General features: G+C 45.8%; 3 protein-coding genes and 1 long non-coding RNA gene across 12 annotated transcripts; 2 read left to right on the top strand and 2 right to left on the bottom strand.

The window, feature by feature from the left end:
- Positions 1-33990: 33990 nt before the first annotated feature.
- On the top strand, positions 33991-40070 carry LOC125545439 (uncharacterized). Of its 6 annotated transcripts, XR_015598678.1 has the most exons (8): positions 33991-34180; positions 34280-34398; positions 35457-35564; positions 35648-35782; positions 37163-38304; positions 38383-38487; positions 39172-39588; positions 39667-40068. It is a non-coding gene; the product is annotated as an uncharacterized LOC125545439 (long non-coding RNA). The 6 variants fall into 6 exon arrangements; XR_015598676.1 differs by having other exon boundaries at positions 38383-39588; positions 39667-40069; XR_007300034.2 differs by having other exon boundaries at positions 37163-38487.
- On the bottom strand, positions 34405-40876 carry LOC125545438 (beta-galactosidase 7). 3 transcript variants are annotated; one of them, XM_048709374.2, is made up of 19 exons: positions 40466-40876; positions 39678-39773; positions 39473-39585; positions 39300-39366; positions 38620-38712; positions 38396-38539; positions 38218-38312; positions 38012-38120; positions 37825-37909; positions 37446-37564; positions 37201-37362; positions 36938-37122; positions 36744-36838; positions 36501-36613; positions 35633-35740; positions 35447-35554; positions 35193-35338; positions 34773-35091; positions 34405-34669 (listed from the first exon to the last, which is right to left on the bottom strand). In XM_048709374.2, exons 1-19 carry the CDS (start codon positions 40691-40693, stop codon positions 34559-34561), a joined length of 2496 nt encoding a protein of 831 aa, XP_048565331.1. In that variant the 5' UTR covers positions 40694-40876; the 3' UTR covers positions 34405-34558. The 3 variants fall into 3 exon arrangements, with proteins under 3 accessions (XP_048565331.1, XP_048565330.1, XP_087369718.1); XM_048709373.2 differs by having other exon boundaries at positions 36938-37362; XM_087513592.1 differs by lacking the exon at positions 40466-40876 and having other exon boundaries at positions 36938-37362; positions 39683-39775.
- A 2328-nt stretch (positions 40877-43204) lies between these two features.
- LOC125545436 (ubiquitin family protein) lies at positions 43205-47906 on the top strand. The gene is made up of 6 exons (XM_048709370.2): positions 43205-43622; positions 46102-46246; positions 46826-46940; positions 47018-47081; positions 47173-47338; positions 47429-47906. Exons 1-6 carry the CDS (start codon positions 43297-43299, stop codon positions 47672-47674), a joined length of 1062 nt encoding a protein of 353 aa, XP_048565327.1. The 5' UTR covers positions 43205-43296; the 3' UTR covers positions 47675-47906.
- A 956-nt stretch (positions 47907-48862) lies between these two features.
- Positions 48863-52092, bottom strand: LOC125545437 (Adenine nucleotide alpha hydrolases-like superfamily protein). Of its 2 annotated transcripts, XM_048709371.2 has the most exons (3): positions 51496-52073; positions 50281-50408; positions 48863-49438 (listed from the first exon to the last, which is right to left on the bottom strand). In XM_048709371.2, exons 1-3 carry the CDS (start codon positions 51874-51876, stop codon positions 49291-49293), a joined length of 657 nt encoding a protein of 218 aa, XP_048565328.1. In that variant the 5' UTR covers positions 51877-52073; the 3' UTR covers positions 48863-49290. The 2 variants fall into 2 exon arrangements, with proteins under 2 accessions (XP_048565328.1, XP_048565329.1); XM_048709372.2 differs by lacking the exon at positions 50281-50408 and having other exon boundaries at positions 51496-52092.
- Between the last annotated feature and the right edge of the window lie 18824 nt (positions 52093-70916).

The raw sequence follows: 70916 nt of genomic DNA, 5'->3' as shown, positions 1-70916 counted from the left end.
TACTAGACTAGCTCGTTGATCAAAGATGATTAAGTTTCCTAACCATAGACATGTGTTGTCATTTGATGAACAGGATCACATCATTAGGAGAATGATGTGATGGACAAGACCCATCCGTTAGCTTAGCATAATGATCGTTAAGTTTTATTGCTAGCTTAGCATAGTGTTTCACAGAAAAGGAAAATATCAAACGGAGTCCAAACGAAATGAAATCTTCGGGAGCGTGATTTTTGGAACGAACGTGATCCAGGAGACTTGGAGTTGAAGTCAAGGAAGCTTCGAGGTGGCCACAAGGCAGGGAGGCGCGCCCGCCCCCTGGGCGCGCCCCCGCCCTCGTGGGCCCCTCGTGGATCCCCTGACCGACTTCTTTCGCCTATATATATCCATATACCCTAAAAACATCGGGGAGCAGAATAGATCAGGAGTTCCGCTGCCGCAAGCCTCTGTAGCCACCGAAAACCAATCTAGACCCGTTCCGGCACCCTGCCGGAGGGGGGAATCCCTCTCCGGTGGCCATCTTCATCATCCCGGTGCTCTCCATGACGAGGAGGGAGTAGTCCACCCTCGGGGCTGAGGGTATGTACCAGTAGCTATGTGTTTGATCTCTCTCTCTCTCTCTCGTGTTATTGAGGTGGTACGATCTTGATGTATTGCGAGCTTTGCTATTATAGTTGGATCTTATGATGTTTCTCCCCCTCTACTCTCTTGTAATGGATTGAGTTTTCCCTTTGAAGTTATCTTTTCGGATTGCGTCTTTAAGGATTTGAGAACACTTGATGTATCTATTGCATGTGCTTATCTGTGGTGACAATGGGATATCACATGATCCACTTGATGTATGTTTTGGTGATCAACTTGCGAGTTCCGTGACCTCGTGAACTTATGCATAGGGGTTGGCACACGTTTTCGTCTTGACTCTCCGGTAGAAACTTTGAGGCACTCTTTGAAGTTCTTTGTGTTGGTTGAATAGATGAATTCGAGATTGTGTGATGCATATCGTATAATCATACCCACGGATACTTGAGGTGACATTGGAGTATCTAGGTGACATTAGGATTTTGGTTGATTTGTATCTTAAGGTGTTATTCTAGTACGAACTCTATGATAGATTGAAGGGAAAGAATAGCTTTGTGTTATTTTACTACGGACTCTTGAATAGATCGATCAGAAAGAATAACTTTGAGGTGGTTTCGTACCCTACAATAATCTCTTCGTTTGTTCTCCGCTATTAGTGACTTTGGAGTGACTCTTTGTCGCATGTTGAGGGATAGTTATATGATCCAATTATATTATTATTGTTGAGAGAACTTGCACTAGTGAAAGTATGAAGCACTAGTGAAAGTATGAACCCTGGGCCTTGTTTCCTAGCATTGTAATGCCGTTTACGCTCACTTTTACCACTTTCTACCTTTCTTTTTTTATATTTTCAGATTACAAAAACCATTATCTACTATCCATATTGCACTTGTATCACCATCTCTTCGCCGAACTAGTGCATCTATACAATTTACCATTGTATTGGGTGTGTTGGGGACACAAGAGACTCTTTGTTATTTGGTTGCAGGGTTGTTTGAGATAGACCATCTTCATCCTACGCCTCCCACGGATTGATAAACCTTAGGTCATCCACTTGAGGGAAATTTGCTACTGTCCTACAAACCTCTTGGAGGCCCAACACCGTCTACAAGAAGAAGGTTGTGTAGTGGACATCAAGCTCTTTTCTGGCGTCGTTGCCGGGGAGGTTAGCGCTTGAAGGTATATCTTTAGATCTTGCAATCGAATCTTTTAGTTTGTTCTTTTATCACTAGTTTAGTTTATAAAAGAAAACTACAAAAAAAATGGAATTGAGTTTGCCTCATACGCTTCATCTTTTTAATATCTTTCGTGAGAATGATGGAAAGGAAAGTTGTGCTCAAGTGCTAGAAGAAGAAGTCTATAGAATGTTTGGCACTAAATCTTTGAATGATGAGAATGATTGCAATGTTATTAGTATGAACTCTTTGAATATCCATAGTACTAATGATGATTGCACTAGTTATGATGAAAATATCTCTTATAAGCATGTCGATTTTTATGGAGTGCATAGAGTTTGCAAGTACATACCAAACAGGGAAGATAGATTTTGCAAGAGGCATAAGTATTTGGAAACTAAATGGTTGCAAGAGAGGCTAGATGTTAGTGCTGAAAATTTAAAATATCTTAGCTATACTTGTGAACTTTGCAATGAGCATGGTCATTTAAATATCAAATGCAAATTGTTTCATGATCGAATCGTGTCCAAAAATTGTGATGACTTGATTTCCCTTGCACATCATAATGAACTTAGTTTGATTTTGGGTTATGAAGAAATGAAACGTCAAACTAAGCATATTCCAGAATATAACCTTGAGAAATTCCTCGATATTGATCTAGAAGAAATTTATATGTATTGTGCGGTGAATTGCATTGAAAATCCTTATATTGCCAATTACATAAAGAAAAGAAAACAAATAGAGGGTGAAGTGAATACTAATGAAAGGGAAGAGGCTTCCCAATATCCTCCTATTATTTCTTATGATGAATCAGGTAATGAGGAGGAGCCTTCTATTCAACCAATCTCATTAATAAGGAGCTCAAAAAAGAGGGTTAAACCCACACATGATGTGAAGAAGAAAAAGAAAAGACGGAGAAGCAAAGGTAGAAAGGTATCCCTCCCAAATGATGTTGCTCCTACTACTCAATGTGATGATGATAATTGCTATACTATCGGTGCTATCCATACTATTAATGATGAGAGTGATTATGCTTATAATATGAAAAGGCCCAAGCTTGGGGATGCTATGTTTGATGAAGATGATGTTTTTGACAATATATTTGCTGCAATTAATGTTTGTCCCAAGCTTGGGGATGCTACGTTTAATCAAGATGATATTTTTAGTCTCCCAAGTTTTGATATGCAACTTTGTTATGATGATAGCATGCCTCCTACTTATGATGATTATATTGATGAAAGTGGGTTTGGAAGAGTGTCAACTTTAGGAAGTAGTAATCCCACTATTTTGGAGGATGTTGAATCTTATTGTGATAATTATGAAAGTGGATTTGTAGAGGTCATGACTTTATTTAGTAATGATTCCACTATCTTGGAAGAGGTTTCAAGTGATTATGATGAACAAAGTTGCTACCTATGATGATTATTGTGATGACACTTATGCTATAAAAAGTAGTGATGATTATATTTATAAAACTTGTCATGATTATGATTACCCTTTTTATGAACATTACTCCTTTAATGTGGAAAAAATTTATAGTATTCGAGTTTCTTACGATACTCCCACTATTCCGAACGAGAAGAATTTTGCTTATGTGGAGATTAATAAAATTTCTATGCTTGTAGATCATGAAAAGAATGCTTTATGTGATAGTTTATTGTTGAATTCATTCTTGATGCTACTGAAAATTATTATGAGGGAGGAATTTATGCTTGTGGGAATTGCAATAATATCAAGTTTCCTCTCTACATGTTGAAAATCTTGAAGCTATGCTTGTTTTGTCTTCCTATGCTAGTTGATTATGGTTCCCACAGGTTGTTTGCTCACAAAATCCCTATGCATAGGAAGTGGGTTAGACTTAAATGTGCTAGTCATATTCTTCATGATGCTCTCTTTATATTTCAATTCTTATCTTTTATGTGAGCATCATTGAAATCATCATGCCTAGCTAGGGGCGTTAAACGTTAGCGCTTGTTGGGAGGCAACCCAACTTTATTTTTGCTCCTTGATTTTTGTTCCTATTTAGTAATAAATTAATCATATGTCCTCTGTTATGATTGTGTTTTTTATGTTTTAGTTAGTGTTTGTGCCAAGTAAAGCCTTTAGGATCTTCTTGGGTGATTGTTATTTGATCTTGTTGTAAAAAACAGTAAGTATGCGCTCACGAGAATAATTTTCATTTTTTACCAGAGAGCGATAAAATACCAATTCAACTTGCATTAGATTAATAAACAAATTTCCTAGGACTTCCTAATTTATCAGGATTTTTAGAGTTACAGAAGTATTCGAAACCTACAGATTACTACAGATTGTTCTGTTTTTGACAGATTATGTTCTCTATGTGTTGTTTGCTTATTTTGATGAATCTATGAGTAGTATCGGAGGGTATGAACCATAGAGAAGTTGGAATACACTAGATATTACACCAATATGAATTTATAATGAGTTCACAACAGGACTTAAGTGGTGACTTATTTTCTTATAGTAACGGAGCTTACGAGTTTTCTGTTAAGTTTTGTGTTGTGAAGTTTTCAAGTTTTGGGTGAAGAATCGATGGACTAAGGAATAAGGAGTGGAAAGAGCCTAAGCTTGGGGATTCCCAAGGCACCCCAAGGTAAAATCCAAGGACACCAAAAAGTCTAAGCTTGGGGATGCCCCATAAGGCATCCCCTCTTTCGTCTTCGTTCATCGGTAACTTTACTTGGAGCTATATTTTTATTCACCACATGATATGTGTTTTGCTTGGAGCGTCATTTTCTTTTCTTTTGTTTTGCTTGGTGTTTGAATAAAATACCAAGATATGGAATTCTTAAATGTTAGAGAGTCTTCACATAGTTGCATAATTATTCGACTACTCATTGATCTTCACTTATATCTTTCGGAGTAGTTTGTCATTTGCTCTAGTGCTTCACTTATATCTTTTTAGAGCACGGCGGTGGTTTTATTTTGAAGAAATAGATGAACTCTCATGCTTCACTTATATTATTTTGAGAGTCTTTAGAACAACATGGTAGTTTGCTTTGATTACGAAACTAGTCTTAATATGATAGGCATCCAAGTGGGATATAATAAAAACTTTCATAAAAAGTGCATTGAATACTATCAGAAGTTTGATACTTGATAATTGTTTTGAGATATGAAGATGGTGATATTAGAGTTATGCTAGTTGAGTAGTTGTGAATTTGAGAAATACTTGTGTTAAAATTTGTGATTCCCGTAGCATGCACGTATGGTGAACCATTATGTGATGAAGTCGGAGCATGATTTATTTACTGATTGTCTTCCTTATGAGTGCCGATCGGGGACGAGCGATGGTTTTTTCCTACCAATCTATCCCCCTAGGAGCATGCACGTAGTACTTTGTTTCAATAACTAATAGATTTTTGCAATAAGTATGTGAGTTCTTTATGACTAATGTTGAGTCCATGGATTATACGCACTCTCACCCTTCCACCATTGCTAGCCTCTCTAGTACCGCGCAACTTTCGCCGGTACCATAAACCCACCATATACCTTCCTCAAAACAGCCACCATACCTACCTATTACGGTATTTCCATAGCCATTCCGAGATATATTGCCATGCAACTTTCCACCATTCCGTTATTATGACACGCTTCATCATTGTCATATTGCTATGCATGATCATGTAATTGACATCGTATTTGTGGCAAAGCCACCGTTCGTAATTCTTTCATACATCACTCATGAGTCATTGCACATCCTGGTACACCGCCGGAGGCATTCATATAGGTCATATTTTGTTCTAAGTATTGAGTTGTAATTCTTGAGTTGTAAGTAAATTAAAGTGTGATGATCATCATTATTAGAGCATTGTCCCAGTGAGGAAAGGATGATGGAGACTATGATTCCCCCACAAGTTGGGATGAGACTCCGACGGAAAAAAAGAAAAGAAAAGAGGCCAAAAAAAGAAGGCCCAAAAAATGAGAGAAAAAGAGAGAAGGGACAATGTTACTATCCTTTTTCCACACTTGTGCTTCAAAGTAGCACCATGATCTTCATGATAGAGAGTCTCCTATGTTATCACTTTCATACACTAGTGGGAATTTCACATTATTGAAAGATCGTGGATGTCGCCTAGGGGGGGTGAATAGGCGTCTTAAAAAAATTACGGTTTAGGCTTGAACAAATGCGGAATAAACCTAGCGGTTAATTTGTCAAGCACAAAACCTAAAACAACTAGGCTCACCTATGTGCACCAACAACTTATGCTAAGCAAGATAAACAACTAGGTGATAGCAAGATATATGACAAGAAACAATATGGCTATCACAAAGTAAAGTGCATAAGTAAAGAGCTCGGGTAAGAGATAACCGAGGCACGCGGAGACGATGATGTATCCCGAAGTTCACACCCTTGCAGATGCTAATCTCCGTTTAGAGCGGTGTGGAGGCACAATGCTCCCCAAGAAGCCACTAGGGCCACCGTAATCTCCTCACGCCCTCGCACAATGCAAGATGCCGTGATTCCACTAAGGGACCCTTGAGGGCGGTCACCGAACCCGTACAAATGGCAACCCTTGGGGGCGGTCACCGAACCCGTACAAATGGCAACCCTTGGGGGCGGTCACCGAACCTGTACAAATGGCAACCCTTGGGGGCGGTCACCGAACCCGTACACTTTGGCATCCCTTGGGGGCGGTCACCGGTACCCGTCAAATTGCTCGGGGCGATCTCCACAACCTAATTAGAGACCCTGACGCTTGCCCGGAGCTTTACACCACAATGATTGAGCTCCGAACAACACCAACCGTCTAGGGCGCCAAGGCACCCAAGAGGAACAAGCTCTAGGGTGCCCAAACACCCAAGAGTAATAAGCTTCTCAAACTTCACTTCCACGTATCACCGTGGAGAACTCAAACCAATGCACCAAATGCAATGGCAAGGGCACACAGAGTGCCCAAGTCCTTCTCTCTCAAATCCCACCGAAGCAACTAATGCTAGGGAGGAAAATGAGAGGAAGAACAAGAAGGAGAACACCAAGAACTCCAATATCTAGATCCAAGGGGTTACCCTCACATAGAGGAGAAAGTGATTGGTGGAAATGTGGATCTAGATCTCCTCTCTCTTTTCCCTCAAAAACTAGCAAGAATCCATGGAGGGATTGAGAGTTAGCAAGCTAAAAGAAGGTCAACAATGGGGGCAAAAACGAGCTCAAGAGATTGGGTTCATTGGGGAAGAAGACCCCCTTTTATAGGTGGGGAAAAATCCAACCGTTATGCTCACAACCCGCACAGAGCGGTAGTACCGCTCCAAGGAGCGGTACTACCGCTAGGGCAGAAGTACCCCTTTGAAAAACAACAACGAGGAGGCAAAAGGCCAGTAGAACCGCCGGAGCGGTACTACCGCTCGTCCTCACGGTACTACCGCTCGACCTCACAGTACTACCGCAAATGGTAGCGGTACTACTGCTTGCGAGCGGTACAAAAAAAATACTTCTGTGCCTACTTCCGCTGAGCAAACCACGAGATTTTGGTCCGGAGCGGTATTACCGCTTAGGAGCCACGGTAGTACTGCTCTGGAGTGGTACTACCGCTCAGGAGCCGCGGTAGTACTGCTCTGGAGCGGTAGTAAAAAATTACATCCGCTCTAGCCACGGTAGTACCGCTGCAGCCTTTACAAAAACAGCCATAACTTCTGCAAATGGACTCCGAATTCAACGAAACCAAGTTTGTTGGAAAGCTAACGACATGGGCTAACACAATATTGATAGAAAAATCAATAAGAAGCAAATGAGAAAAGGCCCATAAGAAAATGGTGAGAACCCTTCATCGGAAAAGACCGGTAAAACCTCCAACACCAAAAACATCATAGAAGATGCATGCGAACTCCGTTTTCGATGAACTCAAGCTTGTCATCAAGATGACCATAAGCTCTAAGACTCACAAAGAGAACTAAACGAGAACTAAAAAAGATGATGCAAGAATGCAATGGTTTGAGCTCTCTACGAATGATACGATCAGGCTACTCATCGAGAGCCCCCCTTGATAGTACGACAATCAATCCTATGACCCGGTCTCCCAACTACCATCATGAGACCGGTAAAATAGAAAACCTATCAAGGGAAAACCTTTGCCTTGCACATGGTCCACTTGAGCTAGATGATGACGATCTTGACCCCCTCAAGTTGGACCACCTTTCTTGATTGTGTTGCCTCGATGAAGACTAGTTGATTGCTCCCCCATACTCCACTATGGGTGAGCCACTCTTCCGCACATCTTCACAAGTCCATTGTCACCACAATGGACGGCAAGCTTCAAGCATTTTATCTCTTCGTGATGCTTCACTTGAATTTGCACACCACAACCTAACCCCACAAAGAACTCTCACGAAGACCATGGGTTAGTACAGAAAGCGTAATGGACAATGCTTACCATATCATGGGATCAGTTGATCCCTCTGTACATCGTGTACGCTTTATGTGTTGATCAACTTGATTCACTCTTGACTTAGTCTTGATCAACCTTGATTCTTTCCAACTCTCTTCATTTTGATGATGTCTTGAAGGTAAACATGAATGATCAAACAATCTTCTTCTTCAAGACATGCTTGCAATAAGCTCAACTCTCAAATGACCAATCTTTGGATAATTCCTTGAATAGCACCTTGGTCGACACAAACTCTCCTTGAAACCAACACATGTACTCCAAGAAAAGCCTATGGACAAAACCTTCAAATATAACTCAAGGCAACCATTAGTCCATAGAGATTGTCATCAATTACCAAAACCAAACATGGGGGCACCGCATGTTCTTTCAATTTCCCCCATTTTGGTAATTGATGACAATCACTTTCACGAGACTTTATACAAGGAATTATGCATCACCAAGCAATGCAACAACCAATAATGCATGCGTATGAGATGCAAATGCTTAGGAACAAAACCAAAGCAAGGAGAAAACTCTGAAGACTTCTCCACAAAACTCTCTGAAACTTCTCCCCCATTGGCATCGATTGCCAAAATGGGCGAAAAGCATAGAAGGCCAATATAAATTGTGTTCCTCCATAAATTGTGTATTTCTCAACAAGAGAGTGGAATGCAATACACATATCCAACGGTAATACTTGGAGGAAGACCAACTATATTGAGGCACCAAGATTGCTAAAGGAATGATATGTCACAAGGACATAACAAATAGAGACACAAGCAATCAAGCAATCAAAAGGTACCAATTGAAGCAAGCAATCAACGGATATCAATTGAACCAACTAGACCAAAGATCCTACGAGCTACATGAATAAAGGATATTATGATATGAGCAAAGGAGTGTTCTAAAGAAACTAGAGAAGCTCCCCATGATTTGTGCACACATAAGAATTTTTGTATTTGGATACAAAGTGCACAAAATAGGATCATAGCTCCCCCAAAATCAATAGAAACTCACAACAAGTGCAAGTGGGCATATAGGAAACTAAGCCTAGTACATGTAACAAACACATGGTTGAGCAATAAGTGAAAGAGGCAACTTAAGAATGGGCTCAACCAAAATGATGTGTGTGAGTCAAGGCAATGCACTTGAGAAGATTAATGTACGGATGAGCATTAAGCATCAATAAAGTCTTGAAATAATGAGGCAACACAGTGCAAGGCCTATCATTCCCACACACAACAAGTAAATGGGTTCACAAGCTTACTAATAAGCATATAAAGAACCTATGCTTGTGACAACCCGTGGTGAAGATAGAACAAGAAAGCCTCATCAAGACGAGGGATACCAATTAAGATGGCAAAAGCCTCGTAAAGATAAGCATGAGGAAAATAATCTTCACCACACAAGAATGCATCAAGATGCAACGAGATACGACATGCACTCAAGGCAAAAGCTTTCACGGAGCCACCAAAGAAATAACAAAAGAGAGACAAGGTGGACGTGAAAGAAAGGATATCATCTAGAGATGTAATTTCTCTCAAGTGTATAAGGTTCTAGGTAGACGAAATCATGATGATATATATCTACAAAGAAGGATGTACACCCGAAATAGTTACAACATGAAGGAACAAGATATCCAAAAGGAAGTCATACATATACCAATAAGATATTTGCTTGAGAGCATAGCACAAGGCTAGATATGGTCTTATTGCATATAAATGAATTCCAACCACACGAACATCAAAGACATCACAACTAGCAACAAGACATCATTGTTGGGATGCTTTGAGAAAGGAAGCAAGTATCACAAGAGAGAATGGATAACATGCCATAATACAACCTACGAAAGGTTGATGCAAGAAATGTGTGCATGAAGTAGATGATGATACTTGTTACCGAGATACCATTGGATGGATGTAGTAGATACCAATTAAAGGTAGATAGTAGTTCATTAATCATCCTAGCTTGACTCCAATAAGCACATGGTGACACCACATTCCTTGTGAGTGAGCCGAGCATCCAATGCATCTCCACTTGTTCCTAGAACAACAACACAAACAAAATGGTACCCAAACTCATTGGGACCAAAGAGTTAGAGAACCAACAACACATAGGACAAACTCCACATAAATATGTGCATATAGATATGAAAATGAATTTCATGCACATCTCATCCAATTTGAGACTTGGTGGAGTTTCCCCTATATATTGGGTCAAAGAAGGAAAGCATGCCAAAGTAACTACATGAAGTTAATATGCATGCTCAATACTTTCAAGAACCGATACCAATTGACAAAGAATTACCAAGTGAAGAAGAGATGCCAAATAAATGAACACTTGGAGGATATCCAAAAAGATACATCAAGGAATGAGATATCCATTGATACACTCAAAAAGAAAGATGTCAAACTCCCAAAAGAGAGGATGGTTCCAAACAAACCAAGTGCTCTACAAAGTTTCATGATGGCACAAAGTGCCAAAAAGAAATGGTTTGCATTCCACCAACACACACTTGATAAGGATCACAAGGTGAGCGTTCTAAGAAGAATAGGATAGCTCCCCCAAGCATTGTGCATTATAGAGAATTTGCATTTGAATACAAAAGGCACAAGACGGGATCACCACTTTCACTATATCTATACAAACACTAGACAAGCTCAAGTAAATAACAAGATCCACAAGTGGTATGGAATACAATGGGAGTTGACACAATCCTAGGCAAGAGATAAAGCAAATAAAAGCAAAGGCCAATGTAAAGATGATCAAAAATTTCTACCACACATAAGTGAGTACCAATTGTCAAAAGACAAGAAGTATTTGGAAATAATTCCCGGTGGTAGATAGCAAGGATATCCGACATCATCTTCACACCAAACAAAAAGCAAATTGCAACTTGTAGAGCTAACATGCCACCTAGGAACAAGATAATTTACAATATCAATTCTAGGTGATAATATCTCAAATGTACACATTTTCTAGGCTAGTAATATACACATAGCATATTACTCCCCCATAGAGCTGGAATTCGAGTCGAGTCGCACCAGCTCGGTTCGACTCGCTAGAGCTCGTTTCGTTAACGAGTTAGCTCGACTCAACTCGTTACTATAACGAGCTCAAACCCAAAATTGGCTTGACTCGTATAACTCGCGAGCTGGCTTGTTTAGCTTGTTAAGCTTATTAAAGATATAAACATAAATCCCTCAAATATGATAAAAATGATCATGTATATATTAAATATATATATATATATCACTAAACAATTGTAATTTCCTTGTAACGCATGAGTCTCCTAGACGGCTGGGCCTTCAACGGCTGGGCCTTATGTTGTGCGCCTGGGATGTAGGGTGCTGAGTGGGTGATTTTTCTTTGTATTGGGAGTGGTTGATCTATTATATCGAGCCTAACGAGTTACACGAGTACTCATGAGATTGACTCGTTTAACTTGGTCTATAAACGATCTTAAACTAAAGCTTGGCTCGGCTCGTTATTCTTCGAGTTCGAGTCGCTTCGAGCCGAGTCACGAGCTATTTGTTTAACTCGCGAGCTTTGAGTTTTTTTTCTAGCCCTACTCCCCCATAATGTGATACCAATTAAAGATAAACAAGAGGCAAAAAAAAGATCCAACAAGAGATAATTAATGGACAATTTAGAATTTGAATTTCTCATGAGAAGACATACCACATGGCGACTAGATAATCTTGAAATATCAATACTAGATGGTGTTACTCATGTACACACATATATAGGATTGTGAGGTGCACAAAGCACATCACTCCCCCATAATGGGATATTCCATTAATCTCTCACAAGAGCCAACTAAGAAATGAACAAGATGCAAAAGGCTCAATGCATGACACACACGTACATGATGTGCAAACCAACACACACATACTTGATTGCTCAAGATAATCAAGTTGGAAGCACAACATATACAAACACATGCAAGGAACAAAACCAAACGTGCAAAGGGGTAAGTAACTATCAATGTAAACACTTTAAGCACGAGTTACCGCATGGAGGAACACTGGATATAAGATAGAAACTTGATAACCCGAATGACTTGGCTTGAGACAATAAGAATGATGAAGTCCCCTTAATTCTTCATAATGTAGCCAAGTCTCCAAAGACCTCCAACAACACCTATTTATCAAGTATGAGCTAGTTGGTCCCCAACCAAGTTGGGTCCTAAAAGGTTAGTCACAATAGGCTTGGCTACCCAAATGGTTCTTTTCTTGACACCACTTTGAGCACCAACAAATTTGGCAAAAACATTGCCAACCTTATCCTTCCCAAGAGAATAGATATCATCAATTAGAATAGGGTTGGATAAGGTACCATTTGTGCATGAAGAAGCGATGTGACCTTTTTCACGACATAGGTAGAAACGTCTACTCTTTACTTTCTTCTCACTTGATTTCTCAACTTGAGAAGCATTAGCTTGAGTTTTCTTGGGAAGAGGCCTTTCTTCAACTTGAGGTTGAGAATGAGAGTGAACTTGTGGTCGCTTCCCTTGTTGCTTGTCACTAATGGGCTTCTTCTTTAATGGGCAAGATCTAACATGATGCCCTTCTACTTTGCACTTGAAGCAAACAATCTTGGCCGAATTCTTGACTTGTTCTTGGCCCTTCTTTTTGTTCACTTTGGACTTCTTCTTATTGTTGGAGTTGAATCCAAGTCCACCTTTGTCATTGGGGGATTTTTGCACACTCAAGATATTGTTGAGTGTGAATTTCCCTTCATGACTCTTTTCCAAGTCTTTCTTCAAAGAAGTGACTTGGGCCTTGAGCTATTTGATTTCCTCTGCATGGTTAGTCTGAACACAAGTACTAGAGGAAGTATAAGCTTCATCGTTAGAGCAACAAGGCAAGGAAAGCAATTCATCACAAGATGTACCAATGTTATGCATGGATGAATCGCGAGGACTAGCACAAGGCAATATAGCATTTTGACCAAAAGTGGTGCTAGTATCCACATGAGGCTCACTAGATGTTACCTTAGCAAGCATGGCCTCATGAGCTATCTTTAGCACATTATGGGATACTAGAAGATCATCATGAGAGCTTGTGAGCTTTACATGATTTTCTTCCAACATCCCATAATTGCTAGATAGCAACTCAAGTTGAGCCCTTAGCTCAACATTCTCCTTTAATATGGATGCTTCACAAGAGATAGAGTTAGTAGCACAAGCATCATCATTAGCAACAAGAGGAGAAGACAACTTGGCAAGATCTTTTGAATATGAAGCTTTAAGTTGAGCATGAGACTCAGTGAGTTTGATGAGCTCACCCTTAATGACCCTTGAGCCATTCTCGAGGTGCTCAAATTCCTCAAGGAGTTTAGCATGCGCAACTTCAAGCTCCTCATTTTTAGTTCCAAAATCACTAGCCACCTCAAGAGCTCTATCACGAGATTCCCTCACTCTAGATAATTCTAGAGCAAGTCTCCTCAAGAGATTCCATGGTGGTTTGTTCAAGTTCAAGAGCTTGAGAGAGGTCCGCAATCTCATTAGCGTAATCATGCTCATGACCTTCCATTTTATCAATGGTGACCTCATGCTCCTTAAGACGAGATTCCAACTCATCAATATAATTCTTGCCCTCAATGGCAATGGACATGATTTCCATGAAGTTGGAACGAGCAATTTTATTTTTATGAAGAGATTTAAAAACCATTTCCCCCTTAATTTTTAAGGAGGCAACATTATCATTCTCTTCATCATTATCCTCATCATTATTAGCATCAACATCATCATCAAGAGACATATTGGGTTTCAAAGTAGGAGGTACCTTTGAAGCCTTAGCCATAAGGCAAAAAGCAATAGATGATCATGTAGGATCCCTTGAAGCACCATTTAAAACCACATCTTGTTCCATGGAGTGTTGGGTTTCCTCTACATTGTTAGCACCACAACTCGAGGAAATACAAGCATTTTTATCATGGCAACAAGATATAGCAAACATATCATCATGAGATTTAGTCAAGCAATTTCTACATGATATGCAGGGACTATCAACACAAGCATGTGAAACATTTGGAGTGCTCGAAGTGTTAAAGCCCAAAGAAGGAGCAATGCAATAATATAGTGATGAAGGATCATCCACAATAAGCATACTATCATCATTGCAATGACCAGCACTACTCACCATATCATTACCTTGTGGCAAACCACATGTAGGTGAAGTAGAAGAAGTTGAGAAGACTATACGGCCGGATGTGGAGGGAGAACAATCATCCCCACAAAACTTGGACACACCATATTTATCTTGAAGCTTTGTCCACAACTCATGAGCATCCCGAAATGGCATGAGTTGAAATATAACTACATTGCTCAAAGCATCGAAAAGCACATTAGAAGCTTGAGCATTGAGATAAGAGTTTTTCTCATCCTCTAAAGATAATCTTTGGGGATCCTTTGGAGGAGAAAAACCCATATCTACAATTCGCTCTAAACTTGGGTCCATGACCCTAAAGAGATTAAGCATGCGAATTACCCAAACATCAAAATCTGTGCCATCGAAACTAAGAGTGTCAGAGAATCCTAAACCCCTAGTCGACATCCTTACTCTCTAGGCAGTTAAGCCCAATAAAGAGAGACGAGGCTCTGATACCAATTGAAAGATCATGGATGTCGCCTAGGCGGGGTGAAATAGGCGTCTTAAAAAATTATGGTTTAGGCTTGAACAAATGCGGAATAAACCTAGCGGTTAATTTGTCAAGCACAAAACCTAAAACAACTAGGCTCACCTATGTGCACCAACAACTTATGCTAAGCAAGATAAACAACTAGGTGATAGCAAGATATATGACAAGAAACAATATGGCTATCACAAATTAAAGTGCATAAGTAAAGAGCTCGGGTAAGAGATAACCGAGGCACGCGGAGACGACGATGTATCCCGAAGTTCACACCCTTGCGGATGCTAATCTCCGTTTAGAGCGGTGTGGAGGCACAATGCTCCCCAAGAAGCCAGTAGGGCCACCGTAATCTCCTCACGCCCTCGCACAATGCAAGATGCCGTGATTCCACTAAGGGACCCTTGAGGGCGGTCCCCGAACCCGTACAAATGGCAACCCTTGGGGGCCGTCACCGAACCCGTACACTTTGGCAACCCTTGGTGGCGGTCACCGGTACCCCTCAAATTGCTTGGGGCGATCTCCACAACCTAATTAGAGACCCCGACGCTTTCCCGGAGTTTTACACAACAATGATTGAGCTCCGAACAACACCAACCATCTAGGGCGCCAAGGCACCCAAGAGGAACAAGCGCTAGGGTGCCCAAACACCCAAGAGTAATAAGCTTCTCAAACTTCACTTCCACGTATCACCGTGGAGAACTCAAACCGATGCACCAAATGCAATGGCAAGGGCACACAGAGTGCCCAAGTCCTTCTCTCTCAAATCCCACTGAAGCAACTAATTCTAGGGAGGAAATGAGCGGAAGAAAAAGAAGGAGAACACCAAGAACTCCAAGATCTAGATCCAAGGGGTTACCCTCACATAGAGGAGAAAGTGATTGGTGGAAATGTGGATCTAGATCTCCTCTCTCTTTTCCCTCAAAAACTAGCAAGAATCCATGGAGGGATTGAGAGTTAGCAAGCTCAAAGAAGGTCAACAATGGGGGCAAAAACGAGCTCAAGAGATTGGGTTCATTGGGGAAGAAGACCCCCTTTTATAGGTGGGGAAAAATCCAACCGTTATGCTCACAACCTGCACAGAGCGGTACTACCGCTCCAAGGAGCGGTACTACCGCTAGGGCGGAAGTACCCCTTTGAAAAACAACAGCGAGGAGGCAAAAGGCCGGTAGAACCGCCGGAGCGGTACTACCACTCGTCCTCACGGTACTACCGCTCGACCTCACGGTACTACCGCAAATGGTAGCGGTACTACTGCTTGCGAGCGGTACAAAAAAAATACTTCCGTGCCTACTTCCGCTGAGCAAAACACGAGATTTTGGTCCGGAGCGGTACTACCGCTTAGGAGCCGCGATAGTACTGCTCTGGAGCGGTAGTAAAAAATTACATCCGCTCTAGCCACGATAGTACCGCTGCAGCCTTTACAAAAACAGCCATAACTTCTGCAAACGGACTCCGAATTCAACGAAACCAAGTTTGTTGGAAAGCTAACGACATGGGCTAACACAATATTGATAGAAAAATCAATAAGAAGCAAATGAGAAAAGGCCCATAAGAAAATGGTGAGAACCCTTCATCGGAAAAGACCGGTAAAACCTCCAACACCGAAAACATCATAGAAGATGCATGCGAACTCCGTTTTCGATGAACTCAAGCTTGTCATCAAGATGACCATAAGCTCTAAGACTCACAAAGAGAACTAAACAAGAACTAAGAAAGATGATGCAAGGATGAAATGGTTTGATCTCTCTACGAATGATACGACCAAGCTACTCATCGAGAGCCCCCCTTGATAGTACGGCAATCGATCCTATGACCCGGTCTCCCAACTACCATCATGAGACCGGTAAAATAGAAAACCTATCAAGGGAAAACCTTTGCCTTGCACATGGTCCACTTGAGCTAGATGATGACGATCTTGACCCCCTCAAGTTGGACCACCTTTCTTGATTGTGTTGGCTCGATGAAGACTAGTTGATTGCTCCCCCATACTCCACTATGGGTGAGCCACTCTTCCGCACATCTTCACAAGTCCATTGTCACCACAATGGACGGCAAGCTTCAAGCATTTGACCTCTTCGTGATGCTTCACTTGAATTTGCACACCGCAACCTAACCCCATAAAGAACTCTCACGAAGACCATGGGTTAGTACAGAAAGCGTAATGGACAATGCTTACCATATCATGGGATCAGTTGATCCCTCTGTACATCGTGTACGCTTTATGTGTTGATCAACTTGATTCACTCTTGACTTAGTCTTGATCAACCTTGATTCTTTCCAACTCTCTTCATTTGGATGATGTCTTGAAGGTAAACATGAATGATCAAACAATCTTCTTCTTCAAGACATGCTTGCAATAAGCTCAACTCTCAAATGACCAATCTTTGGATAATTCCTTGAATAGCACCTTGGTCGACACAAACTCTCCTTGAAACCAACACATGTACTCCAAGAAAAGCCTATGGACAAAACCTTCAAATATAACTCAAGGCAACAATTAGTCCATAGAGATTGTCATCAATTACCAAAACCAAACATGGGGGCACCGCATGTTCTTTCAATTATAGAACTTGGCTTGTATATTCCAATGATGGGCTTCTTCAAAATTGCGCTAGGTCTTAATGAGCAAGCAAGTTGGATGCACACCCACTTAGTTCTTTTGTTGAGCTTTCATACACTTATAGCTCTAGTGCATCTGTTGCATGGCAATCCCTACTAACTCACATTGATATCTATTGATGGGCATTTCCATAGCCCGTTGATACGCCTAGTTGATGTGAGACTATCTTCTCCTTTTTTGTCTTCTCCACAACCACCCTTCTATTCCACATATAGTGCTATATCCATGGCTCACGCTCATATATTGCGTGAAGATTGAAAAAGTTTGAGAACATCCAAGTATGAAACAATTGCTTGGCTTGTCATCGGGTTTGTGCGTGATTTAAATACTTTGTGTGGTGAAGATGGAGCATAGCCAGACTATATGATTTTGTAGGGATAGCTTGCTTTGGCCATGTTATTTTGAGGAGACATTATTGCTTTATTAGTATGCTTGAAGTATTATTATTTTTATGTCAATATTAAACTTTTGTCTTGAATCTTATGGATCTGAACATTCATGCCACAATAAAGAGAATTACTTAGAGAAATATGTTAGGTAGCATTCCACATCAAAAATTCCGTTTTTATCATTTGCCTACTCGAGGACGAGCAGGAATTAAGCTTGGGGATGCTGATACGTCTCCAACGTATCTATAATTTATGATTGTTCCATGCTATTATATTATCTGTTTTGGATGTTTATGGGCTTTATTATGCACTTTTATATTATTTTTGGGACTAACCTATTAACCCAGAGCCCAGTGCCAGTTTCTGTTTTTCCCTTCTTTCAATGTTTCGCAGAAAAGGAATATCAAATGGAGTCTAAACGGAATGAAACCTTCGGGAGCATGATTTTTGGAACGAACGTGATCCAGGAGACTTGGAGTTGAAGTCAAGGAAGCTTCGAGGTGGCCACGAGGCAGGGAGGCGCGCCTGCCCCCTGGGCGTGCCCCCACCCTCGTGGGCCCCTCGTGGCTCCCCTGACTGACTTCTTTCGCCTATATATATCCATATACCCTAAAAACATCGAGGAGCAGAATAGATCAGGAGTTCCACCGCCGCAAGCCTCTGTAGCCACCGAAAACCAATCTAGACCCGTTCCGGCACCCTGCCGGAGGGGGGAATCCCTCTCCGATGGCCATCTTCATCATCCCGGTGCTCTCCATGACGAGGAGGGAGTAGTCCACCCTCGGGGCTGAGGGTATGTACCAGTAGCTATGTGTTTGATCTCTCTCTCTCTCTCTCTCGTGTTCTTGAGGTGGTACGATCTTGATGTATCGCGAGCTTTGCTATTATAGTTGGATCTTATGATGTTTCTCCCCCTCTACTCTCTTGTAATGGATTGAGTTTTCCCTTTGAAGTTATCTTTTCGGATTGAGTCTTTAAGGATTTGAGAACACTTGATGTATCTATTGCATGTGCTTATCTGTGGTGACAATGGGATATCACGTGATCCACTTGATGTATGTTTTGGTGATCAACTTGCGAGTTCCGTGACCTCGTGAACTTATGCATAGGGGTTGGCACACATTTTCGTCTTGACTCTCCGGTAGAAACTTTGGGGCACTCTTTGAAGTTCTTTGTGTTGGTTGAATAGATGAATTCGAGATTGTGTGATGCATATCGTATAATCATACCCACGGATACTTGAGGTGACATTGGAGTATCTAGGTGACATTAGGATTTTGGTTGATTTGTATCTTAAGGTGTTATTCTAGTACGAACTCTATGATAGATTGAAGGGAAAGAATAGCTTCGTGTTATTTTACTACGGACTCTTGAATAGATCGATCAGAAAGAATAACTTTGAGGTGGTTTCGTACCCTACAATAATCTCTTCGTTTGTTCTCCGCTATTAGTGACTTTGGAGTGACTCTTTGTCGCATATTGAGGGATAGTTATATGATCCAATTATGTTATTATTGTTGAGAGAACTTGCACTAGTGAAAGTATGAAGCACTAGTGAAAGTATGAACCCTGGGCCTTGTTTTCTAGCATTGCAATGCCGTTTACGCTCACTTTTACCACTTGCTACCTTGCTGTTTTTACATTTTCAGATTACAAAAACCATTATCTACTGTCCATATTGCACTTGTATCGCCATCTCTTCACCGAACTAGTGCACCTATACAATTTACCATTGTATTGGGTGTGTTGGGGACACAAGAGACTCTTTGTTATTTGGTTGCAGGGTTGTTTGAGAGAGACCATCTTCATCCTGTGCCTCCCACGGATTGATAAACGTTAGGTCATCCACTTGAGGGAAATTTGCTACTGTCCTACAAACCTCTGCACTTGGAGGCCCAACAACGTCTACAAGAAGAAGGTTGTGTAGTAGACATCATGGTGCAGCGCGTTCACGTGAATCATCTCCTCCTCGTCCGATCTCCCTCGAACAGTCGGTCATCAGATCCCACGTACAAGCTCGCCGAAGCGGTGCAAGTGCACCGCCTCTAACGGTATCAGCACGTGCAGGAGGAACATCGTGCGGCAGACTGATAGGTCCGATCACACAACCGGCGGCGAGTGGAAGTGTCTATTCGCAACACATGCAAACCCTAGTGACAACGCCGAAGCGATCAATCGCATGAGTGTGCCGCACCCCAATTTATATAGGCGTCCGTCGAGGGCTCAACACTTGGGCCTCGCACGGACCCTAAAGCCCATAAGTCTACTCAGCCACAATCCGAATATAGCTCGGATCACATCCGAGCAGTGTCCCCAGATCCGATCTCATAGGTTCCTTCCCTTAAGCGCGCGACCCCTTAGGTTCAAGCCGGCTTGGTCGCAGTTTGGATCACCTCCGAACTGCACGGTTGGTAGTGGCCCCTAGCAAGGCATGTCGAACACCAAGCAGACTATGAAGCTGGTTAGGCGAACATGTACATCATACTTCCATTCCTTTTTCCACACGATATATGTTGTCAGGCTTAAGGCGAGTCTGTCATCCTTGTGCTAGCCCGACCTCTTTCTCATTCCGGTTATGCCGACCAGAAACCATATTATCTCATAATCCTTGTCGCATGGCCATGCTTATCCTGGTTGGATCACACGAGGGGCCCAAAGTATATCTCTCCTGATCGGAGGGGAAAATCCCATCTTGCTCGACCATGTCTTGCAGCATGGGTCTGGACAAGCCCGAAACCTACCTTTGTAACTACCCAATCACGGAGTAGCATTTGGTTGGCCCAAAGCAAGTCTGTCACCATCCCGAGTACATGCGCCAGCTCAGGTCTTAGGACATAGAACGTATGTTATACTAGAGACTCACAGATGACATATCGCTGCATCTCATAGTTGGGTCTGTCCGACTCGGACCTTATCTTGACTCAGATCCGACTACGTCGAATCCTACCAGATCCTTCCAAGTCCATATTATCCGGTTAGCATCCAATGCCCCATGGCTAGTGAGACCAATCCATCGACCATGTCATATGCTAGTCTAGTTGGCTGTGCATCCACACAACCCTTTCGACTAGGGACCTTTTAGGACAGTCATCATACAATGCATAGTCCCACAAACAAGTCACATACTTGCTGATACACATCATTGATAATTTCCAAGGACTATCTTTATTCATAAACACATAGGAAATATCATCATACATGGTTGCCTCTAGGGCATATCTCCAACAATATAGTACTATATGAGTTATGTATGTTGGTGACCAAATGTTGTTCGGAGTCTCGGATGAGATCACGGACATGACGAGGAGCTCCGGAATGGTCCGGATGTAAAGATTGATATATAGGATGATATGGTTCGGCCAAGGGGGGAAGCCCACGGCGCTTTAGGTCGGTGCAAAAGGAGTTTTGCGGAGGCCAGGGGGCCAAACGCCGGAGACCCTAGCGTCTGGCCCAAGGACCGTGGCATCTGGTCCTGGAAGTCCAAGAAGGACTCTTCCTTGCGGGTAAAACCGACTTTGAGGAGGCTTTTACTCCAAGATTCGACCCCAGGGCTCAACATACAAATAGAGGGGCAAGGCTAGCACCTAGAACACATCAAGAATCACCAAGCCGTGTGCTGGCAACCCCGTCCCCTCTAGTTTATCCTCCGTCATAGTTTCTGTAATGCTTGGCAAAGCCCTGTGGAGATTGTTCTTCACCAACATCGTCACCATGCCGTCATGCTGCCGGAACCCATCTACTATTTCGCCCGTCTTGCTGGATCAAGAAGGCGAGGACGTCATCGAGCTGAACGTGTGCTGAACGCGGAGGTGCCGGACGTTCGGTACTTGATCGGGACGGATCGTGAAGGTGTACGACTACATCAACCGCGTTGATAAACGCTTCCGCTTTGCGATCTTCAAGGGTATGAAGATGCTCTCCTCCTCTCGTTGCTATGCATCTCCTAGATAGATCTTGCGTGAGCGTAGGATTTTTTTTTGAAATTGCATGCTACGCTCCCCAACAGTAGGGATGTTGGACCCACTTACAGATATTCATCGCTACGTCCAACTCTTTGGGTCTCAGGTTTCAACATTTGTACGGAAGTAGCAAGGAAAAAAGGTTGCAGGATTGCAGTGGATGGGGGTGAGCCGCGGGATGGACTATTACAAAAAGTTGTTTGGCCTTGTTGAAGGTTTGACTTTGTGGAATGAGAAGTGATGCATGGGAATAAAATGAGAAACTATCCGTGGAAGATATGAGAGAATTAAGTAGACCTTTCGGGGAACAAGAAATCGAGAAAGAGATTGATGGGATGAAGAAAGATAGAGTTGCAGGTTGTGATGGTTTCCCTGCATAATTCTATCAGACATGTCGGGGCATTGCTAAGAATGATGTCATGATGTGTACTTTATGAGGTCCATGTTGGTAGGTTGGATTTGAGCAGGATTAACTTTGGAATCATTATCTGGTACCAAAGGGAGCTGATGCAAATACTATTCAAAAATATAGAACAATTTATATGTTGCCTGCTCTACTAAAAAACGTTTCCAGAACCCTTAATGAAAATGTAAGTCCTTATATACACAAACTCATTCCACCATGTCAGATTGCTTTTGTTAAAGGCATAAAATATCATGGATGGTGTTATGCCTTTGCATGAAATTCTCCATGAGTCTAGAAGAAGGAAACAACAAAGGGGTGGTGATGAAGCTATGTACCTAGGGTAGGGTCATGGACCTGTCCAGCGTACCCTCCCCAAGGACATCTTTACAAAGAATCAGAAGCAGTCGAAGAGAAATCATCATCCACTCGACCGTGGAAATGCACTCACTCGACCACCTTGAAGACACTCGACCACCAGAAGATGAGGAACCCTCCACTCTGCAACGGTTAAGACTTAAACTATAGCATTATGAGCATTTATGACATTTACTGCAGACGTTACCTATAACGCCTTTCCTTTATGAGCATCGAACCCTTGTCCCAGAGGAGGGAGGTGGCTTATATAGAGTGCGCCAGGACCCTAGCTCCCCTCCGTTACACAGAGTTCAATGCTCATAAAGGAAAGGCGTTACAGGTAACGTCTGCAGTAAATGTCATAAATGCTCATAATGCTATAGTTTAAGTTTTAACCGTTGCAGAGTGGAGGGTCCCTCATCTTCTGGTGGTCGAGTGTCTTCAAGGTGGTCGAGTGAGCGCATCTCCATGGTCGAGTGGATGATGATTTCTCTTCGACTGCTTCTGATTCTTTGTAAAGATGTCCTTGGGGAGGGTACGCTGGACAGTTCCATGACCCTACCCTAGGTACATAGCTTCATCATTAGCCCCCGAATGGATCAGGGTTTGAGTGAGGAAGGGGTCGAGAACACTTTCGACCCACTCTTTGTGCTATGAATATGCCTTGTCCTGAAACAATGAGTTGAGGAGACGACGTCGACTCCTTTCTCAATCGCCTTGGTCCATTCTTGGTTGTTGTCGAGTGAACTTTCATGGTTGAATTCCGAATGATGATGTAGAGGGTGTTTGTCTTCAGTCTGACAGGTTGTTCCGCTCTCCGCGGATCTCACGGGATTCGAATTTTGGGAATCGCGCCAGACGGGAGGAAATGAGGTTATCGGGACGGATTAGGTAAGTCTCCTCGATCCCCGCGCCACCTTTTTCGCCACATACTGCACGCGCGACTATTGCGGGATTTGTTTAGATCGCTTGGGTCCACTAGTCAGCCACTCGGTGGAAGGCCTTATAAAAGGTCTCGGGCCAGGCCTCTGCTCCGCACGCCCCCATTCTCTCTTCTCTTTCTCCCGATCCCTCCGCCACTCTCGCTTCCGCCTCGTCGCCGGACCTCCGCTCGAGCTCAATCCGCCACCATGGGGAAGGACAAGACGGCGGCGTTGGAACGCGCGAAGAAGGCGACCGCAAAGGCGAAGGGCAAGCGGACCAGCCGGGGCGGATCCTCGTCGAGGTCCGGGCTACCGACGGGCTGGATCCAGGGCGACTGGATCCGCTCGGCAATCACGCAGGACGACCTCGACGACCTGGTGGAGGGGGATTGATCCCCCACAAGTCGGCTTGGCTCCCGGGGGACGAATCTGAGCCGCAGCCTAGAGAGGGTGAGTGTGTCCTCTTAGCAACCCATGTAGATCGCGGATTCTCGCTGCCTCCCCACCCTTTCTTCCGGGGTTTTTTGAACTTCTTTGGGGCTCAGCTCCACCATTTCACTCCGAACACCATAGTCTATCTGGCCGCTTTCATGTCCATGTGCAAAAACTTCTTGGGCTGTCGACCGCACTAGGGGCTTTTCAAACATATTTTCACTTGTCGTTCCCAGTCGGTTAAAAAGGCCAAGTCGAGTGACGAGAGGGCGCGGGTGATCCAGATGTGCGGTGGTCTGGGGATCCAGATGAGGAGCAAGAGTACTTTCCCAGCGATGATCCTTCCTGACTCTATCCGGGGCTGGCAGTCAACTTGGTTTTACTGCAAGGATCAGCCAACCCCTGGCCAGTCGACTGGACTTCCTCCTTTCTCCTTGGCTCGAGTGGAGAAGCCTGCTCCCATGAAGGTAGTTCCAGAAGAGAAGGCGCATGTCAAGGAGCTGGTCGAATGGGTTGTCCAGCTTGTCCGCGACGGAGTGACCGGGATGGATCTGCTGGAGGTCTTTCTCGATCGACGCATCCAACCTCTTCAGGTGTGCGACCATCTGATGTGGATGTACTCTGGGCTCGAAGATACCACTCGGATCCACCCGGAGGAGGTCAGTGAGGATATCTTGGAGAACTGGTTGAGGGGAATCACTGGCAACAAAGACAACCCTCGAGGATCCAGGAGGGTGATTCCATTCGACAACTCGCGCCAGCCGGAGCAGGTATATTTCTGTTTTATCAAGTATCTTTCCGATTCACCACGTGATGTCCCGTTTGTGGTCGACTGAATGTCTTTTGATTGTTATCCTTTCAGGCCCTCATTGAAATGTACTCGATGCCCAACAGAGTGCAGGACCCCGACGCTGAAGAAGAAGGGAGCGGGGGCGAGAGCGGCGAGGAGCATTCGAAAGCCGAGGAGGATGAGGAGAGCGATGAATCGACCGATGAGGAAGAAGTCGACTCGCCTCCTCGCAGGGAGAGGAGGTCCAAGCACACTCATGACCCGGCACGCGCTCTGGACTTGGTGGCTGCGCCGATCGGGCAATCCTCGAAGCGCCCCAAGACGTCTTCCCCGACGCCGACTGAGAAGCCTCCAAAGCAATCCAAGGTCACGCCGCTTCCAGCGCCGAAAGTGCCGAAAGCCATCTCTTCCAAACCGCCCAAAGCTTTGCCTCGGATCAAAGTGACCGTTCCTACTATCTCCGGGTAACCATCTGACTTGTCCTTTATGTGGATTCAATTAACTGGATGTAACCGATTGAATGCGGGCCTTTGCAGTGCTGCTACGTCGGGGACCTCTTCATATCAGTACCGGGACGAGGAAATAGAGGATGCGGTGACCTCTAACCCAGGTATGAACTCTTGCGATTTCGATTCTTGATCCTTTTAGGGTCGAGTGGTTCACTTGGGGTCGAATGTTCTGTCTTGCAGCTCCACCCAACATCATTGACCTTCCGGACGATGACGAAGATGTGGCTCCTAAGCCTAGGAAGAGCAAGAAGGTAACAGCTGGCAGGGTGGCTCGGCAGGAACCAGCTGCAACGCCTCCCGTCTGTCAGGCTGAAGATGCGGGCAGGGCCGCTGTGACGTTCGCTGCACCCTTGCCGAGTGGGCACCCCACGCGGTCGACCGCGCCTGTGGTTCCTTCAACTATCCAACTCCACACCACGGAGCCTCAAGCAGCTGCACCTGGGTCGTCTCCACATTTTTCACTAGCTACCCCGTCCCAGACAACCAGTCGGAAGCGGCTACGGAAGCCATCCGAAAGGCTGATATGATGATGGAACGGGTGAAGATAGTGCACGAGAGCAGTCAGGCTGCCTATGATGCTAGTGCCGCTCTTCGGGCCAACGTCGAGGTGAATAGACTTTCCGACTGTTTTTGTTCTCGAAAAATCTTCTTCTGCACAATCTCCTGTTGTTCGCGTTGAATTAGAGCACCCACTGGGTGTTGCTGTCATTTTTGGTAGTTTCGCTCTTCCACTCGGTCTGGGCGAGTGGGATCAGAACCGGTGGGGGCACGCCAAGTGCACCCACTGGGTGTAGTCCCCGAGACCGTGGTCGACTGCCAGTAGTCGACTGTGGTCTGAGTTCTTCTTTTCTTGACGGCGCAATTGTTCTTTCTCTCTCTCTTTTTTTTTACTCCTTGCACTCAACTCTGGCGGGCCGGGCAAGTGGGATTAGAACCGGTGGGGGCACACCAAGTGCACCCACTGGGTGTAGTCCCCGAGACCACGGTCGACTGCTGGCAGTCGACTGGGGTCTGAACAGCTTGTTGTCCACTTCTTTAGGTTTTATTCATTCAGAAATGAACTGCTTTCGAACCTATCGATTGACCTGTCTCTTGCCTCCTGCAGAAGTCTTGTACTCTTATCTCCAAGTTTGCCGAACTCAAAGAGAAGCAGAGGCAACTCAACTTAGACTTGGAATTGGCTCAGCAAAATCTGAAAAAAGCTCAAGACGAGGCCGCTGATATGCAAGGTAACTGATTGCCGACTGAATTTCAGTGTATCTCTTTGATCTCTTTTTTGATTCGATTATTTCTTTTGCAGAGAAAATGAAGTTGGCTCTGGACAAGAAGGACTCGGACCTCGCCGCCGCGCAAAAAGCAGCCCAAGACAAAACCGCTCTCGCAGAGAAGAAGCTTGCTTCAGTCGGAACGCTTGAAGGAGAGGTGACTAGACTGACATCTTGTCTTAATGAAGCTAACCGCGAAGTGACCAGCCTGAAGAAGGATAAGGTCGTCCTGAATGAAAAGTTGGAGTCTGCGATCCGCAAGAGGAATGACACAGAAGCCTATCTGAGGGCCCTCGCCAAGAAGCTTTATCTCGTGCTGGGAGGTATTTCTTTTAATCCGACTGTGTTGATGTTTGCCATCGGATTTTGCTCGGTTGATTGAACTGACTCTTGGCTGCAGAACTTTGTCAAGACTTTGATGAAGAAACTGGGAGGGTCGAGACGGGCCTGGACCCTATTGCTTCCCCGGTCTGCGACGAAACTGCGATGAACGTGCTCCGACTGGAGTCCCGTATCGCCAGCGCCACAAGCTACCTCGCACGCCTGAAGGAGGTTGTCTCTCGAATCGACTCGACGCTTTGGCCGGAGACGACGCTTCAGAATGATCTGGAATCTCTGATGACTCGACTGAATGAGATCCCTGACCGAGTGCAAGAATGGAAGAAATCCTCCGCCCTATGTGGTGCTGACGTGGCGTTGTCCCTGGTGCGAGTCCATTGCAAGGAGGTTCGTGAAGACAAGCTGGCTGCGATCAAAGTCGCTAACACCAAAAAGCACGACTTCCAGTCCTTCATGGAGACTTTCATTGCTGCTGCCACTCGGATCGCTGATGGGATCGATCTGGACTCATTAGTGGAGCCTGCCAGTCCTCCTCCGGCTGAGTGAACAATCTTATGAAACTTGGATACGCTTTAAATTTGCCTCGGAATGCCGAGTGGTTTCTGTAACCATTAAACTCCTTCGGGCTTGGTGCCCGAGTACTTTTGATTCGCTACTTGGAACCTTTTAGTATTTATCTGAATTTGGTTTATCTCCGAATGTGCTTGTGTTTGCCTTCGGATGGACTTTGCTTGCTGCACCTCTTCGTCCTTGCGGATAGGGATGGAGCGGACGTTGTATTTGTGCCGCAGCTCCGAAGGAGAAGGTGGCAGTCGACCTGCACCTCATCGTCCTTGCGGATAGGGATGGAGTGGACGTTGTATTTGTGCCGCAGCTCCGAAGGAGAAGGTGGCAGTCGACCTGCACCTCGTCGTCCTTGCGGATAGGGATGGAGCAGACGTTGTATTAGTGTCGCAGCTCCAAAGAAGAAGGTTGCAGTCGACCTGCACCTCGTCGTCCTTGCGGATAGGGATGGAGCGGATGTTGTATTTGTGTCGCAGCTCCGAAGGAGAAGGTGGCAGTCGACCTGCACCTCGTCGTCCTTGCGGATAGGGATGGAGCGGACGTTGTATTAGTGCCGCAGCTCCGAAGAAGAAGGTTGCAGTTGACCTGCACCTCGTCGTCCTTGTGGATAGGGATGGGTCTCAAACTTAGGCGAGTACTGGACTGCAGCTAAGCCCCCGAGTAGGAGGATTGCTCTCCACTCGGTAGGATTTTTCCAAACTTAGGCGAGTGCTGGATTGCCGTTAAGCCTCTCAGTGAGAGAACTTAGGCGAGTGCTCGACTGCAGCTAAGCCCCCGAGTGGGCGGACTGCTCTCCACTCGGTAGGATTTTTCAAGCTTAGGCGAGTGCTGGACTGCCGTTAAGCCTCTAAGTGAGAGAACTTAGGCGAGTGCTCGACTACAACTAAGCCCTCGAGTGGGAGGACTGATCTTCGCTCGGTAGGATTTTTTCAAACTTAAGTGAGTGCTGGACTGCCGTTAAGCCTCTAAGTGAGAGAACTTATGCGAGTGCTCGACTGCAGCTAAGCCCCCGAGTGGGAGGACTGCTCTCCGCTCGGTAGGATTTTTTCAAACTTAGGCGAGTGTTGGACTGCCGTTAAGCCTCTAAGTGAGAGAACTTAGGCGAGTGCTCGACTGCAGCTAAGCCCCCGAGTGGGAGGACTGCTCTCCGCTCGGTAGGATTTTTCAAACTTAGGCGAGTGTTGGACTACCGTTAAGCCTCTTAGTGAGAGAACTTAGGCAAGTGCTCGACTGCAGCTAAGCCCCCGAGTGGGAGGACTGCTCTCCGCTCGGTAGGATTTTTTCAAACTTAGGCGAGTACTGGACTGCCGTTAAGCCTCTTAGTGAGAGAACTTAGGCGAGTGCTCGACTGCAGCTAAGCCCCCGAGTGGGAGGACTGCTTTCCGCTCGGTAGGATTTTTTCAAACTTAGGCGAGTGCTGGACTGCCGTTAAGCCTCTTAGTGAGAGAACTTAGGCGAGTGCTCGACTGCAGCTAAGCCCCCGAGTGGGAGGACTGCTCTCCGCTCGGTAGGATTTTTTCAAACTTAGGCGAGTGCTGGACTGCCGTTAAGCCTCTTAGTGAGAGAATTTAGGCGAGTGCTCGACTGCAGCTAAGCCCCCGAGTGGGAGGATTGCTCTCCACTCGGTAGGATTTTTCCAAACTTAGGCGAGTGCTGGAATGCCGTTAAGCCTCTTAGTGAGAGAACTTAGGCGAGTGCTTGACTGCAGTTAAGCCCCCGAGTGGTTGTCTGGGACAGGGTAGCTGGTGAAAAAATGTGCAGACGACCCAGGTGCAGCTGCTTGAGGCTCCGCGGTGTGGAGTTGGATAGTTGAAGGAACCACAGGCGCGGTCGACCGCATGGGGTGCCCACTCGGCAAGGGTGCAGCGAACGTCACAGCGGCCCTGCCCGCATCTTCAGCCTGACAGACGGGAGGCGTTGCAGCTGGTTCCTGCCGAGCCACCCTGCCAGCTGTTACCTTCTTGCTCTTCCTAGGCTTAGGAGCCACATCTTCGTCGTCGTCCGGAAGGTCAATGATGTTGGGTGGAGCTGCAAGACAGAACATTCGACCCCAAGTGAACCACTCGACCCTAAAAGGATCAAGAATTGAAATCACAAGAGTTCATACCTGGGTTAGAGGTCACCGCATCCTCCATTTCCTCGTCCCGGTACTGATATGAAGAGGTCCCTGACGTAGCAGCACTGCAAAGGCCCGCATTCAATCGGTTACATCCAGTTAATTGAATCCACATAAAGGACAAGTCAGATGGTTACCTGGAGATAGTAGGAACGGTCACTTTGATCCGAGGCAAAGCTTTGGGCGGTTTGGAAGAGATGGCTTTCGGCACTTTTGGCGCTGGAAGCGGCGCGACCTTGGATTGCTTTGGAGGCTTCTCAGTCGGCGTCGGGGAAGACGTCCTGGGGCGCTTCAAGGATTGCCCGATCGGCGCAGCCACCAAGTCCGGAGCGCGTGCCGGGTCATGAGTGTGCTTGGACCTCCTCTCCCTGCGAGAGGCCAGTCGACTTCTTCCTCATCGGTCGATTCATCGCTCTCCTCATCCTCCTCGGCTTCCGAATGCTCCTCGCCGCTCTCGCCCCCGCTCCCTTCTTCTTCAACGCCGGGGTCCTGCACTCCGTTGGGCATCGAGTACATTTCAATGAGGGCCTGAAAGGATAACAATCAAAAGACATTCAGTCGACCACAAACGGGACATCACGTGGTGAATCGGAAAGATACTTGATAAAACAGAAATATACCTGCTCCGGCAGGCGCGAGTTGTCGAATGGAATCACCCTCCTGGATCCCCGAGGGTTGTCTTTGTTGCCAGTGATTCCCCTCAACCAGTTCTCCAAGATATCCTCGCTGACCTCCTCCGGGTGGATCCGAGTGGTATCTTCGAGCCCAGAGTACATCCACATCGGATGGTCGCGCGCCTGAAGAGGTTGGATGCGTCGACCGAGAAAGACCTCCAGCAGATCCATCCCGGTCACTCCGTCGCGGACAAGCTGGACGACCCGTTCGACCAGCTCCTTGACCTGCGCCTTCTCTTCTGGAACTACCTTCAGGGGAGCAGGCTTCTACACTCGACCGAGAAAGGAGGAAGTCCAGTCGACTGGCCAGGGGTTGGCTGATCCTTGCAGTAAAACCAAGTCGACTGCCAGCCCCGGACCGAGTCAGGAAGGATCATCGCTGGGAAAGTACTCTTGCTCCTCATCTGGATCCCCAGACCACCGCACATCTGGATCACCCGCGTCCTCTCGTCACTCGACTTGGCCTTTTTAACCAACTGGGAACGGCAAGTGAAAATGTGTTTGAAAAGCCCCCAGTGCGGTCGATAGCCCAAGAAGTTTTCGCACATGGACACGAAAGCGGCCAGATAGACTATGGTGTTCGGAGTGAAATGGTGGAGCTGAGCCCCAAAGAATTTCAAAAAACTCCGGAAGAAAGGGTGGGGAGGCAGCGAGAATCCGCGATCTACATGGGTTGCTAAGAGGACACACTCACCCTCTCTAGCCTGCGGCTCAGTTTCGTCCCCCGGGAGCCGAGCCGGCTTGTGGGGATCAATCCCCCCTCCACCAGGTCATCGAGGTCGTCCTGCGTGATTGCCGAGCGGATCCAGTCGCCCTGGACCCAGCCCGCCGGCAGCCTGGACCTCGACAAGGATCCGCCCCGGCTGGTCTGCTTGCCCTTCGCCTTCGCGATCGCCTTCTTCGCGCGTTCCAACGCCGCCGTCTTGTCCTTCCCCATGGTGGCGGATCGAGCTCGAGCGGAGGTCCGGCGACGAGGCGGAAGCGAGAGTGGCGGAGGGATTGGGAGAAAGAGAAGAGAGAATGGGGGCTGCGGAGCAGAGGCCTGGCCCAAGACCTTTTATAAGGCCTTCCACCGAGTGGCTGACTAGTGGACCCAAGCGATCTAAACAAATCCCGCAACAGTCGCGCGCACAGTACGTGGCGAAAAAGGTGGCGCGGGGATCGAGGAGACTTACCTAATCCGTCCCGATAACCTCGTTTCCTCCCGTCTGGCGCGATTCCCAAAATTCGAATCCCGCGAGATCCGTGGAGAGGGGAACAACCTGTCAGACTGAAGACAAACACCCTCTACATCATCATTCGGAATTCAACCATGAAAGTTCACTCGACAACAACCAAGAATGGACCAAGGCGATTGAGAAAGGAGTCGACGTCGTCTCCTCAACTCATTATTTCAGGACAAGGCATATTCATAGCACAAAGAGTGGGTCGGAAGTGTTCTCGACCCCTTCCTCACTCAAACCCTAATCCATTCGGGGGCTAATGATGAAGCTATGTACCTAGGGTAGGGTCATGGACCAGTCCAACGTACCCTCCCCAAGGACATCTTTACAAAGAATCAGAAGCAGTTGAAGAGAAATCATCATCCACTCGACCGTGGAGATGCGCTCACTCGACCACCTTGAAGACACTCGACCACCAGAAGATGAGGAACCCTCCACTCTGCAATGGTTAAGACTTAAACTATAGCATTATGAGCATTTATGACATTTACTGCAGACGTTACCTATAACGCCTTTCCTTTATGAGCATTGAACTCTGTGTAACGGAGGGGAGCTGGGGTCCTGGCGCACTCTATATAAGCCACCTCCCTCCTCTGGGACAAGGGTTCGCACTTTTGTAAACACACACACGTATAATCCAGTCGACCGCCTCAGGGCACCGAGACGTAGGGCTGTTACTTCCTCCGAGAAGGGCCTGAACTCATAAAACTCGTGCGTACAACTACTCCATAGCTAGGATCTTGCCTCCTCATACCTACCCCCCATTCTACTGTCAGTCTTAGATCTACGACAGGTGGTCCTAAAATTGGATTTCAAAAAAGCATATGATAATGTTAACTAGGAGTTTCTCTCTCATTGCATTGAAGAAAAATGGTTCAATGACACTTGGATGGGCTAGTTTAAGAACATTATTGAGGGAGGAACTCCGAGTGATGTGGCTGGGAGGACTTTTGGCAGCCATAAAGGTGTTAGATCGGGGGGGTGGGGGTCTTTTGTCTCCCTTCCTCTTTAATGTGCTGAGAATTGTCTGCAAAAAATGGTACTTCTAGGTCAAAGTAGTGGACAAATCACGGGGTTGATGCCTCACCTGACTTATAGAGGGTGTTTATTCCTCAGTATGTCCATGATACAATCAGGTTCATACATGATGACTTGGACATTGTGAGAAACTTAAAACTGCTTCTCTATATGTTTGAGCAAATGTCTGGATTGAAAATTCCTGAAAAGTGAAGTGTTCATGGTGTTGCATGATGAGAAGAGCCTGATATATATGTTGATATTTTTAACTTTCAAATGGGTTCTTCGCCAATCAAATACCTCGGTGTGCCTGTTTATGCCAGTAGACTACATGCTAATTATGAATTTTGGCATGTATAAAAGATTGGAAGGATGAGAAACTAGTAGTTTATCCATTGGGGGTAGGATAACAAGAATAAAATAATGCATGTGTAGTATGCCCGTGTGCTATTTCTCCATGTACATATTTCCGAAAATGAATATAGGGGTATGGAAAAGACTATGAGGTGAGTTTTCTGGAAGGCTCTAGTAAGAAGAGAAAAATATCATAGGGTTAGATGGCTGGTGGTGTGTAGACCCAAGAAGACAGGAGGTCCGAAAATTCATAATCTAGAGAGGTTTAATGTTAGTCTGTTATGCAAATGGTGGTAGAACCTTGAATCCAGAGAATGGATGTGGCAAAAGGTAGTGAGGAAGAAAATATAAGATTTTTAGAGGGATTTATCAAATACATGATACAATGAATGACTCGCCATGTTGTGCTGACCTACTAAAAATCAATTATTTGTACCTTCAGGGGATAATAATGGAAGTTGGTAACGGGCTTTTTGGGGTGATAAATGATGAAGTAATAAGCCTCTCTTGTTTATTTTTCATGGCCTATTTCAACTGTGCAATGAACGGGAGAAGGCAGTTAAAAAAAGAATGATATCGATAGGACAATGACATTCAGGAGATGGCTGAATGAACAAAATAGGTTGTTATGGAATATGAGAGATTTATTTGGGAAGGACATGGTTATCCCAAGAGTATGACACTCCCATTTGGCAATGTAACAGTAAAGGAAGGTGTTACTGCTCTATAAAAGGACAACATTGGAGCAACATGATGATGGGGAAGGCAACGAGGTGAAGTTGTTCTGATGATTGTCCAAGATGTTGTTTGTGACGAAGAAGAAGATGTTGAGACATGATCCAGGAGATGGATGAAGATTAAAAAAAACATGATTGCCTTACTTTCTGGAGTAGTGGGTTTAGAGCTTCATCTATGCTTTATCTTTTGGCGATAATGTGCTTCCTGGCAGCAGTTCCTGCTTTAGTCTATTCTCCTGGCTAGTCTTAGCAGGCGGCAGTTGGGATATAATTTTCTTTTTTAAAACCTTATTATTGGCTATTTTCGTTTTTTATTATGTTGTCTCTATGAAACCCTAGCCTATTTTAGGATTGTATGTAAAAGAAAGAGATTGACATAAGAATAAGATTACGTGAATATGAAGCACGCAATCATCGGCATGCATCTGAAGATCTAAACCTTTTCATTTGGCACTCGTACGTTACTCCCGTCGGCGTAATATCCATACGAAAGCGTAAATGGTAAAATACGTGGACACAGCTTGAAACTGTAAACTTGTGTAAACTAAAGGGCAGAGGCTCGTTTCCATCGGCGGGCCTGGAGGACAGGCGCGGGGCCACCGGTCGAGCGCGCGTCGGGGCGGCGGCGGCGGCTTGGCCGTGGTGGCAGTGGCAGATTTCCAACCGCCTCCGCGTCTCCGCTCACATGCGAAGCCATTGCTATTCACCTCCGGACGGGCGAGGAAGAACGCGGGTACATCTGATACCCGCTACTTAGGCGCACTCTACAATCCTACGTTTAAGGTGAAGCTGGATTATTCTCTCTAATTTATTCGGTTTCCATCTTCTGCAGCGTTGGATTTTCGCAGGAGGATATGCCCAGTGAAAGAACTGCCTTCTCTCACCTGTCAAAAAAAAAGAAAAAGAACTGCCTTCTCTCGGCGAATCCAACAAATTTCTGCAGTGAAATTGGTGCGTGTAACTCCACTTCTCCTGTACATTTTAACATGTGGATACAGTACTGCTCTATCTGTAGTTCAGATTTAGTACAGTGTTTGGACCCTGTGACAACAAATTTGTGCAAACTGAGTGTTGGTTAATCACGCCATGATAGTAGCAATTCCCATCCTACTCATCCGCAGCTTGCCACAACTGAAAGTGATTTTTCGATCCCAGGGCACGGGTCGCCTCTGAACTTGGCAGGCCGTACCGGAATCGCGCACTTCCTTCTGCCTAGGCAAGCCTGAAGCAATAAAACAAGCACCCAAGTTTTTAGGATTGCAGTGGTAATAGGATAGTGCATTATGATATCAGCATGTAACTTCTGGAAGGACAGAGGGCTTTACATCCTTTACGACAAACTCCGTTGTCTCTGCGTGGCAACTCCCGAGGCAGCTCCTGCTAGAGCTTCTGCAGTCCTCAGCCGGATTTCCGTAGCTCGCAAACTCAATATCCGTGATGCGTTTGCCTTGCTGACACCGGAGCCGAACTGCTGGGTGCTTTCTGCGTGACAAGAGTGATGGGGTGGATAACTCATTCACACTACTGTATACTCGGGTAACCGACATTGTGTTCACGCTTATCTGTAGCGGATCACCACCCATTTCCTCCATGAGGACGAGGGTGTTCTCTCTAGGCTTCAGAAAGTATTGTGGTACGTGGTACCTTCAGAAAAGACAAGCGAATGAGACATCAGTTGCTGTTCATCATTCGAGTTCAAGAAAGGATTTTGTGTTGTTAGTAGTAAAACTAGTTATAGTACTGACAAGGACTGGGATGGTTGTCCGCTAGGGGTTTTGAAGGAGGCCCAATACCGTCCGATGCTCTCTCCATTGATCCACACCTCACCCTTCCCCATACTGCTGAGGTTCAGCGTGACTGGGTCATTCCCCCATGGTGTGTCAAATGTCGTCTGCACCAAATGACAACAATTTCCCAAAGCTGTCGGTTACTGTCACTGTGGAATAAACATGTAATTGAAGTCTGTCAGGAATTAAAGACTTATGTACATTTGATGTACCTTGTACCAGATAAGTGGAAGGTGCATGGACTTATTGATGGCAGTCCATTGCGCACGAGATGATCCTTCCGGTGTGTATATATTATTCATTTCTCCAGATAAGCCAATCTGCACAAAGGTAACTGATTGAAAATTTGAATCTGAGATTGATCTATCGATTCAGAATCAGTGTTGACCTGGATTTACTTGGTGTTTCCACAGCTCATTATTCAGAGAATGTGATTTGTGATCTCCCTGTTGTATGCTCACTTTACGAACTCCAAAAATTCTTCGCTCCATGTACGCTCCAGAGTCCTTTACTTGTTAGAGTAAAACTCAGTCCATTGCAAATAGTAGGTAACATGCTTTTCTAATCCATTTGCTGTGCTTAATTTCTTATTAGTGCTTATGTAGAGTCAACTGAGCTTTTCCCTTTGGGGTCCACTAGTCACAGCTTGGGTGGTGTGTTTTGTTGACACACTTTTTTTAGCTTAATTTTCAGTCAAGGAACAAGAACCAATGATTTTCTAGTGAGCCTCTTTCTTGGTTAAGCTGACTAGTCTATATGTTGAAATCTCTGTCAGGGGGTTATGTTTTTTTTTGTATTTTTAAAATGTTGTTCAGTATTTTATTCATATATGCTGTAAAATCTGAATAACACAATTATCATGTACTCCCTCCATTCCAGATAGTTCTAGGATTTTCCTAGTCAAACTTAGTAAAATTTGACCAAGTGTATACACATATCCGCAAAGACTGACAATACTAAATATATATAATATGAAAATACATTTCATAATGAAACTAATGGAATAAAATTTATATTGCAGATGTTGATATAATTTGATGTATACTTGGTCAAATTTGATGAATTTTGACTTCAGAGAATCCTAGAACTTCAATTATTTTGAAACGGAAGGAGTATAATTCAACAGAAACCATGCTCTGCTGATGTATTTATTGGACTGCAATGCTGCCTGATGGATACCAGTTGGATGGCACCTCATGCGCTCCTTGATTTTAAATATCGACACCTTCGTATTTGAGAGTCTATACAATTAAGTGAAAGTCATACCGGTGATCCAACCATGACACTTAGCAGTGATATGGAGTTTTGTCCTTTCCTTAGCGTAATAGGTGTCTTGAGAATGATATTTCTAGGTCCATCATGACTCCCATGCGCACTACCTAATCACATATGGAAGAAGATAGCAAACATAGCAAATATACAACTGAATAATAGTTGAGGTTCAATTTTGTGATGCTATTCAGTTGGTGCCTTCTATAAACTGCACTGAGATAGTATTTCTGTCCATACCTACATAATCATTGTTGATGTAAGCATGTAAAACATGTGCTTGTGACTCCACATTAAGCACTAGCTGGGTATCCCCATTTGATCTATAATCATATCTGCATGATTTTCATTATTTTATTATTAATGTGGGCAGGATGAGGTATTAAAAACCAATGTAAACATTAAACCATTAAACAAGCTGGAGCTCATCTTACCTAGTAAGGTACCAGAGATAATCTGTCTCATCTTTTGTAGTTGAGAGATGTTCAAAAAATCGATGTCCAATGTGTGTGGTGTTGTTTATTGCCAGAGGAATCGGTTCTTTGAATATTTTCCAGCTATCAACATTGTTCAGAGACTGGACAACTTGTGCTGTTCTTAAACCATGCTGTGCATTTACCTGCCCAAAGTAAAACTGATAAATGAAGCACTCCCTGCAGGTCTGCAATGGCTGAAGAACTGAGGGTAGTTGGCTCACCTTGGCTGTTTCAAATACTACCCTCCTGCAACTTGAGAGGATACTTATTGATTTAGGAGCTAGCTGGAATGATGCTTCACCAAATTGGATATTTGATGTTTTATGCTTGTCCAAGTTCACTAGGAAAGCCACACAGTTGGACTCAGTTTCAAAAACATGTCCCTGTAGTATGCCAAAAGTTAGCCGCATAATTTTACTGAAAAAAAAGTATACCTAGTTTCCTTTCACTCTGCACACAAATTCACCTCTTGTTGCTCACCAAATGAGTAAGTAGAATATGATCCTGAAAGTAGTGGTTCTTCAGATTGCTTTACTGCAGCATGCAATTCTCTCAGATGAGACCATGTTGATTGCCATATTAAACCTGGATGTATGCTTGGTAGTTCAAACATCAATATGTATATATTTAATCAATTATCGTGTTCTCCAAAATTAGTGTTTTCAAGATCTTCCATTGATGTAGATTTCACAGATCATCAGTTTCTAACTAGACATGTTACATGGTTTGATTTTATGTGCCTTCCTGGTGGAGTATGCTCATGTTATAATATTTAATTTACAAGAATTTTGAATAGTCGCTTTTAAAATATGTCAAAGATAGCTTGCAACGGTAGAAATACTTGCCATATTCGTCAAGTGGAGCTCCATCATAGTAGCTTGTTGTTACATAGGAGGATGCAAACCTCCCAAAGTTTGTCCCGCCATGATACTGCATCATAATCCGTAATTGTATGAGATCATGAATGAAATACTAAACATATTTACTGAGAGATCTTAGGGAAGCTTCTTAAAGTTTCCTTGTAAGCTGTACCATGTAGTAGCTTACAAAGCTTCCTTTTTTTCTTGCTATAAAAAGTGCAACTGCAAAGGCAATATCTGCTGGTGATCTGTATCTTGGGTCATGACCATATAAAGGATAGCTGTATGCAGAGAAACTTGCAATGTTAGGCCTTATATGGTTATACCCCTGGGAATGTGAAAGATCCTCAGAGAAAAAGCAAAGAGTGTTTGTCGCACCGAGATGTCCAATTTTCGGTCCATAAAGCTGGCTTGTTTGGCTTATTTGGCCCAATAAATGTTTCCCCGCAGATGAGCCCGTTGCAGGTATTAATCTAACCATGTAATAAATGTTACACTGCTTTCAAATTGTGGATAATCTGCAATCCTGCATAATGGTATAAGAAAGGGCACTGACGATGGGATCTGGAGCATCGTCTTGTTTGCACATCATCCATGGAACGCCGGTCTGAAGGTTTACAGCCATTACTGCTGCCCAGCGAACATAAGGTGGTCCCCTTGAATGAAATGCTCCCTCGATTAGCTTATATTCGTTCTCAATCTGCATTTTAAATTTTAGGGTTGCACAAAAAGATCAGCTAATACAGAGCACGAGGGTCAAGTATTGTTCAACTGAAATACCTGTGATATGATTATGGGACCTCCTTGTGGATAGTATAATTTTTCATCCTTCATCATGTTAACTATTTTAGCAACAAACTTTTGCATATGTACCTGCACGTATTCAATATTTAAGTACGATTCATCTACCATGATAGTTTAGCATGACATAATGTCGCTCTATGGTGCTTGTGCAGTTAGGATTACACGGACAATTCATAATCTGGTTTTGCAAACCAAACAGTCTATATTCTTGTAGATGCATCTTTTCAGTTTTCTTGCACTGTTTGTTTCTGGCAGTGAGGTTGGTAAGTCTGTATCACTGTATGCAATATACTACTCTCACCTCATATATAGTCTGGCCTCATAGACATCTGTTTTCACCTATGTATTATGATTTTACCTCACAATCATTTGTCATTTCATTTGTGCTTGCTTAAAATGCATCCTGTGGCTATTTTGGTTATGCTAATGGGTTTCTGAGGGTAGTATGATGTTTTACAAGCTAGAACTACGATGAAAAAATATTCTGAATATTTGGTAATACTATAACTCATTTTACCATGTGAACAGAGGATTGAAGGAAACAAGAAATTATATTTCTATTCTGAATAATCCCGCTGCAGCAAGATTCTGTATGTTATATGGTTGACCATATCATTGTTCTAGGCTTCAAAGGCACTGTGTTGGGTAGTTGATACCTTGTAGGGTTCATTGTCGCATCTGAAGGTAATGTTTGGGACACCACGCAACCAAAATGGCAAGCCTCTGCATGAATAAAAGATCTAGTAAAAGCTTTACATGTTGAGGACACCACAGAAATGAAACTCTTCTCTGAAATTCATGTTGGAAATGCACTTCATCATCTCATTACCCGTATTTCCATTCTGCCTCGATGAATGGGCCGACCCGGAGGCTCACATAGAGGCCTTGAGCATGGATTTCTCTGATGAACTTCACAAGATCGTATCTTCCTTCGAAGTTGTACTGGTACATTAAAAATGAATTTGAACACTCTTAGCTGCAAAATGCTCTTTTACTGAACTTTTGCCTGCTGTTGCTGTGCAGGGAGCACCCACCTGACCTTGGATAGGCTCATGGACATTCCAGAAGACGTATGTCTGTATGACATCCAGGCCACCTTCCCTGGCGCTCTCTATGAGTCTTGGCCACATCTGCTAATTGGATTGTACATTAGTTTGAAGGAAAGGAACTGAGGTTTTCTGCTTCATACAGTATGATTCGTGGCGCATGCTTGATTGCTTGATTGCTTACTGTATGTATGTATGTATGTATTGACTGAACTAATTTGATTGCTGGGTGAAACTTTAACTGAACTAATCTGTTTATCTAGTGAGTTAGATTTTCTGCTGTAGTGTACTAGCAATCAAGAATTTACTTTAATTAAAAAATGCTTGAAATGATGTCTTATTTGGGGTTGACAGTTACGGCAGCATTTACCTGTCACTCTTCCATGTTGGATGAAAAAGTGAGACGCACTGAAAAACAAAAGTGCGCCTTTTTGTGGTCGATGGACTGATTATGTGAATCACTTCAGTTATTCAAACACTCAGAAAAGGAACCCAGCATTTGCAACTTGAAATGATGGGATCCACTTCTAAGCAAAAAAGAATTGGTACAAAATGACACGCACGAAAATATCAATCAGTACAAGAAAGCTTGTTGAAATTTAACTAAAAACTGCACGTTTTTTCACATCAGAAAGCTTTACTAAACTACTGGTTACATCACAGTGAATGCTCGAACAATAACGTCGAAATTAAAATGATGAATCCACTTTCAATCACAAAGAACCAGTACAAGGTCACACGCATGAAACATAACAATTCAGGAAACGGCATGGTACCTCAGGTGTGCTTCTTGGGTAGTGTATATCGCCGGAGAAGAGCATCCTCCTGGCGCCGTCCAGCATCAGGCTTCTGCCGTCGTACGTGACCTGTCTTCTCGCCGTGCCGTTATGTGCTCCCTTCTCCTCGTCGGCCCAGACTCTTCCTGCCGCCGCCGCCGACGCTCGTGCCATTAACGCGGCCAGGAGCACCGCCGTGATCGCTGCTGCGGCGGCGGCCATGGACATCTCTCTCGGTTGCTACTGCTTGCAGGCGATATGCTCGATTGATTTCCTTGTATATATGGAGCTGCAGCGATGGCAAGTAACGCATGCTTTCCCCGGGAGTCGCGGGGACAGATATTCATATGGGGGAAGGTTGGAGGTTAGGTTGCAAGGTTGTGGAAAAGAATTCTACGAGACCAGATATCACGCGAGACCCATCTTGATGAATGACATGTATCATCCATCAGGATGGGTCTCATCTGCTAACCGTGAAACCTGGTCTCATATAATTTTTTTCCCAAGATTGTGTATGCATGCATTTTTCTTTAAATGTCGTTTACGATCTGTATAATGAAAACACGTTGCAACCTTCGTGGCCAGTGCTTTGAGATCCAGTGTGAGTTTGTGCCATCACGCTCACTAATTCTTTTCCCTATATACGATACATCATGGGAAGACATAATTCATGCGAACTTGAAGGATCAGATTGTCTTTTGGTATACGCTTAGGCGGCTAGAGCGAAGTTCTCCCCCCATCCAAGCTTCCCTGGCCAGCCCATGAGTTCTCCTCCCCCTGCCTACCGCTCCGACGGCCGGTGACCGTGGGGATGAACCGATGAAGCTCTGGTGTAGATTCCTGCCGTCTCCTTGGGACGATAAAGTTAGGGTTTCTCGTCATACATTCATGACATCAAGATCTGGCATCAGGTGTTTCAAATCGATTCAAGGGACTCCAGAGTGTTGGTCCTTAGGGGCTAGGGCCACGCGGTAATGCCCTTGCCAAACCCACCGATTCCTGGTCGATGCGTCTGGAATCTAGACTGGCCTCACATACCAACACTAATATTTCCCGCACATTTTGTCCTCACTCGTGCGCACCTGAGAACAAGTTCTTAAATTTCTTCAAGCCAAGCACGCTTTACTTTAAGATTCCTTGAGGATGAGCTTTTTGAAAAGAAGGGCCGCCTTGTTGATATGAATAGTCTATCATTTCTATTAAGCCGGGATATCACACATGTGCACGAAGACTTCCGGACTATCATCGGCAAGGTCAGATCGCCTCTAGTATGGGAGGGGCGATAACGACGCGTCAGCGGCTCATCCTGACGGAGATAGTGGACGTTCAGTGGTTCAGAGTCTTCCACGTATACATCATGGGAAGATGTGTCATTTTCACAGGAGTAGCCACTACGATGCCTTGGCTTACAATGCACTCTCACTAGTACCGCAACAATAAAGATCTTGCCCTTGCCTAGCCTTCACCCGTGAAAAGCGAGGAGGCGGGATACCCAACATACAAGTTGTGTCACGACCATTGCTAGACATCTATGTGGCATGACCACGACTCCAATGTTGCTTAGGTCAATGTAGTGCCCCTATCCCCGCTCCTAGGGAGGCTTATGGTTGTGGATGGCAGGACCCGGTCGAACCCGGACCTTAAGAAGGTATCAGCTAGGAAGTGCCTATGATGGACTAAATCATACCTAGAGGCTCACACACATCGGCCAACCCAAAAGCGACACAAAGTCACCAAGGCACAGGAGTGAGACCAGACACACCAAAATCTCCATTTGTCATATCTAGGCTCCACAACAACCCGTGAGCGCTTAAAAAAGAGAACGACGTCATAGTAGCGCTCCGCCGCATGGCCTAGTGAAATGGACCTAAGGTTTTCCATGTGTTGAAGAAGGGAGGGGGCTAGGTCAGGGTAGACAACGTCGACATGCATCATTTTCGTTCGCATCGATCATCGCTAAGCATGAATTCGCACTAGCCCATTACCTTTTAACCCCTCCCTCCCCCCCCCCCCCCCACCCCCAAGATTGTCAGAGCAAGGCCAAAGATGGGGAAGCAGACCACCTACAATACCAGCATAGAGAGGGAGCCACGTCTCGTTGTCGATGAATAGAGGGCACTAACCAGCATGGGCCTTACCGCCAAGTAATGTCGGCCTCAAGGACACCGGCCCACTGCTTCTTTCCTAAAGGTGATGGTCACCATGCTTCCCCTCCCCACCTTGCACCCCCTTTAGAGGCCAGATCCATGCCCAAGGAGGGCCAGCGGGGCATTGCCACCACTGACCTCTGCTCGCAATTTAGGGGGACCATCGTGATGTCACGCCTCTAGGGAGAGCGTGTCGCGATGGGCACCTACCAACGACCACGAGGGGAATAGAGAAAAGATGCTAACTGTGGCGGCAAGATAGGGATTCGTCCATGTCTGCAAGAAGGAGCGACGCGGGGACGCATCGTTCTCATTGCTATAACGTATTCACATTTCACAGTTTTTTTTTACTGTGTTCAAATTTCGCAGAAAAATAGTACTCCTTTCCAAAATTCTTGTCTTAGATTTGTCTAAATACGGATATATCAAGTCACATTTTAGTATTAGATACATTCGTATCTAGACGAATTTAAGACGAGAATTTTGGGACGGGGAGTAATGCAAAATCTACGGTGTACCGAATACGGTCTGGACTCAAACCATTTCCGCGTCCGCCTTCGAAGTGCCGGTTACGCCTATCCACCCAGGCTACGCACACCTGTAACTCCATCCCCCATCTCCTTCTCCCCAAAACTTCCGACTGTTCAAGGTTCAGACCCACGCACCGCACACACCACCAAGCCCATGTCGGAGGCGTCCTCTTCCTCGGCGGCGACCCCGGCCTCGGCCCCGCCCCCTGCGCCGGCGCTGGATCCGGAGGCGATCTCCCTCATGGCGGAGGAGGCGCCGCCGGAGGAGATTACGCTGGTCGTGAAGTGGAGCGGGAAGGAGTACACGGTGCGGGCGATGGGGGACGACACGCTGTTGGAGCTGAAGCGGCGCATCTGCGAGTTCACCGACGTGCTGCCCAAACGCCAGAAGCTTCTCTACCCCAAGCTCATACTCAACGACGAGTCCGTCCTCCTCTCCTCCCTCCCCTTCAAGCCCAACGGCAAGCTGACCATGATCGGGTACGCGCGATCCCCCCTGCCCTCCTCGTGGCTCTTAACTCTATAGTTGCTTGGTTCGGATGCGTGCCTGCGAAAATCAGTGCATCCGCATGGAATTGGATGATTATTTTGTATCGCCCCGCGGAAACGCTAGGTTTCGGTTGGTGAAATCGGTGGGAGATGCGAGCTTGGTGGGGATCGAGCGCAGATGCCACGGTTTCGCAATGCGAGCGGCTGGATTTGGAATGCTCTGTGAACCAATCGCTAAACCCTAGCTTGTTTGATCTCTTCTGTCTGTGTTGTGTGTTGGTGATTAGAACAGTTGCTTTGTATGATATATGTTCTGGAACTGTGGAATTGGCGTATTTGATGGTGGATTTGGGCATTCGGTATTTCGGTGTGGCCGTGTAAGGAAAACAGGAAGTACTTGTCTGTTTGACAGTTTAGCGTTAGACGAATGGATTGGGGAATAATGTGGGTGGTGACAGCCGAACCGCCGCATCAACTGGCGCTGATAGATATTAGAGTATGCGATTTTCAGCTGAGAAGGATAAGATTACCTGCTCAAACATTATTAGTTATGGGCTGTAGTTTTAATAATACTTGTGTGTGCTGCGATGGTGTCCCATTTAGAGTGGAGTATGTTAAGGGCACCACCACCAGTGAAATATCTGAAGTAAGTAAATTGTTTGCCTGTTGAATAACTGTAACTGGTGGTTGCATCATGAACTTTGTTCAGCCATTTTTTCACTTTTGGATCAGAACAGTTAGTTATTCTTCAATGGTTACCATTTTTTATTTGTTTTTGACTTATGATGATACCATTTGGTGGTTGTTGTCTTTTACTTATGAAGATCGATAATGTGGCATTCAGTCTACATAGTATGGAGATGGTAACTGAAATTTGAAATGAAGTTAGAGCAAATCTAGTCTGTTTTTTTTCCGCGAATACACAAAGCTTGCGTATCTTTTCATCGATAGAAGAAAGGAGAATGAGTACAATAGAGGATACAACACATGGCATGAACGCAAGGAGGCATGAGCATGGAACCCGGAGCAGAGAGGAAAGGGGTGCTCAGCCCAAACAGGGAAAAGGACACAACTAAACCCACCAAGCCTAAAACTAGAGAGACATGCCTAATCAGCGAGACATCGAACATCTCCAAATCCAACACCGGGGACGCTACGAGCGAGCAAGATAGCGCCTTCAAGAAGGGGAACGACGTCGTGCCGCCGCCGCCATCCGATCCAAAGAATTGGACCTAGGGTTTCCCCCAAAGCTCGAAGAGGGGCATGGATAAAGGCCATGGCAGCACCTCCAAGAAGGGAAACGACACGCACGAGTGTTGCCGCTGCCAGCATTGGTAAGCTGAGCATGCATTTCGCCTGGCCTAACTCCGAGCAATCCCGTAGCCGCCAGATCAGGATCCGAAGATGAGGAAGTCAGTTTGCCGGCCGACCGCCACCTCAGAAGGTGATGGGGCTGCACCTTCTGAGGTGGAGGTACTTCATATTCATGCCATGAGGTGGCTATACTTCATATTCAAAACTAGTCTGTTTGGATGGTGATTTTCTGGGTCCATAATTTGCCCTTGTGTCTAAGCATTTTTTTCTGGACACATTTCAGTAGTAACTTCAAATAACAAAGTTCAGTTTTGTTAGATACTTCATATTCTGTTTTATGGTGTTAGCTACCCATCATATTTTTACCCATATTTGCCAATAATTTTGATAATGGGTTGTTGTTCGGTGAATCGTATTAAGCTGCATAAATCAACAGTTAAAAGTTCGTAAAGATACTAGTGGAATACTTACAGAAGTGAGGTAATTGATTCTGTTCACATAGATAGATCATGAGTTCAGGACTACTTTTATTTACAGTGAGATGATACAATTTGGGCGTGGAGTGTGGATTACTGCTGTAGCCTGTAGGATAACAATCTTATGCCCGAATAGAAAGAAAGAGCCATGGGCGTGGAGTGTGCATTACTGCTGTCAGTGGTGAAGCTACTCCTAGACTCTGATGTCAAGTGGCATCACAAAAAAAATTAAAAATTAGCCTGCATAACCTAGCTATAAATTACTCCCTCCGTTCCAAAATAAGTGTCGTGGTTGAACTAAAACCACGACACTTAATTTGGAAAGGAGGGAGTACTGTATATGTGTACACAAATACTGTATACATGTACTTGTTTGAGCTTTTGACATCACTAGATTCAACTGCTAGCACTGCCACTGACTGCTGTAGCCTGCGGGATAACATTCTTATGCCCGGCTAGAAAGAGCCAACATTAATGTTAATTTATCCCTTGAGCTTTACTCAACATAAGTATATTATAATTTTTTTTAAATCAAGGTCTTGAATTCAAATCACTCTTTTGGTGCATTCTACCTCAAACAACATGCTCCGTTTCATGTAGTTTCCTTCCGTATGGAAGGTGCACACTGGTCCCTCACAGTAATTTATAGATCTGTTGTATTGTCTTGCACCGAATTTCAGTACTGTTGAAGACGAAATATTTGTGGACCGACCAGATGATCCAGAGGTGCTCGATGATTATGAATTTTTCAAAGATGAAGTTACTGCTATAAAGGATAATGTTCTCTACAAGCAAAAAGTGAAACGTCGTGCAAGCCAGTATAAGGTATATTTCCTTCGCATTTTTCTTTCTTGCTATATGTTTCTTCCATATGCATGTTTGTGTAGTTCTGCACTGGTACCTATTTGTGTTAATTCTGATGCGCTTCTTGGTGCCTGCTCCCCCTTCAATCTGTGTGAAATTGGTCCAACTTTCTGCATGGTCCAGCTTCGAGTAATTTAAACACTTCGACATTAGACATTACTATGTGATTTACCATGTACTCAAAGCTTTGCGAGTCTTCTTGTGTAACAGTACAATGATGGACCTTCTTGTATCTCTATACTTGAACCTAGATTCACAAAGTTCTTTGAGCAATGATCTTTTAACCATAACTCTGGTGTGTATCTCCTTTGTTGTGACCTACTGTTGAGACAACAACAGAAGCAACCACTAAAAGGAGTCCATACTGTTGGTTATGATTACAAACGGAAGTTGTTGGGCCTTACTGCCTTGCTAAACTTACTGTAAGATGAATTTGAGGTGTGATGACAAAGCGCTTGTGTCCTGTATTTGCCTTGGTTGCCTTGTATAAAGTGATTCTCCAGGTCTGATTAACACATCTTTTTGTGCCTATGCATGTAGATCAAGCTCTTGAATCCATGCCGCGATGGAAAAAGATTGCTTGTGTTAGACATTGACTATACTCTGTTTGACCATAGGTCTCCAGCTGAGAATCCTTTGGAACTCATGCGTCCATGTAAGTGCACTTTTGATCCACAAAGCTGTGTTTTTCAGTCAGCAGACTTGAAGTTTCATGCCATTATTCCTTTGCAGTTCTCCATGAATTTCTCGCTGCTGCATACGCAGAGTATGATATCATGATATGGTCAGCAACAAAGTAAGCTTTTGCTACCGCAAACTATCTATTCATCAGTCATGATTGCAATGTGAAATTGGTATAAATGATCACTGTCGATCCTTGAATGCAGTATGAAATGGGTGCAACTGAAGATGGAGCAACTTGGAGTTCTCAGCAACCCCAACTACAAGATCACCGCCCTTCTGGATCACATGGCGATGATAACTGTGCATGCTCCTGACAAGAAGGTTTTCGACTGCAAACCTCTTGGTGTCATCTGGACTAAGTTCCCCGAGGTTGGTGTTCTGTGCTCGAGTGCATCACAATGAATGCGATATTTTCAAGCTTAGTTATCTGACCATTGCCCCCGGCTCCCCCATATGCAGCACTACAACGAGAAGAACACGATCATGTTTGACGACCTCAGGAGGAACTTCGTCATGAACCCACAGAACGGCCTCGTGATCAGACCGTTCAAGAACGCCAGTAAGAACCGAGGCCGCGATCAGGAGCTGCGAAAGCTCACGCAGTACCTGCTCTCCATTGCGGAGCTAGAAGATTTCAGCAAGCTGGAGCACGACGGCTGGGAGTCCTTCATGGACGAAACCGGCAAGAGACGCAGGCGCAGGTAGTTTTCTTCAGTATAGTGATCGGCAGGCAGAAACCCTACTACTTTTTGTCAAGTGCCATCGACTGCACAGACTAGCGCACCAGAATGAGCAGGAAAACCCTAATGTCCACTTGAAACACACCGCGAGAACACCCCATGCTTAATCCGCGTTCGACTTTTTGGCGAGTTACGCTTGTTTCCGAGCCTTCAGCTCTGCGCTTTGCCAGCTTCAACGTGGAATTATTAGCTTTTCACTGTGGTTTTTGGTCCATTTGTGTTCGCCATCAGTGTATCTGGCCTCTAGCTTGCATTGGCGCGAACTGTTCTGCAACAGGTGGTAGGGAGGGTGGTAGAGTGGTATCATGAGCAGGCCTGGACCTCCGATGGGGGATTTTGACTGGGCTGAGTTATTACTACTGCCAGTGTGCTGGTGATGAACTGATGACTGCTGAGGCTAGCTAGCATCCGGCTGACTGACTGGCTCTCTCCCAGCCAACGTATCATTTCGAGTATCATAATGGTGCTGCAGTCTTACCAGTCTACGGCGTCTGTATGTAGGAACCAGGCCAAGTTATTATGGTCCCTGCCTCAACATTCAAAAAAAAATTAAAAAATTATGGTCCCTGGCTAGCTAGCTGTCGCCGTGTTCGTTTCCTTGTCCCGCCCATTGCACAGGATCTTGATTAAGTTATCTCAGCCGTATGTTCATTTTTTACGAAGGAATCACGCTGTTTTTTTAAGCAAGGTTGAACAGAGGTTCTTCAAAGGGTGGATTCAGCCGAGGTTATTTTACCTGTATTTTACATGTAGCGTTGCAGCTACCTAGATTTCGGTTGGGTTTTTCATTGCCATCCGCGCCTTCACGTGGCAATCGGGGTTCTTGCCCGGTTGCTCCCCAGCCGACGACCATCATCAGGGCACGGGTGTGCTGGGATTTCAGTGAAGGATTCCCTGCAGACAACAGCCGCGTGTGGACCACGGCCATGCCTAGCCCTAGCCAAGACAATGATGCGCCACTGCGCCCCCTGCTCCTAAACTTGGAGCGAATTACCACTTTACCAGGCCCCGGCCGACACTTGTTCTTTGGATGTCACCGCGATGCCAAACTCGTTCGTTTTAGACCTCCAATTTTCACTTGCCACCGCAGTGACTTTGTTGGGTGCAAACCATGCAGCAAAGAAAACCTCAACATACTCGAGCAAAGCAAGCATCACTCAACAACAGCATCAGTCTTTTGTGCAACACAACACGATGATGGTACATCAAGGTACAGATTACAATCTTGCAGCAGAAAAGATTAAGAAAAAGGTTGGCAGTACAAATTACACACACTGAAAAGACGGCAAGGCTGTAGGAGGAGGGTCAAATCCTAGGACTCTTTCAGACTTTACATTTTACAACACGATGGGGGCAGCAGCGTGCACGATCCACCGCAGCGACACACGACACGGCCGCATGCCGCACGCCTGCACGGACATCTTTTTTTATTTTTTATACTCGATCGACGGGTTAAAAAGCACAGAACGGGACAGATATACGGGAGTAAAATATGAGAGGATCACGCAGGAACGAACTAGACAGACAAACTCAGCAGCAAACTCTATAAAAACATGGTCGTGGACATGGCGGATGGGCAGGTCAGGCGAGGAGCCAGAAGTTCTTCTGCCACCGGGTGCTGACGAGGTAGCCGCCGACGCCCTTGCTCTGCTTCCTCACCGCCAGCGTCAGGCACTCGGCCTGGTTGATGCACTGCTCCACCACCTCCTCCCCGCTGCTTCGCGCCAAGCTGCAACCACACCACACACACACACACGTTCCCATTTCTTCATTCAGACAAGGTCTAGTAGAAGCAGCTAGTGATGACAAGATGAAAAGTTAACCACCTGACCCGGTTTCCACATGATGCTACTTTACTACATTTTGCTGTGATCTTGTCGACATGAATGAAGATTGGCAACAGTTATGGGACGCTTGCTTTACTTAGTTGGGGGATGCAGCTAAGGGGGACAAGGAAAAGCATCTGGGATTTATGGATGGCACATGGATCTGCACTAGTCGGGTGGTGTTTTCCGGAAAGACACGCACGGATGGACCCTGCCATTGAACAACGGGTGTGAGCCCGATCAAGCCTGCCCAGGAGCCGTCGGTTGTGAGTAGTGACTCGACCGGACCCGCTCATCAATCAATTATCACAAAAGGCTTTGCTTGCACAAGATCGCCCACTCGAATGCAAATCCACTACTGGTCGGTAAGATGAATCTGCTGGTGGTTTACCATGTTCTTTTCCTGAAAGGATGAGCTCTACCAGTACGTACAGACGTAAATACGAATACAGATGTAGCAGTGCAGCTGAAGTTTTTTGTTGGGATTCGGGATGCAGATATGAATGACCCTGAACTACCACCTTTTAAAAACCGCACCACACGCCGCACTGTACAGACTGACACCATGATAGATTCTCCCGGCCGGTAGGTTTCTATCTACTCACAGTTGACCTAAGCCTAACATTTTTAACACAAGCACACAATAGTGATAAGGTAGATAGATACAGTATTCTTAAAAAGAAAAGGTAGACAGTAGATAGACACAGTGATGTCTGATGTGTGGTGAGGATATATAGATGCTTACCAGCTTAGCCAGCAGAAGGTAGAGGGCTTGGTCTGGCTGAGCACCAGCACGGAGGCCTCCAGCTTCTTCACCTGGCTGAGGATGGTGCCCAGCTTGGGGCCTTGGATCACCAGCGCCTCCACCTCCACCTACCAACATCCACACGCAAAACCCGTCTCCATGGCATGAGCATGAGGACAAACCAACAGTTCATGCAACGTACGGTGACAGGGGAGTAGAGTACTACTCGTGTACTGCGCCACATTGAGGCTCTGACTTTCGATTCAAGCAACCAAATAAAAGCAGATCACGGCCGGCAGGCTTGGGTTTCGTACGCAGTAATGCCCATGTTTACGGCCGGTTTAGGTGGGTTTTTGCTTGGGGTTGGGGCGAGCCCCCGCTGGCTTGGCTTGTTTGCTTGCTAATCCGTTCTTTGTGCCGGCTGAGGGACCTTTGGGTTGGGGCCTGCCGAGATCCATCCGGCGGCCATGAAAAGTGGGCGGGCGGTGATTCCCTTTTTTGTGTGTATGTTTCTGATCTGATCTGTATAAAATACAGGGGCCAACCAGATGGATAGACTCACCGTTTTTAACCAAGTACTGAAGGTGTCTCTCCCTCACCATGTGAACTTCAGGATGGCGGGATTAACCAGGAAACCGAAACTTCACGCTATTGACTCTTGGCGGCAAGACTATACTTGAACATTTTCTCTAGGCCTAGTTAACATGCTTGCAATTTCAGATAATGAAGCACGCTTGCATGACTATATAGAGAGGCCTCCTATATAGAATATCAAGACATTTTCTCTAGGTCTAATTTCTATGAACTACTACAGGAAACAGGAAGTACAGAGGAACTCCTTTTCAATAAATAAATGAACTCCGAAGTACATGTTCTATTGGTGGTAAAACACAACACAAACTTTTTGTGAACTACTCCTAGAATCTCTTGGGCATGGTTCCAGGCGCATGCTTCCAAAGGGGGAGCCCGAACCAAGCTAGACTGTAGAGACTAGAGACAAGCTCCTCAAAATGGCGATTTGAAGCAAAAAAGAAGCAGCACAATTAGCTAGCTCGAAATAGTGAGATAGTTACACGGCATGCATGTACTACTTTTGTTGGCTGCGTGATGCAGAGGCCGGGATACACTCCTTTTTTGGGGGGAAATGCAAGTATTTTCGTCCAAAAAAAGGAAGAATGCTCGTAACTTGACAGAGAAATGGCACACGTATAATACCTCAGGCCTGCAGGCCTTGCAGAGAGTGCCGAGGGAGTTGGCGAGGGAGGGCGCCTCCTCCGCTCCGGCGCCGTAGTGCGGCAGGACGTGGAGCAGGGTGAGGAAGTCCCCCCGGTTGGCGACGTGGGTGAGCGCCCACATCATGGCGTGCTTGGCCCCGGAGCTGTCGTCGACCACCACCATCACCCGCTTCCTCCCCGCGGCCGCCGAGGACGACGCCGCCTCCCCCTTCCCGCCGCCGCCGTACCCTCTCCCGGCCCGCTTCTTGGACCACCGCCTGGAGCCCCTCCTCCTCCCGCCGCCGTACCCGTCCTGCGCGGCCTGCAGCCCGTTGCTGGAGCTCAGCTGCCTCAGGAAGTGCTCCCCGGAGCCGCTCGCCATCTTGCGGCGCCAATGCCGGCCGCGCGCGCGCTCGCCGTGCGCTGGCTGTGTCTGGTGCAGAGGACTGTGCAGGAGTGGAGTGATGGTAAGCTGGTGTTAAGGGGAGAGAGTGGCACGGCCGGAGCGATATAGGGGTGGATGGGCGGGGGAGAGGACAAGGCCGCTTAAAAGAGAGGAATCATGGAGCGGGTGGATTAGCCCGGTGGTGGTCACGGGCGCGCTCCACTTGCACTGCACACACATACAGAAAAAACTGAAGAAATAGAGCTTAAGTGTTTAAGCAGAGAGTATAATGGAGTGCAAGTATAATACTTGTACAAGGGAATCGCTGCACATTCTCGTCCGTTTTGGCCTTTGCGTATGCACCATCATACATGGGTACGGATGATTTTCGTGGTCTCAGCCAGGGGCTGGCTGTGCGCGGGAGAGAATATGTCAGGTTTCGTCGACATGGTTAGCTCCAAAACGGGACGGATTGGTCAATACGGCATCAATCGTAATGCACGGTGCTCTTGGCGCTACCCCCACATACGCTTATCATGTAGCACCCATTAATTCCAAATGGTTTCCATATGCTACCAGTACCAGTGGATCTTGTTTCTTATTCACGTGCTAACCCACCTAGCTATCCGGCTAGCCCTTTGCGTGTGCAATCTCGGGCAGTGAAGCTAGGAATAAACATCTCTCGACCTCACTCTCAGCGCGGCTCTAGCTGATCCTCTAGCTCAAATCCCGCGGATTTGCATGCCAGGACCAGCTAGCTAACAACGAGCCAACGCCTCACCCGCTCAAGCCTCTGACAGTCCTCACACAATTCTCGCCGTATGCACGGTTGCACACCACGCAGCTCCAACCAGACATTCGAGAGCGGTGTTGAACGGATGCACGGGCGATGGAGGAGCTAGCGTAGTACGTGTTGGGTCGGGACATGTGCATGGTCCATATGCTCTGCATGCATGGGGCAGATTCTCGTTCTCTCGTCCGCTTCTACAGTCCCACTCCTAGCTAAGCCCTACCAATACGAACACCCCCTTGTGACGGGGGGGAACAGCCTTGCCAAGTTTTCACCGAGGCATCATGGCCGAGCAGAGCTGGCTAGGGCCGGAGGGAGACGTGGTCGATGCTTCCATGATCTGCACGAGGAAACTGGCGCAGGGCGTGGGGTGGTGCTGGGCAGGCATCGCGGACGGCAAACGCAACGCAGCGCGTGCATGCATGCATGCGCGCCACGGTACGTGCGTGCTCATCTATTGCTTTGCAGAGTTGCGTGCGTGCTGCTGCGCTAAGCATGTGTATCACTGGCTCACTGCTGCTGCTGCTGTGTGATGTGTGCTGGGTTAATCTCATGACACGGACACGGAAACGGGAAACGGGCCACGTGTGTGCGTGCGTGCATGGTATTAATTGATCTGCTGCTTCGTGTGTAAAATTTGCTACGTGATGTGTCGCGACTGAGACTGACCGTCCCGGCTGGACAGACAAACTGGGCGCCGCGCGTATATATGGCAAAGCAGTAGAGCTGCCAGCTCTCAAACGTCTAGTCACGCACGCAGGATACGGCGTACGTTGATCCTCATTTGATCAGCTCTGAAAAAAAGCTTTTCATGTGCGAAAAAGGTCAAGAGAAAAGTGTATACGTACTACGTACCGCAGCACGCAGTGAAGCTTCAAATTAAGACCGGCCAGTGAGGGTGCAGGCCGTCAGCCCGTCGCCACACCAGCCATCATCAAACCTGATACGCGCTGCCTGTCAGGAGTCAGGACGCCATTTAAGCAGCAAATTAAATCAGCAGGTAGTACGCCCCCAGTGTGCTAAGGCCAACTCCAAAGCACGACCCTAAAACTCACCTCATTTTGTCCGGATTTTATTCATATGGGGTAGAAATAGGAGAGAAAATGCCGGACAGAGGTCGGACAAACTCGGTGCACGTAGCGCTGCTACCCCATTTTTACTCCATTTCACCAGCTGTCCGTTCTCGTCATTTATTCGAACACGTAGCAGGTACAGCAGACTCGCCGCTACGACCGCTTCTGCTCATGCACGCCCTTGCTCCCGTCGCGTCGCATGCCCGCTGTCGCGCCCGACGCGCACTGTCCTTGTGCCCTCGCTCCCGCCGCGCCCGCGCGCGCGCCTCGTCCGCCCAAACTCGCCGTCGCCCGTGCCACCGCGCCCCACGCCCGCGCCATGGCGCATGCGGCTGCGCTTCGTGCCCGCGCGCCCGCGCCAGGCCGCCCGCGCTCGCGCTCGCCGCCCGCCGCCACGCGGCCGCGCCCCGTGCCCGCGCACGCCGCGCGCCTGCGCCATGGCCGTCCGCAGCCGCGCCCCGCCGCCCGCGCCATAGCGGCCCTGCGCCCCCGCCGGGCCGTCCGTAGCCGCGCCCCGCGCCCGCACACGTCGCGTGCCGCGCCCGCGCGCCCGCCCCCGCGCGCCATGGCGGCCCTGTGCCCGCGCCAGGCCGCCCGTAGCCGCGCCCCGCGCCCGCGCACGCCGCGTGCCGCGCCCGCGCGCCATGGCGGCCCCGCGCCCGCGCCCCGCGCCCACCCAGGCCGCCCGTAGCCGCGCCCGCGCGCCCGCCCCCGCGCGCCATGGCCGCCCGCTCGCCGCTCCGCCCGTGTGCGCGCCTGCTCGCCCGGTGGCCCCCCCTGCCTCGCCTCGCCCCGCCCCGCCTCGCTGCTGCCTCTCCTTCATCCTCCCTCACCTGCTGCAGAAAAGGAGAGTATGACAGGTGGGGTCGAGAGCGGACACAGACGGACGACGAGGACGCGAAGACGTCCGCTTTGGCCTCAAACCGAAAGCAACTTTGGTCTGGAAATGAGGCAAAAGCGGACACGGACCGGACAAAACGTCCATATGCTCCCATGCGTTGGGTCGTTCGGTTTGTCCGTTTTACTCCAAACGAACACAAACGGACGATTTGAGGTAAAAATGGATCATGCGGTGGAGTTCGCCTAACCACCGCAGTACATTGCTGCTCTCACAAGAGTAATCACCTGGGGCTAACTATCTGGTTCCGCGCTGCAGGGCGCAGGGCTTACGCAATCCATCGTGGTCTGCGCTGGATATAGTGTATTTTACACGCCTACCGGGATTTTGTAGCTAGCTAGGCTTACGATTAAGTACTCGTACGCAATTAGTGTAGTGTGGCGTACCACACCGTGATTCAGTACGCGACAAGGGAGGAGCCGGTGGATGGATGATTGATCACATCAGCACGTCACGTCCCAGAGCACGGACAAAACAAAAGCCTGCGTCTCCTCTCGCGCGCCCGTGCATGCGTGCGCGCGGCGGGACAAAATTACTGTTTTGACATAAAAGGTTAACAAAATCTCTATTTGACCTTGTTTAATTTTTTTTTTCGATTTTGATCTCTTTGGGTGACGCCAACATCCCTGGCGTCTGGCCCCTGCCCCGCACTGTCTACCTGCCCGTTGACCTGCTGACGTGGCAAAGGGGCCAGACGCCAAGGACCCTGGCGTCTGGCCCTGGTAGGTGGATAACCCCACGGGCCCATCCCACTCATCCCCAACCTCTCCCTGGCGGCGACCGAAGCAAGAAGAGAGAGTTCTTTCTCTCTCGCCCCTCTTCTCCCTCACACCAAAGCCCCCCTTGATCTACTCCATCCTCCACCCAAATTTGTGGATCTGAGGCCCCCACGCATCCTCGAGGTATTCTCCCCCTTTTCCTCCAATTTGTTTTGGTTTTCCCCTCTCTTTGTGGATGCATTATTTCACAATAGGGGATGTTACATGAGTAGATATATTCTTTGTTCTAGAATATGTTTGTAGTTGGTAGATGATTATGTAGATAGTGTAGTTGGTAGATGTTTGTATTTGTCCACCGATAGACTTAGTTTGTGAATTTTTTTGAATTATAGATGATGTATGCATGTGCTAGTAAATTAGCTATATGTTGAATATATAGATGTCATAATATTTGTTTGAATCTGAGAAGAATATATTGGGCAAGCAAATATATTTAGAAAAAAATATTATATGTGTGAAGTGGTATGACAATATAGTTGAATATATAGATGGCATAATATTTTTTGCAAAAGAGATGATGAAATTTGATGATTATGTGTTACATGATTTAAGAGAAGCAAATTTGAAGAAATTTTGCATATATAGATTGCATATGAAGAAATTTTGCATAACTTGGAGAAGCAAATTCTACCGTTTATAATTGTAGTTCATGTTGTGATTTGTTTGGTAGGATGGCGGATGATGATGGACCTTGGTATGGCGGATTAATCGATGAGTGGGATAAGGAGCATCGTGCTCGTGCCATTGAGAACGGACATGTAAGAAGCAAGATTATCATTTTTCGTTGTTTCTCATTTGTGTTCTTGTATTGATTAAAACATCACTTTATTTGCAGCTTGTAGTTGCTATGCGCATGAGGGGACATTCGGCTGATGACTTTACTTACGACCCGCGGTACGAGCCTTACATTCGGAGATTGGGTCTTCTCCCATTCGTGATGCAGTTTAAGCGACGCGCTCCGCCGGTGAACCACGCGGCGCTGACCGCACTTGTGGATCGTTGGAGGCCGGAGACCTACTCGTTCCACCTTTCATTTGGGGAGATGACGATGACCCTTGAGGACATGGCTATGATAAGCGGCCTTCCTATCAACGGACAAGCTATTACCGGTCGTGTCAGTGCCGTTAATTGGCGAGAACGGACTGGCATTTTAATTGGTGTTCAGCCCGACGCCCCTGAGGAAGGCAAGGCCGATACCGCGAGAGTGAGGCATTCTTGGCTAAAAGCGGTTAGAGGAAATACCAATCCGTGTCCTCAGGGTGCTAATGACGTGGTTGTGCAGCAGTACGCGCGGGCCTATCTTTGGTATGTGCTAACCAAGGTAGTCTTCTCAGATGCAACCGGGAACTCGGCCCTCTGGATGTTCCTGGAGCTACTCAATAACTGGGATACCCAGTATAGCCGGGGTTCGGACGCACTAGCATATTTGTATCGTCAGGTAAGAGATATTTGCAACCATTTAACTTGCATTTGTCATGCACCTCCATATCTAACATGTTTGTTTGATTGCAGCTTGACTTGGCGTGTCGCAGGAAGGGAGATACATCCTCATTGGCTGGGTTTGTTTGGAGCCTATCCGTGTGGATGTGGGATTGGATCCCGGTTGGACGGCCCGATATCAAGGACCCCAACATGGCAAACCCACGGGGTAATCCAGACGGGCTGCATGATGATGATCCATATCGGCGCCCTACGCTTGCTTACTATTAGGAACAAGTGACAGTGTACACAGGAAGCTCGCATGTGCGATACAAGTGCTATATGAACGAGCTGGACACCTTGACTGCTGAGCAGGTATAGAGAAGTTCGATGAGACCAAATTTAGTCAAGAGTGAAACTTGTATCTAACAATGTATCTCTTTGTTTTGCAGGTACATTGGTTGCCTTATATGGAAGATCGTGACTATGATCTTAATGAGATGTGCACGTGTGATAGCCATCTTTGGCGGGCGAGGTGCCCAATGATATGCTTCTTCGCAGTCGAGTGGCACTTTGTAGACCGTGTGGCAAGACAATTTGGAAGAAGACAAGGTATTCCAATTGAGGAGAGCAACGAGGAAATGCTATCTCTGCATCGGTGAGCAAGCATGCCTTGAGTACGTAGTAGAGCATTGAATAAGTCTATGTTTGCTAATGCTTTGTCCCGTGCATCATTTGTAGGTTCGATCGAAGGAACAATCAGGATATATCGGATTGGGCAAACAAACACCGTGCGTGGATAGAAATTTGGAATCAAAGAGACACGTTAGTGCAATCAGAGAATAGACCTCACAATCAGTCAGCATATCAGAAGTATCAAGTGTGGTATGCGGATCGTTACCGGTTAAAGCTAAGCCTGGTTGGACTCACGAGGAGTGGTCGGAGTTGGTGTCTGAAGACCCGGAGACTGCAGAAGGTTATCATACCTTCAAAACGTCTGTGAGAGACACCAGAGGGGCTCACGTTGACTATGCACCGATGCATGATGAAATGGTAGTCTGTTTGACCTATTCTAACAAACTTGCATGCATCATGTTGTCTTCTTTCAAATACATAAGTTTGGTGTGTTCATGAATTGCAGAGCAGATCGTTGCTTCTGTGCGTCAACGATACCAATGTTGCACTGAGTCATCCACCTGGTGGTGTATTATCTGAGAGGACTCTTAGGAGCACGATGGAGGTGTGACCAATCACATTATAAAAGTTTCTTTTCGCGGATTATTTATTTGTATCTCATATCATAGCATATTTTGTGTTGTTGCAGAAGTTCAAGAAGCGGTTCCATAAGATGGAAGCAATGCTTTCTTGCCATGGTGCTCAATCTAGTGACGTGTATGTACCTGGTACCCGCGCGAGAGCTAATAGACGGCGTTATATCCAGAACGATGAGGACATGGAGGAGGAGGTCCATGAAGAGGAGCCATCACATCAAGAGGAGACAACACAAGATGAGGAGCATGAGTATGATGCAACACATCAAGAGGATCATGAGTATGATGTTGATGCTCCACAACCATCACAGGTTACACAACCGACACAAGGCAATGCTTGCTCTAGGAAAGGAAAATCCATAGCTAAGACACCAGGCAAGAAAGGTAGAAAGAAGACATGGAACACACAATTCCATAGTCCGGAGTATCCTCATCAGCTTATCCCAACAGGAATGCAAAGATATAAGGCCAACATTGAGGCGGAGGAGGAGGCATACAACGAAGAGGGGGAGGAGGCTAGCGAAGAGGAGGAGCCTACACTTGCAGCACTCGTGAAGAGAGGAAGGAGGAAGTGAGCTTATTGTTTGGAAGTGTATGAACTAGGTGGCGTTTGTATGCATGAACTTGATGTTGTGGTAAAAACTTTTAAGGTTGTCTTGAATTTGGTGTCTTATGTATGCACTTGGTGTCTTATGTATGCATGAATTTGTCGTGATGAAAAATCTGTGAACTTGTTGTCGTTTGTATGCAAGAATTTGTCGTGGTGAAAATTCTATGAAATGTGCTATCTTCTGTGTTTTATGAACCTGTCATATTATTATATATGTGCTATCTTCTTGTGTGAAATAAGTACAAAATAATGTACAGGGTCCCAGACGCCAGGGTCCTTGGCATCTGGTATGAAGTCAGGGGACCAAACGCCACGATCCCTGGCGTCTAGTTTGAAGTCAGGGGACCAGACGCCACGATCCCTGGCGTCTGGTTTGAAGTCAGGGGACCAGACGCCAAGGTCCCTGGCGTCTGGTGGTCGACTGGAAGCAAAAGCAGAGGCATGGGACAGCAGAAACAGGGCAGCCAGACGCCAGGGTCCATGGCGTCTGGCCCTGGTGTAGTAGTTTTTTCTATCGAACACCTGTGGTATCGAATGACAATCATTAGTGTTCACATAGATATTTTGTTCTATCAAACACCTATAGTATGACATAATAGCAAATGACAAACATCAGTGTTCACATAATAGCAAATGATAAACATTAGTGTTCACATAATAGCAAATGACAAACATAGTTATCACATAATCTTAAATTACACAAATAGTCTTGAATGAGAAGTTCATCACATACAAAGTCTCGAATGACATAAGTAGTTCATAACCACGATGGTCCACGATAATTGAAACGACATGAACATCACATATAACTCGGTTTCCTGTAGCAATGCAAGTCAACAACCCTTTTCCATCCCCATTCTTGCAGCATTTCTTGAATCTTGTCATCATCAGTTATGTCAACCAATTTTCTTTGGCCGGGGCCATCTGACTGCTTCCTGCTGACATAGTACACAAAATTCTCTTCCTTCAACCCTTGCTTCAACATGAATTTAGTCTTCAACCAATCGAAAGTGAGGTCCACTTCACTAACTTGCACAACACATGGAGACAAGCCTAGGACATGAACAGCAGGGCTAAGCACCCACTGAGTACCCTTAGCCATCTACAACACACAAATCTCTTAGTACCTAACCTATGATACATTAAACCACGAGGAAAACAAACTAGGGTTTACACAAAACTATGATGCATTAAACCAACCAAAAGATGGGGGTGGAGTTGATTTACCTTATAGTTTCGAAATACTGAAGATCCAACGGTGAAACCGGACCGATTCGTGAAAGATTTGAGGGGGTTAGGGTACTGGATGAGAGTGAGTGGATGAGAGGGCTAGAGGCGAGAGTGAGTAGAGATGAAAGGAATGAGAGGGGTAGAGGTGGAGATGAATGGATGAGAGGGCTAGAGGTGGGCCCAAAGAATCTTATCCACTCGAAACTTGCTCTCTGGATAGGGAGCTAGACGCCAGGGACTTTGGCGTCTGGGTCTGGAGACCCAGACGCCAGGGTGCCTGGCGTCTGGCTCTCTGGATCGGGCATCAGACAGATCAGACAAGTGTCTGGTCTCCTGCGCGACCAAAACGAGTCAGACGCTAGGGACCTTGGCGTCTGGTCTGGATATGGACCCAGACGCCAGGGTGCCTGGCGTCTGGCTCTCTGGATGATCAGACAGGTGTCTGGTCTCCTGCGCGACCAAAACGAGCCAGACGCCGGGCACCCTGGCGTCTGGTCTGGATATGGACCCAGACGCCAGGAACCTTGGCGTCTGGTCCTTGGCGTCTGGCTTTCTGGATGATCAGACAGCTGTCTAGTCTCCTGCGTGACCAAAACGAGCTAGACGCGAGGGACCTTGGCGTCTGGTCTTGTCTGGTCTGGATATGGAGCCAGACGCCAGAGTTCCTGGCGTCTGGCTCTCTGGATAGGCAAAATGCTCTCTGGTCATGTTTTTGTCGCTTTTCGGATGGGCAAAATGCTCTCTGGATAGTTTGTACATAATTTCAAATAGGTTGCACACATTTTTAAACATTGGAAATCAAACAAAAATAAGAACAAAGCATAGTTTGCACATAATTTTAAATAGGTCTCGAATAACAAGTTCACACATGATGTCTCAAATGACATAAGTAGTTCATGATCACACACGGTCTCGAATGACAAGTTCATACATTAAACAAAGTCTCGATATTCCATCATCGACGCCGGTGCCTTTCCATTTTTCTACTGAGTAGTACGGGGCCACTTTCCCTTCTTGTCACGTGCCTCGTCCTTCTCTCGTGCATCGCGAGCCCTTGCAAGTTTTCTTGCCCCCTCTTCTTGACGAGCCTCCTTCTCTTTGCGTGCCCTCTCTTGCTCACACTTCTTGCGCTTGTTCTTCTCCTTCTCACGACGCTCATGCTCCAATCCCCGTGCAAAGGACTCCTCGAACAGGCGCTGCCTCCGTAAGTAATCTCGATGTTGGTCCTCTTGGACATCTTTTGGTACCTCGTGATTTATCCAAGTGAAGTACTTGCAAAGTGGAGGAGGCGACTACATAAAAGTCATGTTTTTGTTAGTAATATGAGTTCAAACTTGATGAGGTTTTTTGTATGTACACCCAACATACCGGTGGTATGTCATATGCGTTAGTTGGCTTTCGACGATCATGTGCATAGTTGGGACACACGAAAAACCTTCTACCTTTTGTCCATGACTTCTTGCGGTTCGTGGACACCTTCAACTTGCAAACATCACCACACCAACATGGTGGTGTGGGCACATCCTTCTCCTTCTCCTTGTCCAACGTGGCCTCCATCCACGTCTTCGGTATGTCCTCTTGGTCCGCGCTCACCGGCCTCGTCCTGGAACCGGATGAAGCCATGCCTACAAAAAGAACAATTGTTAGCACAAGACACAAAAAGATACATGTGTAAATACAGTAAATCAATAAATGCTAGGAATTTTATGAACAAATAGTATACCATTATTATTAGATCAACCATCTGGATTAAGCAAATAACCGAAGGCCGATCCATTATCAACCATTCCTCTCCGACCACCACCACCTCTAGCACTTGTGCTTCCTCTCCGACCACCACCACCTCTAGCATTTGTGCTTCCTCTCCGACCACCACCACCTCTAGCACTTGTGCTTCCTCTTCGACCACCACCACCTCTAGTACTTGTGCTTGCTCGACCACCACCTCTAGCACTTGTGCTTGCTCGACCACCACCTCTAGCACTTGTGCCTGCTCGACCACCACCACTAGCACTTGTGCTTCCTCGACCACCACCACCGTCACCTCTTCCACCTCGTTCACCATCGGTGCCACCTCCACGACTTGTTTTTCTTTTTTTGGTTTTCCTATTCTTGCATGTCCGCTCATTGTGTCCCCCTTCACCGCACACCCCACAGTTGATAGTGTCAGGAGCCTCCATGAAATGACCGCTACCAAATTGTTTCATGCCAGTGTATCCGGCCAGGTCATCCATATCACCCCTGAACCTCTTAGTTCTCCTTCTACCCTTGGTCTCCACCTTCAGAAGAGGGTCTGGCCTAATATGAGGGCCATGGTACTCAGGCCACTGTGATTGGTCCAAGAAAGGCTGAAATCTTGGCGCCCATGTCAACCTAGTAGCTTCCACATGGAACTCTTGCATCCGCACGGTTTTTCCATCACAAACATGTATGTTTCTTGCCTTCGCCGCTGTTATCAAATGCGAGCATGGCCAATGATACTTACTAGGCCTCTCGCACTGGCACCACCGAGTCTTCAGACGCACCTCAAATGCAGCACCACCATATTGTCTACTGTCTCGTGTTGTGCCACCTGGCTCATCAATTTGATAGATCATTTTAGTTCTGTCGAATATGATAACTTGTTGTCGTGAAGACTTGCTTGCTTGTAACTGCAACCATTCATCAACCTTTTCCGGATAATCCTTTTTTTCACCTATCCATTTTGCAGTCTCTTCAGAATGCCTCTGAAAGTACTCATTAAGCTTGAAGAATGTGTACTCCACTATTGCAGTCACCGGTAATGCACGAGCACCCTTCAGCACATTGTTGAAACATTCTACCAGATTGCTCGTCATGTCGCCATATCGCCTACCACCATCGTCATGAGCGCGTGCCCACTTGTGCTTCTCGCTTAAATTCCTAGTTAAGAAATCTTTTCCCCTTCGTTCACCGCTGCAAAGAGTTTGTTGTATCGAGCATCGAAACCTTGGGTGGTGAAGGCCACACATACATGGCTAAGGTCTTTGCTGAGCTCCTTGCTCTTACATGCCTGGTAAAAGTTGGCCACGAAATGCCTCATGCACCATCTGTGGTGAAGCTTTGAAAATCCTGGAATAACAATGTCCATTGCCTTGAGTATGCCATGGTGCCGGTCCGATATGAAGCATACCTCCCTAGCCCCAATCACGTTGTGCCTAACATGACCCATGAACCACTCCCAGTTGTCTTGGTGCTCGGAAGGCACCAAAGCAAATGCACAGGGCAACACGTTGTCATTTGATGAGTGCGCCATTGCTACCATTAGTGTGCCCTTGTATCTACCGGTCAAGAACATGCCATCTATAGACAAGACCGGACAACAATGCTGAAACGCATCCACACATTGTCCATAACTCCAGAAGGCACGGTGGAACACTCCCTCGTGATCCTCGACCACATGAAACATGCCCGGGTTCATATGTGCAATCGCGGCCAACAACCTTGGGAGCTGGTTGTATGCTTCTTCATAACCACCATACAATATCCTAATAGCATTTGCCTTTGCCTTCCATGCCTTCCCATACTTGACTTCATAACCAAATTGTTTTTTCACCGTCCGCATTAGAAACCTCACTTTCACAATGGGATCAAAGCCTATGTCTTTCTTCCATTTGTATCCGAGATACTCAGATGTGAGTTGACGGTGTGTTGTTCGAAGTCGTTTAGATGGCGGTTTGCACCTATGAGTGGCAACACAACTTGTTAACACCCATTCTTCGGTTTCTTTAAGCTTTCTTGCACGAACCTTCCATGGGCATCCTTCATGCTCACACTTCACGGTGTAACGCAACTTCATGTCGGAGTGCTCCACATAAATTGGCCTATGGTTCCGAATGGCATAGTCAGCCAACCAAAACTTCAGCATAGGCAAGCTCAGAAACTTCACTCCTTTCTTCAAATAAGCATTCTCGTCCTCATTCTCCACCCTTGGTTCTCCTGGATCCGGGCATGGTGTTGGCTCAATCGCCGTCATTCTCATTCCACCGTCAACAACAGCTTTATGGGCAAGGCTGAGATCTTTAAACAAGTGAGTTCTTTTTTCTAAGCCCGTCAGCTCAAAGTGGATTTGGTTTTCCTCCTTTGTGAATCCATCCTCGTCCAACTGTTCAACTGGACCCTCGTCATCCGAGTCATGCGCATATTGACGCCTAAAAGGAAAGTCACGATTCATGTCCTTTTGCGCTATGTACGCATCCAAGTCACCAACATCATTACCATGAAACCCTTCCTCTTGCTCTTCGTCGTCATCATAAGCATCTTCATCCTCTTGAATTACTTCGTCACTAGCAATCACCTCAACTTCATTTGCTTGGCTAGTTGGTGGTTGGCTAGAAGCATTGGGGGCATACAACTCAACCTCATTTGCTTTAATAGATGGTACACGGGGACGTGGTTGGCTATAAGCATTGGGGGCATCAACCACAACCCTATGCTCAACAAGTGGCACCATTGTCCTCTCGCTCATGTCATCCATTGGGGAAGAGACATGCCGGTTCAAATCAAAGGTAAACCGAGGAGATTCAACCTTGGTGGCAAACAATTCAAGTGACTTGTCTTTCGATTGGGAAACTTTTTCCTTGTATACATCTCAATGCAAATCCGAGGTGATAGGCATACTTTTCAAGCAAGATTTGGCTCCAACTCCAACATCATACCTTCCTATTAATTTAACATCAACATTGGTGTCCATCCACTTTAAGACTTGTCTCACTTTTGCAACAACATCCTCATAGCTAGGGCTTGTACCAAAAACCAATGGTTCCTCACCCGTGTCGGCATTGTTACTCAAGAATGCCTCCTTGTCCATGTAATGAACATTAACAAGTCTCTCCATCTAAAAATAACATGAATGCATTTAAGACTTCAATGAGAATTGGTGTTTATCCAAATACATCTCATTATATCCAAATCATATCAACACTAAATTATTGGTGATGTCCACAAAAGTATCACTAATTAACACACACTAAGCAAAGTTAACCCTAATCACTAACTAACTCTAACCCCCAATCTTTCTACTCAACAAGCATATATTCCTACTACACACCATGCATATCACTATATTATCAAAGTTAACCAAGCCATTCACACTAACATAAGGGAGAAAACAAAAACTAGGGTTCCACCAACATGTATAAAATGCAACCAAAATAACAAGATTTAACAAAAAAATAATTGGATGATTTGGGGGAGATTACCAAGAGCAACAAAGTGATGGAAAGATCCACCTAAGGGATGCACCTTCTGGAGAGGATTTGAGGGGGAGCTTGAGGAGTGGGAGAGAGTGTGGGAGCTCCAAGTGTTCTTCAAGCTCGGGTTGTGGATTGGGGAAAGTGTGTGGGGTGAGTCCCACACACTTTCCCGTGGGGTTATCCACTTACCTGGGCCAGACGCCAGGGTCCTTGGCGTCTAGCCCCTTTGCCACGTTAGCAGGTTAACGGGCAGGCGGGCAATGCGGGCCAAGGGCCAGACGCCAGGGTTCCTGGCGTCTAGTTCGCAACCCAGACGCCAGGGATGTTGGCGTCACCCAAAGAGGTCAAAATCGATTTTTTTTAAACGAGATCAAATAGGAATTTTGTTAGCCTTTTAGGTCAGAACAGTAATTTTGTCCGCGCGCGGCGTACCATGCCAACCGAGCCCTTGCACCGCGCGGCGCGTCCGTCCGTCCCGATGCGAGGCTCTCGCCACACGGCACCACGGCGGCAGGGACCATCGCCCCAGCCGGCCGGGCCCTTGTTGCATTGCATGTACGACCGGCTCTGTGCGTCTCACCCCACCCGACACGAGCGTTGGAGGAGGAGGCCACAGGATCCGTGGCCGCTGCGGATGCAGAGGGGCAATCTGAACAGCGGAGTTAAATGCTGCCCGGGTATTTCGCTTCCTGACTACTCCAGTGACCAGTGCCGATCCCCGAGGCTTTGTGCCCTGCGATGTGTGGCCCTTCGTCTGCGTACGTACCATCGACGGCCCCGCCGACGGCGGCCATGTCTGCTTCTTTAGCGCATGTACAACCGGTTGATAAAATAGTTTTATAGAAAAAGTCTAAAACAAATCTTGAAATTGTAGACAAAAGCTAAATCAAACCCTGAACTTGGCTAAGGACTCAACTGAGCCGGCCCACCAGACATGAGGTGATTTTTTTTCCTGAAACATGAACAAAATTTGGAAGTGCGAACACTTTTGAAACATACTTCCTCCGTTCGAAAATGCTTGTCCAAAAAATGGATGTATCTAGACGTATTTTAATTATATATACATCAATTTCTATTCATTTATGTGACAAGTAATTCCGGACGGAGGGAGTAAACATTTTCAGAAACCTGAACATAATTTTAAAGTGTGAATACTTTTTTGAAAATTTTAAAAATAGGAACAAATTTTGAAATCTGAACAAATGTGTAAGAAAATATTTTGTGACATCTTAAAAATATCACAACTTTTTAAAAAAGGCATGGACCAATTCAAACAAGGAAATGTTTATACAATGTATAATAATATTTGTGTGATTCAAAAAAAATGTTTCCTACATTAAAAAAAGTAACATTTCATGAATGTTCACGAGTTTCAAAAAATTTGTTTGTGACATTTAAAAAAATGTGTGTACAATGTAAAAAAATGTTGGTATGTTGTAAAAAAAATGTGTTATACCCTTAACAAAATATATGTGGCATATGTTTGAAAAAAGTGTATACAAATTTTAAAATGTTGAACCATGCAAAAGATTGTCCGTGTAGTTTTATAAATTCTTTATTGTCATTAAGAAAATGTAAAACATGTATTTGGAAAATATTACCATGTATTCAAAAAAGTTTTGAAAGCATATACTTTAAAATTGTACACAATATATTTGAAAATATCAAAAGTTTATGAAAAATATTGTATGTGTGCATTAAAAATGTACGTTGGGTATGAAGAAAAATTAGACATGTGTAAAAAGAAAAAAGAAAACAAAAAGGAAAAAAGAAATGAGAAACAAAGAAAAACCAGAGCAGTGCACACGCGCGAGCGACCGCGCTAATGGGCCGGCCTAATTCAGCAAATACCAGGTAAGTCCTCTCAAGGTTTAAAGTAGATTGGGGTTAGAGAGTTTGGTGTGCTAATTTCAGGGATTGATAGTTGAGGGTTTGATTTAGCTTTCACCTACAAATTCAAGGTTTGTTTTAGACTTTTTCCTAGTTTTATCTTAAGTCTTGCATTTAATTTAGAGATAACAAAAAAAATGTCTACAATGAATCATCTTTTACCTTATCTTCAATAATTAGCCATTCCGAAAAACGTGGTAAGACATATTGTGCTCAGAGATCATCTTTTGTCTTCTCTTAAATAAGAAAAGACAAGCCTTTTTTCTTATGAGTTTTCTCCCCTCCACCTCATTATTTATCCTACGTGGCACTTCTAACATACCATCATTGTACATGCCCTTATCTTTGCAGCTGGGTTTAATTTTTATTTATTTTCTTGTTTAGGTGTCTGGGTTTAATTTTTGTCCGCAAACTCTCATCAACATTTGTTTTGAACCTGAATTCTTATTAAGTCAATCTAACTACAGAGCAACTCCAACCGGGTGACCCAAACAGACGGCGATTTTGTCCGTTTGGGTTGGTCACCCGCTCGGCATCCGCCCTATTTATCATTTGGGTCGGCAATGCACCCATAGCACCGACCCATATTTGCCGGCGTGACCGGCTGACCACCCTTTTTCAACAAATATGCACATATTTTGCATTATTTCACAAGCAAACATATAAAAAATAGCATAGTTTCACAACCAAATAAATTAAGCATAGTTTTACAAGCCGAATAAAAATTAAATTGTCTCAAATACATGTGAAAAAAGATACATCTATTGGTTGTCAACATGAGCCCACATATGCTCAACCAAATCATTTTGCAGCTGCATGTGAGTTCCCAATCACGCATTTCATGATGAAATTGTTCAAATGTTGCCACTCCTTCATGCTCATACACAACATTCTCACACTGAAATTGGAACCCTTGATCGTAGATACGTTCCGGGCGCTCATCTTCTACAATCATATTGTGCATGATCACACAAGCAGTCATCACCTCCCACAGCTTCTTGATGCTTCAAGTCCTAGCAGGATACCCAACGATACAACATCGAGATTGCAAAACACCAAAGGCACACTCGACGTCCTTCCTAGCACTCTCTTGCTCTTGGGCAAATCTTTTTCTCTTCTTCCCGACAGGGTTGGGGATTGTCTTCACAATAGTGGTCCACTGAGGATAGATACTGTCACCTAGGTAGTATCCTTTGTTGTAGTTGTGGTCGTTGATAGTAATATTCACCGGCGGGCTGTTGCCTTCGGCAAGCCTTGCAAATACCAACGAGCGTTGAAGCATGTTGATATCATTGTGTGATCCGACCATGCCGAAGAAAGTGTGTCAGATCCATAGATCTTGTGAGGCCACGGCCTCAAGTATGACAATGCAAGTCCTGACATGGCCCTTATACTGCCCTTGCCAAGTACAGGAGCAGTTCATCCACTCCTAGTGCATGCAGTCTATGCTGCCAAGCATCCCTGGGAAGCCCCTATCGGCATTCATCGCCAACAAGCGGGTTGTATCTTGAGGGGTCGGCTCTCTCAAAGACTCAGGGCCAAACACAACAACACAACCTTGCAGAACTTGTACATGGAGTCTAGGCATGTAGACTCACTCATATGGATGTACTCATCAGTGAGATCACTGGGCACTTGATACGTCTATGTCGTATCTACTTTTCCAAACACTTTTGCCCTTGTTTTGGACTCTAACTTGCATGATTTGAATGGAACTAACCCGTACTGATGCTGTTTTCAGCAGAATTGCTATGGTGTTATTTTTGTGCAGAAATAAAAGTTCTCGGAATGACCTGAAAATCAACGGAGATTATTTTTGGAATATATAAAAAATACTGGTGGAAGAATCCACGTCAGGGGGCCCACACCCTGTCCACGAGGGTGGAGGGCGCGCCTACCCCCTGGGCACGCCTCCGTGCCTCGTGGGCCCCCTAATGCTCCACCGACGTCCATCTTGACTCCATATATTCACTTTCGGGGAGAAAAGAATAAGAGAGAAGGATTCATCGCATTTTAAGATACGGAGCCGCCGCAAAGCCCTAAACTCTCCCGGGAGGGCTGATCTAGAGTCCGTTCGGGGCTCCGGAGAGGGGAATCCGTCGCCATCGTCATCATCAACCTTCCTCCATCACCAATTTCATGATGCTCACCGCCGTGCGTGAGTAATTCCATCGTAGGCTTGCTGGACGGTGATGGGTTGGATGAGATTTATCATGTAATCAAGTTAGTTTTGTTAGGGTTTTATCCCTAGTATCCACTATGTTCTGAGATTGATGTTGCTATGACTTCGCTATGTTTAATGCTTGTCACTAGGGCCCGAGTGCCACGATTTGAGATCTGAACCTATTATGTTTTCATGAATATATGTGAGTTATTGATCCTATCTTGCAAGTCTATAGCCACCTATTATGTGTTATGATCCGTTAACCCCGAAGTGACAATAATCGGGATACTTACCGGTGATGACCGCAGTTTGAGGAGTTCATGTATTCACTATGTGTTAATGCTTTGGTCTGGTACTCTATTAAAAGGAGGCCTTAATATCCCTTAGTTTCCAATAGGACCCGCCGCCACGGGAGGGTAGGACAAAAGATGTCGTGCAAGTTCTTTTCCATAAGCACGTATGACTATATTCGGAATACATGCCTATATTACATTAATGAACTGGAGCTAGTTCTGTGTCACCCTATGTTATAACCGTTGCATGATTGATCGCATCCGACATAATTATCCATCATTGATCCATTGCCTACGAGCTTTTCATATATTGTTCTTCGCTTATTTACTTTTCCGTTGCTACTGTTACAATCACTATAAAACCCAAAATATTACTTTTGCTACCGTTACCACTACTATCATATTACTTTGCTACTAAACACTTTGCTGCGGTTGAATTGACAACTCAGCTGCTAATACTTGAGAATATTATTTGGCTCCCCTTGTGTCGAATCAATAAATTTGGGTTGAATACTCTACCCTCGAAAACTGTTGTGATCCCCTATACTTGTGGGTTATCAAGACTATTTTCCGGCGCCATTGCCGGGGATCATAGGTCTATTCTTCGAGTCACTTGGGATTTATATCTGGTTATCACTATGAAGAACTTGAAAGATCAAAGAACCAAGATTTTTCCCTCAACTACGAGGGGAGGTAAGGAACTGCCATCTAGCTCTGCATGATATTGATTCTGATAGGTCGCATTGTAACACCCTTGTGTAATGATGCTACAGTAATCCATGAGATCAAGCTAATCATTTGACTATAACAGTGCTTAGTCACTTTGATCAATATTTCATTTCAAATTCTAGTTGAATTCAATTTCAAATTCTGAGTGAAATTCAAAATTTCTCAAACATGAAAACTAAAATGTTCATCATGTGCCAAATAATTCACAACTAATATTGGTGGTGAACCAACGTTTTTGCAAAGGGTTTAAGTGGCCTAAGCTGCTGAAAACACTGACCTAAGCAATATATTAAATGCCTTTTTATTTTATAAAATTGGCAAACTTTTTCAAAAAGGGCTCATAATATTTTATGGCAGTGCACTTTAAATCATTGGAATTGTTTTGGCCATTGGCATAATTTTGCAAGTCATTATTGGCTAAAAAGAAAAAGAGCAAAAGCTGCAAAAAGAAGAAAAAGAAAAGGAAAGAAGAAGGGGTGGGAGAGCACCTGGCCTCCACTTGGGCTTCGGCCCACCTGAGCTAGCTGGCTCAGCTAGGCCGACCCACTCGTCCTCCCCGGTCAACCCCCTCCTCTCTCTGTTCATCCGACCGGGCGCGTCCCGCTCATCCCCGCCGGACCGGGTGCGCCGCCCCGTACTCCACGACGCCGGTGAGGGGATAAGGCCCCGACGCCTCGC

This window comes from Triticum urartu, chromosome 3A (genome assembly GCF_056163025.1).
Source record: "Triticum urartu cultivar PI428250 chromosome 3A, HENAU_Tu73, whole genome shotgun sequence".
In the NCBI taxonomy this organism is placed as follows: Eukaryota; Viridiplantae; Streptophyta; class Magnoliopsida; order Poales; family Poaceae; genus Triticum; species Triticum urartu.
The sequence above is the reverse complement of the archived record's forward strand: the minus strand, read 5'-3'. Positions and strand labels throughout refer to the sequence as shown.

What these genes read in the sequence shown, in the direction of transcription:
- LOC125545438 (XM_048709373.2), bottom strand. Translation starts at nt 40,693, where the DNA reads ATGTCCATGGCCGCCGCCGCAGCAGCGATCACGGCGGTGCTCCTGGCC. An exon ending in ATGAGCCTATCCAAGGTCAG is followed by an intron (nt 39,586 to 39,677) that starts GTGGGTGCTCCC and finishes TTAATGTACCAG; the next exon opens with TACAACTTCGAAGGAAGATA. An exon ending in ATGAGCTGTGGAAACACCAA is followed by an intron (nt 35,555 to 35,632) that starts GTAAATCCAGGT and finishes ACCTTTGTGCAG; the next exon opens with ATTGGCTTATCTGGAGAAAT.
- LOC125545436 (XM_048709370.2), top strand. Translation starts at nt 43,297, where the DNA reads ATGTCGGAGGCGTCCTCTTCCTCGGCGGCGACCCCGGCCTCGGCCCCG. An exon ending in ATGATATGGTCAGCAACAAA is followed by an intron (nt 47,082 to 47,172) that starts GTAAGCTTTTGC and finishes CCTTGAATGCAG; the next exon opens with TATGAAATGGGTGCAACTGA. An exon ending in TCTGGACTAAGTTCCCCGAG is followed by an intron (nt 47,339 to 47,428) that starts GTTGGTGTTCTG and finishes CCCCATATGCAG; the next exon opens with CACTACAACGAGAAGAACAC.
- LOC125545437 (XM_048709371.2), bottom strand. Translation starts at nt 51,876, where the DNA reads ATGGCGAGCGGCTCCGGGGAGCACTTCCTGAGGCAGCTGAGCTCCAGC. An exon ending in GCAAGGCCTGCAGGCCTGAG is followed by an intron (nt 50,409 to 51,495) that starts GTATTATACGTG and finishes GGATGTTGGTAG; the next exon opens with GTGGAGGTGGAGGCGCTGGT. An exon ending in ACCTTCTGCTGGCTAAGCTG is followed by an intron (nt 49,439 to 50,280) that starts GTAAGCATCTAT and finishes GTGTGGTTGCAG; the next exon opens with CTTGGCGCGAAGCAGCGGGG.